The sequence below is a fragment of the Rana temporaria genome, chromosome 4 (genome assembly GCF_905171775.1).
Source record: "Rana temporaria chromosome 4, aRanTem1.1, whole genome shotgun sequence".
Lineage (NCBI taxonomy): Eukaryota > Metazoa > Chordata > Amphibia > Anura > Ranidae > Rana > Rana temporaria.
Window position 1 is genome coordinate 214,104,531 of NC_053492.1, and position 72,089 is coordinate 214,176,619.

At 45.1% G+C, this 72,089-nt stretch overlaps 1 protein-coding gene across 1 annotated transcript; it reads left to right on the plus strand.

Annotated features, from left to right (window-relative positions):
* The first annotated feature begins 28,750 nt into the window (after nt 1-28,750).
* On the plus strand, nt 28,751-57,793 carry TMEM14A (transmembrane protein 14A). The gene is made up of 5 exons (XM_040349818.1): nt 28,751-28,858; nt 35,633-35,712; nt 39,830-39,931; nt 52,869-52,956; nt 57,425-57,793. The coding sequence occupies exons 2-5, from the start codon at nt 35,637-35,639 to the stop codon at nt 57,462-57,464; spliced, it is 306 nt and encodes a 101-aa protein (XP_040205752.1). The 5' UTR covers nt 28,751-28,858; nt 35,633-35,636; the 3' UTR covers nt 57,465-57,793.
* Nucleotides 57,794-72,089: the final 14,296 nt, after the last annotated feature.

Here is a 72,089-nt window from a genome sequence, read left to right on the forward strand (position 1 = left end):
AGAAATAATTTATTAATTAAGTGTGTATCCATTTATATATTCTACATTAGATGGGAAAAATCGAGAAAATAAGACAACACTTATTTTTAGATGCGAAACAGATTTTTTAAAAGCCAGAATTATTTAGCAATTTAAAAAAGCAATATTGGCAAAAGTATAGTGTATCACAAAGCATTTAGCCATAAGAAGTTCCAAGCTATTGCTGAGGGGATGTGGTGTTTTCTTGTGTAGCCAGGTGCTTGGGTACAAGAATATGGAGAACAAGCCAACTGCTTTCACTTTCACTTTGACTGCAATGCTGAATGTTGTGTTACACAATGTTGTGTTCCCTCCAGTTAGCAGGGGGAGAGCTGTAGCCAGAAAAGCCTATAGACTTCTATGCAGAACACGGGGGATCATGGGACATGAAGTTCATAAAGTAAGCCAGATTGTGGAACTCATGGACCCTTTGCATAATAATAACCAAGAGACATTGAGGCAAGGAGGAGCAGTGGAGATGCTTGTCTCAGACTGTTCAGCTAGGCTCTCTTTTTTTTTTTTTTGCAGCACAGGAGCCAAGGTGTGTACATCAGTCCTGGTGCACACAGGCCATCTAATGTACAGGGTGAGTCACCAGAGCCAGAGTGGTGTTTTGTACCATTCTGTCGGCCAGCCCAACCTGCTAGCACCACTACTGAGATAATACCACTATTGCCACAAGGAGAACATGAGTCATTTGGCACAGATTCAAGGGACCATTGTACATCAGTTGATCACAGCTGTATCACTTGGACTGGTGAGATTGCATTGTTGCTCTTGCTGCTATCCAGGGACTGGTCACTTGATGAGCAGCATCTGATACTGCATGCGGATTCATTTGTACTGTGCACTAATTTGAGTCTGGGTCCCAATGCTAGCCGACTTAAGAGTAAGGAAAGGGACTGTTTTTTTTTTTTAAGTTGTTCCACAAGGCCCCTATTCACTGCCTAGATACTGTGGAGGGTACCCCACTTACAGACAGGTCTGGTCACAGCATTCAAAGAGTGCATTCTAGCAGTATAACACCCTGATTACAGGAAGCTCATTGCAATACTGACTATTGGTATATCATTGCTAATGTTTATGCCAATCCTATTGCATAATACTTTTATCAAATTGCTACTGTTTAGTGATTATGCTCTCTGGTGAGTTGCATTACTCTACTACAAATCTACTCTCTTATGCATTTACTGCTATTTACTTTAATATGTGACAATTAGGGATGAGCTTTGTGTTCGAGTCAAACCCATGTTCGACTCGAACATCGTATGTTCGATCGTTCGTCGAAATACGAACGTTATGGGCCGTTCACACCAAATTCGAGAGGTGCGTCACGGCCCATAATTCACTGCGACATTGCTGGGTGATGATTGGCCAAACATGCACTATGACCTGCATGCTTGGCCAATCACAGCACGCAAAAAACTGAGAGCCATAATTGGCCAAAGCCAAGGTGGCTTTGGCCAATTATGGCTCAGGGGGTTTAGTACACGCCCCACACTATAAAAGGCCACCTGCAGGGCGGCCTTGTGTAGTGTGTTGCGGCGGTGGTTGGAGATCTGTCAGAGAGAGAGAGGGAGAGAGTGTCTTTTTTTCTAGGTATATAGAGCATGCAGGCTAGTCAGTTAAAGTTACAGTGTGTAGAGGATATATATACATCCCAGGTGTTGTACATACAGTATATTTATACACTGTATAGTTTAGCTAGATCAGTTCTTCCTAATTTACTGTCAGGCAGTTGATGTGCTTGCTGCAGTATTCTCACATGGTTTATTGCCCGTGTGCTCTGTAGTTTGCACCTAAAGCTACTTGGTGTGTACTGCACTTGTGCTCTGTAGTTTGCACATAAAGCTACTTGGTGTGTACTGCACGTGTGCTCTGTAGTTTGCACCTAAACCTACTTGGTTAATACTGCAAGTGTGCTCTTTAGTTTGCACCTAAAGCTACTTGGTGTGTACTGCACTTGTGCTCTGTAGTTTGCACCTAAAGCTAATTGGTGTGTACTGCACTTGTGCTCTGTAGTTTGCACCTAAAGCTAATTGGTGTGTACTGCACTTGTGCTCTGTAGTTTGCACCTAAACCTACTTGGTGCGTACTGCACTTGTGCTCTGTAGTTTGCACCTAAAGCTACTTGGTGTGTACTGCACTTGTGCGCTGTAGTTTGCACCTAAACCTACTTGGTGTGTACTGCACTTGTGCTCTGTAGTTTGCACCTAAACCTACTTGGTGTGTACTGCACACGTGCTCTGTAGTTTGCACATAAAGCTACTTGGTGTGTACTGCACTTGTGCTCTGTAGTTTGCACATAAAGCTACTTTGTGTGTGCTCTGTAGTTTGCACCTAAACCTACTTAGTGTATACTGCAAGTGTGCTCTGTAGTTTGCACCTAAACCTACTTGGTGTATACTGCACTTGTGCTCTGTAGTTTGCACATAAAGCTACTTGGAGTTTACTGCACGTGTTCTCTGTAGTTTGCACATAAAGCTACTTGGTGTGTACTGCACTTGTGCTCTGTAGTTTGCACATAAAGCTACTTGGTGTGTACTGCACGTGTGCTCTGTAGTTTGCACCTAAACCTACTTAGTGTAGATTGCAAGTGTGCTCTGTAGTTTGCACCTAAAGCTACTTGGTGTGTACTGCACTTGTGCTCTGTAGTTTGCACATAAAGCTACTTGGTATTTACTGCACGTGTGCTCTGTAGTTTGCACATAAAGCTACTTGGTGTGTACTGCACTTGTGCTCTGTAGTTTGCACATAAAGCTACTTGGTGTGTACTGCACTTGTGCTCTGTAGTTTGCACCTAAAGCTACGAGGTGTGTGTACTGCCTTTGTCCTCTGCAGGCCATTAATATGTCTGGAAGGACAACAAGGAGAGGCAGAGAGTCACGAGGGAAAGCAGGCTCTGCGTCTAGAGGCAACAGTGCTGGTCGTTGACACGGTGCATCCTCATCAGCACATGGCCGTTGAACACGCTCGTCCTTGTTTTCGGCAGCTGGCCGTGTTGAGCCGCAACATGCTGAAGACTTGGTAGAGTGGATGACCAAGCCGTCCTCATTCTCCTCATCCTCTCTTACCCAGGCTCAGGGTACTTTGTCTGGCAAAGTAGCTGCCAAGGCGTCCTCTTCCCTCTGCTCAATAGCATCCCTCACTCCTTCCCTAGCCCCACCATGTCCTCCTGAGGAGTCCCCAGAACTGTTTGACCACAGTGTTGGGTACATGCTGCATGAGGATGCGCAGTGTTTTGAAGGCTCCGATGATGGTACACAGATAGAAGAAGCTAGTAACGTGAGCCCAGAGAGAGGGGGTGCCCAAGAAGGACAGCAATCTGGCAGTCATGTTCCCCCAGCTGCAGCATACTGCCAGGTTTTCGACAGTGATGAGGAGGGAGGGGATGATGAGGTCACTGACTCTACGTGGGTGCCTGATAGAAGAGAGGAGGAGGAGGCACAGGCACATCTCCAATGAGGCAGGATGCCCTCCAGGGGCCATCTTAAGGGCAGCACACTGACTGCATCACAACGCAGAGCTACGCATGTGCAGGGCGCTGCTGTGTCTCAGCGTTATTCCAAAAGTTATTTGGTGTGTGCCTTTTTTGAGACGAGTGCATCAGATCGCACTGCTGCTATTTGCAACATATGTCTCAAGCATATCTCGCGTGGCCAAAACATCACCCGCTTGGGCACCACATGCTTGACCAGACATATGTCGACCTGCCATGCAGTTCGTTGGCAAGCGTACCTCAAAGACCCACACCAAAGAACAAAGCGGACCTCCCCTTGCCCCTCATCATCTGGGATCTCCAACCCCACTATAACCTCAGTCCTCTCTGAAGCCTACACTGATAGGACTGAAGGTGAAGAGTTAGGTGTGTCACAGCCTAGTACATGCGGGCAATCTACTATCGGTAAACCGATGGCAGATTGTATCAGACAAATTTCCCTGCCCCAGCTTCTGCAGCGCCGGAAGAAGTTCTCTCCCAGCCATCCATATGCCCAGCGGTTGAATGCTAGCTTAGCTAAATTTCTAGCACTTCAACTGCTGCCTTTTCAGTTGGTAGATTCTGCCCCCTTCCATGAGTTTGTGGAATGTGCGGTACCTCAGTGGCAAGTTCCCAAACGCCACTTTTTCTCACGGAAGGCGATCCCGGCTCTCTACCGCCATGTGGAAGGCAATGTCCATGCCTCGCTGGACAGGGTGGTCAGTGGTAAGGTGCATATTACAGCTGACTCATGCTCCAGCAGGCATGGACAGGGACGTTGCCTATCTTTCACGGTGCATTGGGTGACTCTGCTGGCAGCTGGGAAGGACGCAGGACAAGGTACAGTAGTGTTGGAGGTTGTTCTGCCACCACGCCTCCAAAATGCTACTACTGGTTGTGATACACCTCTCTCCTCCACCCCCTCCTCTTCTTCTTCCTCTGTGGCCTCTTCCTGCGCTGATGTGTCCTCGGAACCAGCAGTGCTCCGTAGGCGTTCAAGGGGCTACGCAGGTACGCAGGCAAAGAGATGCCATGCGGTGCTTGAGCTGGTGTGCTTGGGGGACAGGAGCCACACTGAGGCAGAGGTTCTGTCATCTCTGCAGGGGCAGGCTCAGAGGTGGTTGACGCCATGCCAGCTTAAGCCAGGAATGGTGGTTTGCGACAATGGCACCAACCTTCTCTCCGCCCTGCGACAGGGATAACTGACCCATGTGCCCTGTTTTGCTAATGTCTTTAATTTGGTGGTGCAGCGGTTCTTGGGCAGGTACCCGGGCTTACAGGATGTCCTGAAGCAGGCCAGGAAAGTCTGTGTGCATTTCTGAAGGTCATATAATGCCAGTGCTCGGCTGGCAGACCTCCAAAGGGAATACATCCTGCCCAAGAACCGCCTAATCTGTGACATGCCCACCAGGTGGAACTCTACGTTGGCCATACTGCAGCGGCTGCACACGCAGCAGAGGGCCATCAAAGAGTATCTGTGCCAATATGGCAGCAGAACTGGGTCAGGGGGGGTTTGTTTTTTTTCCCCACGCCAGTGGGCCTTGATCAGGGATGCATGCACTGTCCTGTCACCATTTGAGGAGGCCGCGAGGATGGTGAGCAGTGACAGTGCATGCATCAGTGAGACTGTCCCTCTTATTCACATGTTGGAGCACACGCTGCGTGGAATAATGGACAGGGCCCTTGAGGCAGAACAGAGGGAGGAAGAGGAGGACTTCCTTACCTCTCAAGGCCCCCTTTATCCAGACAGTGGTCCTGCTTGCCCACCTAACACAGAGGAAGAGGACAAGGAGGAGGAGGATTGTGTCAGCATGGAGGTGGAGCCTAGCACTCAACATCAGCAGCAGTCTTCAAGGGATCAATTATAGTCCCAAGGAACCCATGGACTTGTACGTGGCTGGGATGAGGTGGCTGCTGATCCTGTCGTCCTCAGTGACCCAGAGGACTCTGCACGAATGCCTCAGCAAACCTACGCTGCATTGCCTCCCTGATCCTGCAGAGCCTGAGTAAGGATCCTCGTATTCGTGCTATCAAGGAGAGGGATCATTACTGGCTGGCAACTCTCCTTAATCCACGTTACAAGAATAAGGTTGCGGACCTTATCTTGCTGGCGCAGAGGGAGCAGAAGATGAAACATCTTCGGGAGGCCTTGCAGAAAGGTCTGTGCAACGCGTTCCCAGAGACTGGGGGGTTACCAAATCCTGGTCCTGGACAACGTGTTGTTGAGGCTTCGGTGAGTCACAGAAGGAGCGGTGGAGAAGGTGGCCGTCTGACCGATGCGTTCAGACAATTTTTTAGCCTGCAGCCCCAAGGTATGACCGGTTCCAGCAACCATCGCCAGCGTCTGTTTTACATGGTGCGGGAATACCTAGGGGCAAGATCAGACTTGGACACCTTTCCCACCGAAAATCCTCTGGCTTACTGGGTCTTGAGGATGGATCACTGGCCAGAGCTTGCACAGTACGCAATTGAGCTACTGGCTTGTCCTGCATCCAGCGTTCTTTCAGAACGCACATTCAGTGCTGCTGGAGGCTTTGTGACCGATCACAGGGTGCGCCTCTCCACCGACTCGATCGACTGACCCTCATAAAAATGAATCAGGCTTGAATCACCACCAGCTACCAAGCACCTGATGCTGATGTAACTGAATAATTTTTTTTGAAATGTCAGATCCCTTGGAGACTACCTATGCTGATGCTGAGTGACTATCCTGTTATGCTGACTGAATATCCTTTTCCTCCTCAATGATCTTGCTGATAGCTTGTAAAAACATTGTTGGTTCTGGGCACCGCCACCAGTGGCTAAGGCCCAATTTTTCTGCATCTGTTCAGCAGGGGCATGTAATTAAAATTTTTGATGCAATACTTTGCAGCGAGCTCATTGCTACGCTCCAACTAGAGTATCTGTGAGGGATTGCAGTGTTGTGGCACCAGCACCAGTGCCTAAGGCCCAATTTTTCTGCACCTGTTTAACAGGGGCGTGTAATTACAATTATTGATGCAATACTTTGCAGCGGGCTCATTGCTGCGCTCCAACTAGAGTACCTGTGAGGGGTTGCAGTGTTGTGGCACCAGCACCAGTGCCTAAGGCCCAATTTTTCTGCCGATGTTCAACAGGGGCATGTAATTATAATTCTTGATCTAATATTTCACAGCAGGGTGTTCCAGCGCCCACTAAGACTAACTGTGAGGGCTTACAGTGTTGTGGCAACACCAACACCTAGGTCCCAAATTTCTGCAGAGTATATACGGCAGGCCCCTACTTTCAAACATCCAAATTACAAACGACTCCTACTTGCAAACGGAAGGAGACAACAGGAAGTGAGAGGAAATCTACCCCTAGGAAGGGAAATTTTCTTCTGTAAGAGGTGTCTCCTATCCACTGATGCTTTATCACAATCACAAATAAATAAAAATTCAAAAAATCATTTGTCATTGGGACAGAAAGTGAGGTGCAATCTTCTGAACAGATGCACACAGACAGCAAAACAAATGTTACAGCGGTGATAACCCTTCTCTATGTTTTCAGAAAAGCTTAAAAAAAGATTTTATGGCTGAAGCTACACTTTAAAGAAGTACCATTTAAAAGACCCGGGTCCCCAAACCGTTTTTCCGGCAATAACTTGCATATTAGGCTTTAAAATGAGCACTTTTGAATTTGAATGTTCGAGTCCCATTGACGTCAATGGGGTTCTAAATGTTCGCCCGAACGTTCGGTCCGTTCGAAGGTTCTGGTGCGAACCGAACGGGGGGTGTTCGGCTCATCCCTAGTGACAATATACTAAGTCCTGTTTTCACTAGTAGTTAGTCTGGTGTCTGTTTCCTGATACAGTATCCATATTGTGTGCAAAGTATTATTCTTTGTGCTTTCCGTGGCACTGCAAGCTCTGTTTGCTTAACCTGGTGTGTCATAGGGGCTGAAGTTGTTCATAGCATTGAGGCAAAGAACAGAGATCCCATTCTATTCAGCAGCTCCTACTTTGGGTCCCCTCCCTCAGAGCATGCCGGAGACCCGGAGAAGATCATAGAGAAGGTGGGTGGACCGTGAAGAGCCCTAGGCACAGAGGAGGAAGAAGTTAAATCCTGCTTCCCTTTGAATGTTGGGGCAGCCTCAACCTCTCTCTGCATTAGGGCAGGGAGTCAGGGACGCAACGTCACTGGTTGCGAGACGCCAGGCGGCCCTAGCAACCAGTGGCCAGTAGAGCCTCAGTTAGCAGTGGAGGTGGAGCTAGTGCTACAGGTTCTTAAACTAAAACGGCACTATCTCAGTATAGTCTATCTGCGCCTCTGCGGTGCACTATTTTCAAGGCATGAGATTGGCGGCCCAGTCTGCCCCTGTTCCCTGCATTCCTCACCGAGCGGACTGCTCACTAGTGTCCCTTCTGCTTGGGGGGGTGGCGCCACCCCCCCCTGTAAAATGCTGCCCAAAGCAAACGCCTTGTTTGCCTTCCGGCAGATATGCCCCTGTTTATGGGTTTATAAGATTAGATTTGTAAATCATTTCAGTTTGTTTTTATGTAGAATTTACACAATGTCCAGCATGGTAGATAGTGAATCAATTCCATTTGCCTAACGCTTCCTAGCACTTTTTGGTCCACAGATACAAACCCATACCTTCATGGGTATGCGCACAGGGTGTGCCTGATGTGCCTGGGCACACCCTAATCACCCCATTCACATTAGCATTATTGTGCATTTATTTTCTGAAAGCTTTTCTTTCAAACTCCAATCTGCAGGCAGGGAGATCATGTGCTGGTGGGGTAAGGAAAGAGTGCTGCAAGGAAGACTGTATGTACAGTATACATACATACATACACACACACATGCATGTGTGTTTGAGCTTTTTCTACCTGAGGAAGGGGCTTGACCCCGAAACATGTAGTCTCTCTGCAGGCTGAGTTATCTCCCTGGTTTCCCAGGCATCAGCGCCTTTGTACTGGTTCCAGCTCTCGGGGTTGCCCATAGCCTGCGGATCGCTCTGCACTACTTCCACCAGGCCTTGACGTCATTTCAGCACGACAGGCATGGCTCGAACGGCCGCTGGGCCCTTGTGGTCTGGGCTACCACTTCAGCTCCATTCATCCTGTGTTTCCAGCACACTGGCCTCCGGATCCTTGCATCCTGTACCCCTGGTTGGGATCCTCTGTTAGTGGCTTTCTCGTGACATCTTGCCCTGTAGACTAGTCTTGTTCCATCAGAGTCTCCTTCTCATTCATGCGGCCCCAGCCTCCAGGTATTCATAGTTCTGGTCCATCATGATTTCTGCATGGTTACCAGGCTGCTGTATACCTTGGTACCCCGTACCCCATTACCTATGGAATAAAAAAAAACTTTATTTTTACTCATCAGAGGCCCATTTTCACCTTATTGCTGTGGTCCAGCGCTTTCTTCCCATGTTGGTTTGTTTTGTCTACTGAATGACCAGCCTCAGGTTTATAGATACCCTACATTTTGTCATTTGCTCAGTCCTGGGGCCACCTGACCAGAACCTATAACATTATGATCTAAGACAGGTAGCGGAAGGCCTGCTTGCCTTAGGGGAATGGAGGCTGCTAAAGGCAGAATAAACAGCCAACTATAGTTCCTTGCCTAGGCTTTGGGTTGTGCATTACAGTAACTAAAGGCAATTGTTTTATATTTTTGTGTAGAGTGAAGAGGGATTAGAACACGTCAGGTTTTAATTTCTGTCCATGTCCCTGTAAGGTAGATTCAACTATTTATTGACTTGTCACCAATGCAGGGGAAATCTTCCTATGGGGACACTGGCTCTGGTGATCCTAGGGACAACCAGGGATTCCCTAGCTTTGGAGGCAGATACTCTCACTTACTGGCTTGGCTGTGTGTCCCCAATTGGACACAGATGCCGAAAATTAGGGGTTTATAATCCGCTTTTACACCATCAAAAGGTGAAAAAAAAATGTTGCCTTTAGTTCTACTTTATTTTTTTTATTTTTTTCATGAATATATAATTAAATATTAATGTTTTCTTTGTATCTGCCTAGTGTCAAGCATTACTTGCACATACACTTAATGCAAATTTGCCACATAGGAGATGAAACTATTTCTAAAGTCACTTATACATGTTAAATGTATAGGGAAGTGTTCTTTTGTACACTGTCTGTGAGGTTGTTCACATTCATGCCTGGTACATACCATAGAGTTCTTGTTACAAACAGATTTTTCCTGTTAAGAGGTTGTTTCCTGTCAGGAAATCCCTCAAGGCTATACATGTGGATGTCTTACAGCAGGGGTGTCCAAACTTTTTTCAAAGAGGGCCAGATTTGATTAAGTGAACATGCGTGAGGGCCGACTATTTTGCCTGACATTCTTTGAACCATTAAAATTCTGCCTAAGTGTGTTCGTCTGAGCACTAATACATGGCCCAACATGAATTCTCTTGCCTTTGTGGCTGTGTGTGGTGAAGAGATGAGCTTGGGCGTGTTATTTGGATATACCATATTTATCAGCATATAACACGCACAGGCTTACAATTGCCATGAATGCAGCCTCACCATTGCCATGAATGCAGCCTTACCATTGCAACCAATGTAGCCTTACCATTGCAACCAATGCAACCTTACCATTGCAACCTCACCATTGCAACCAATGCAGCCTCACATGTGCCATAAATGCAGCCTCACATGTGCCATAAATGCAGCCTTACCATTGCCATCAGTGCAGCCTGAACGATGCCCATCTGCAGCCTCGGAGGGCAGAGGGAGGGGGCGGGACGAGTGCCGACAGATTACAAACAGGAGAATGTCTTGTTTACCCTGTGGCCTCTTCAATACAAAGTCCTGCCTCCTATGATAGACAGAACAGTCGTTCAATGGCATCCAAGGAGACGGGACTTCCAATAGAGATGCTGCTGAGTAAACAGGAGATTCTCTTCATGTAATCTGACGTCGCTCGTCCTGTCCCCTCCCTGTCCCCTCCAAGGCAGCGCCGATAAATACGGTGTATATCTTTTGTGGCCACAAACAATATATATATATCCAAATCCCCAGTGGGGCCATATTAAATCAACAGGGGGGCCGCATTTGGCCCCCGGGCCTGACTTTGGACATGCCTGTCTTACAGGAAGTGAGATAGAGAGTGACCAGCCACATACTGACTGTGCTAACCAGAGGTGCTGCAGGCTGATTTTGTGCTGTATCCATCCATCCTTCCAGGCTAAAAAGGGGCAATAGGCAAGTATTATTATAATGTGTAGCTCACTTTGTTATATTACTGTCAGTAGGGATGAGCCGAACACCCGACCCCCCCCCCCCCCGTTCGGTTCGAACCAGAACCTTCGAACACCCCGAACATTCGCGCAAACATTTAGAACCCCATTGAAGTCAATGGGACTCAAACGTTCAAATTCAAAAGTGATAATTTTAAAGCCTAATATGCAAGTTATTGTCCGAAAACGGGTTTGAGAACCCGGGACTTGCCTCAGGGAACATGTATCAATGGAAAAAAAAGATTTAAAAACAGTCGTTTTTTCTGGAGCAGTGATTTTAATGATGCTTAAAGTGAAAAAAAAAAATAAAAATTCCTTTAAATATCGTACCTGCTGGGTGTCTATAGTATGCCTGTGAGGTGGCTCGTGTTTAGAACTGTCCCTGCACAAAATTACATTACTATAAGAAAAAAGTAATTTAAAACTGCGCTTGTGGCTTTAATGTAATGTCTGGTCCCTGCAATATGGATGAAAATCATTGAGAAAAATAGCAGTACACACCAAGTAGCTTTAGGTGCAAACTACAGAGCACACGGGCAGTACACACCAAGTAGCTTTAGGTGCAAACTACAAAGGACACGTGCAGTACACACCAAGTAGCTTTAGGTGCAAACTACAGAGCACACGGGCAGTACACACCAAGTAGCTTTAGGTGCAAACTACAGAGCACACGTGCAATACACCCCAAGTAGCTTTAGGTGCAAACAACAGAGCACACGAGCAGTACACACCAAGTAGCTTTAGGTGCAAACTACAAAGGACACGTGCAGTACACACCAAGTAGCTGTATTTGCAAACTACAGAGCACACGGGCAGTACACACCAAGTAGCTTTAGGTGCAAACTACAGAGCACACACCAAGTAGCTTTAGGTGCAAACTACAGAGCACACGGGCAGTACACACCAAGTAGCTTTAGGTGCAAACAACAGAGCACACGTGCAGTACACACCAAGTAGCTTTAGGTGCAATCTACAAAGGACACATGCAGTACACACCAAGTAGCTTTAGGTGCAAACTACAGAGCACACGGCCAGTACACACCAAGTAGCTTTAGGTGCAAACTACAGAGGACACAGGCAATACACCACGTGAGAATACTACAGCTAGCACAATCAACTGCCTGCCAGTAAATTAGGAAGAACTGATCTAGCTAAACTATACAGTGTATAAATATATGTACAACACCTGGGATGTATATATATCCTCTACACACTGTAACTTTAACTGACTAGCCTGCCTGCTCTATCTACCTAGAAAAAAAGACACTCTCTCTCTCTCTCTCTCTCTCTCTTAGACAGATCTCTAACCACCGCCGCAACACACTACACAAGGCCGACATGCAGGCGGCCTTTTATAGTGTGGGGCGTGTACTAAACCCCCTGAGCCATAATTGGCCAAAGCACACGTGCAGTACACACCAAGTAGCTTTAGGTGCAAACTACAGAGCACACGGGCAGTACACACCAAGTAGCTTTAGGTGCAAACTACAAAGGACACGTGCAGTACACACCAAGTAGCTTTAGGTGCAAACTACAGAGCACACGGGCAGTACACACCAAGTAGCTTTAGGTGCAAACTACAGAGCACACGTGCAATACACCCCAAGTAGCTTTAGGTGCAAACAACAGAGCACACGAGCAGTACACACCAAGTAGCTTTAGGTGCAAACTACAAAGGACACGTGCAGTACACACCAAGTAGCTGTATTTGCAAACTACAGAGCACACGGGCAGTACACACCAAGTAGCTTTAGGTGCAAACTACAGAGCACACACCAAGTAGCTTTAGGTGCAAACTACAGAGCACACGGGCAGTACACACCAAGTAGCTTTAGGTGCAAACAACAGAGCACACGTGCAGTACACACCAAGTAGCTTTAGGTGCAATCTACAAAGGACACATGCAGTACACACCAAGTAGCTTTAGGTGCAAACTACAGAGCACACGGCCAGTACACACCAAGTAGCTTTAGGTGCAAACTACAGAGGACACAGGCAATACACCACGTGAGAATACTACAGCTAGCACAATCAACTGCCTGCCAGTAAATTAGGAAGAACTGATCTAGCTAAACTATACAGTGTATAAATATATGTACAACACCTGGGATGTATATATATCCTCTACACACTGTAACTTTAACTGACTAGCCTGCCTGCTCTATCTACCTAGAAAAAAAGACACTCTCTCTCTCTCTCTCTCTCTTAGACAGATCTCTAACCACCGCCGCAACACACTACACAAGGCCGACATGCAGGCGGCCTTTTATAGTGTGGGTCGTGTACTAAACCCCCTGAGCCATAATTAGCCAAAGCCACCTTGGCTTTGGCCAATTATGGCTCTCCGTTTTTTGCAAACTGTGAACTGTGCACTGTGACCTGCATGCTTGGCCAATCATCAGCCAGCAATGCCGCAGTGAATTATGGGCCGTGACACGCCACTCGAATTTGGCACGAACTGCCCGTAACGTTCGAATTTCGACGAACGATCGAACATACGATGTTTGAGTCGAACATGGGTTCGACTCGAACACGAAAGCTTATCTCTAACTGTCAGGCTTGTGTGAGCACTCCTGTATGGGAATCAGAGATAGCTGTAAGAGGCGTCTCTGATTCACTGAAACATTCGCTGAATCATACTGCAATATACTTAGGCTATTCTCAAGTGTATGAGAGCAAAGCTCATTTGATTATAACCTATCAAGTGACTGGTTTGTGTTGAAGTGTATATCTGTCACTTTATTATTTAAAGCAACAGTGTCCCTTTTTGGTCTGGGTGTACAGCTATTATTATTTAAGGCAACAGTGTCCCTTTTTGATCTGTGTGTACAGATTTTATAACAGTGTAAATTTGCTGTCCCCTTTAGCTATTTTCCCTCTCCAGTGTCATGTGACCCATTAAATATGTAAAGAGCTCTCGCGCCTCCTTTACTGCCTGACCCAGCCGTAGCACTATTAAACTACAAACCCCAACTTCTGACCCTTCACCAATTTAGACTACTACTGTTTGTTACAACAGCGGCTAAACAAAATGCGAAAGCATGGAAAACTATCTCCCTTTGTATACAAAAAGTCAAACAAAGGGTGGCACAAGCTAGACAAAATCCCCAAATTTGAATCTGTATGGAAACCATGGATAGATCATTATCTTCCACTAGGTACAAATTAATTATTGATATAAACATATATGATAAATACTGCAATTCTTTTGTTCCACGATTTCTACTATACCACATGGTATTACTCTCTGGAAGTCCCCCCCCCCTTTTCTATGACTACCCCTTCCCTTTCCCTCTCCCTACATTATTTATAGCATAAATCGGGGTAGAAAACATATTTAATTTCTCCGGATACGCCAAGCCACATAGCCAGACCTTGGCCCTGATTGTAGTCTGTTATCCTCCATTACTCTATAATACCTTAAAATATTACTCTATCATTACCCCCTCCTCCTTTTTAACATTTAGCATTTATACTTCTACCTGATTATTGATCCTATATATGTAATTTATTTTTTACTCTGTGTATTTTATATTATCTTATTTTTAATGTAAATATTCTATTTTGACACATTATTTGTTATACAATCTATTATTATAGGACATGATTTATGGTATATATAACTAACCTTTATTTACACAAGAAGCTTTCTTGTATACTTTGATTTTATGTTTTGAAACTTGTTCTTACAATACTGATTTATTGTAATTTATTGTTATTTGTAAACAAAATAAAAATTATTTAAAGAGACATCTATGCTGGGTGTATTAATACTCCTGCTGTCAGTTATTTTGGGTGAGTTACTAGTTATTGTCCTAGAAAGGGATCATCTTTACATATGCTGGAGCCCTGCTCTAGACGGAAGCACTGCCAATTATATATTCATAGTCCACTCTTCCTTTTGGGAAGGCTCTGGCTAATTTGGTTACCTGCAGGTTAGCTTCATAGCCTCTGTGGAGAGGGCAACTTCATATGACCCCCCTCCCATAACAGGGCTACAAACGTATACTCATATTATTATTATTATTGGGAAGAGGTTTCTTTTATTATGTCACTTTTTCCTAAATGTTGGTTCACTTTTTTAGTTATGGACATTCTCTTTACAGCATTATTTGACCAAAAATTGCATCAATGTGTACTTTAATTTTAATATTATTTATTATTATTATACAGGATTTATATAGCGCCAACAGTTTGCGCAGCGCTTTACATCAGGGAAGACAGTACAGTCACAATACAATTCAATACAGGAGGGATCAGAGGGCCCTGCTCGTTAGAGCTTACAATATAGAAGGGAGGGTCAAGTGGAACAAAGGGTAGTAGCTGTGGGGGATGATCAGATGGACTCAAATGCAAATACAGTTGTTAGGTGTGGGTAGGATAGGCTTCTCTGAAGAGGAAGGTTTTCAGGGATCCTCTAAGGCCCCATACACACGATAGAATCCATCCGCTGAAAAATCCCAGCGAATGGGTTTCAGCGGATAGATCCTATGGTGTGTACACTCCAGCGGATCTGTTTCTGCGGATATTTATCCCCTGGGATGGATTCCAGAAGATCAAATATTCGCTGACATGCTAAACAAATCTATCTGCTGGAATCCATCCCAACGGATGGATCCGCTGGTCTGTATAGACTCACCGGATCCATCCATCCGAAGGGATCCCCCGCATGCGTCGTAATGATTCGACGCATGCGTGGAATTCCTTATATGACAGCGTCGTGCACGTCGCCGCGTCATAATCGCGGCGACGGCGCGACATGTCATCGCCAGAGGATTTCGGGGCGGATTTCAATGCGATGGTGAGTACAGTCCATCGCAGAGAAATCCGCTGAAATCCTCGAGAGGATTTATCCGCGGAAACGGTCCGCTGGACCGTATTCGCGGATAAATCCTCTCGTGTGTATGGGGCCTAAAAGCTAATAGAGAAGGAGATAGGCGGATAGATTGGGGTAAGGAGTTCCATAGGCTTGGAGAGGCTCTGGAGAAGTCCTGGAGACGAGCATGGGAGCAGGTGATGAGAGAGCTGGAGAGTAGGAGGTCTTGAGAAGAGTGAAGAGAACGATTAGGTTGGTATTTAGAGACTAGGTCAGTAATGAAGCTAGGGGCAGAGTTGAGGATGGCTTTGTAGGTAGTAGTTAGTAGTTTGAATTTAATTCTTTGGGTGAGTGGAAGCCAATGGAGGGATTGACAGAGAGGGGAAGCAGAGACAGAGCGGTTTGTAAGGTGGATCAGTCTGGCAGCAGCATTCATGATGGACTGAAGGGGGGATAGAGTATGCAGAGGTAAGCCAATGAGGAGGGAGTTGCAGTAATCGAGGCGAGAGATGACCAGGGAGTGAATTATGAGCTTTGTGGTGTCATTGGTTAGAAAGGGGTGTATTTTGGAGATGTTGCGAAGGTTGAGGCGGCAAGATTTGGACAGTGATTGAACGTGAGGTTTAAAGGAGAGTTCAGAGTCCAGGACTACTCCTAGGACCTTGACATGTGGGGATGGGCTGATAGTTGTGCCATCAATTTTGACAGAGAGATCAGGGGAAGAGGCACGTGGGGGAGGGAAAATGATAAGTTCCGTTTTAGATAGATTGAGTTTGAGGAAGTGGTGCGACATCCAAAGTGATATATCTGATAGTAAATTAGTGATACGTGAGGAAAATAAAGGAGTGAGTTGAGGGGTAGAGAAATAAATTTGAGTGTCGTCAGCGTAGAGGTGGTATTGGAAGCCGTGGGAGGCTATCAGCTGACCCAGGGAGGCGGTGTAGATTGAGAATAGGAGAGGTCCAAGAACAGAGCCTTGGGGGACATCAACAGAGAAAGGAAGAGGAGAGGAGGAAGTAGAATTGTAAGTAACGCTAAAGGTACGGTTGGATAAGTAATAAGAGAACCAGCGAAGAGTACAGTCACGGAGGCCAAAGGTGCAAAGTTTTTTGAGGAGGAGGGGGTGGTCAACCGTATCGAAGGCGGCAGAGAGGTCCAGGAGTAGGAGCACAGAATAGTGTCCCTTAGTTTTGGCCGTTAGTATATCGTTTGTAAGTTTTAGGAGAGCAGTTTCTGTGGAATGTTGAGGACGAAATCCAGACTGAAAGGGATCAAGAAGGTTATTATCAGCAAGGTGGACGCTCAGTCCGTTGTAGACTAGACGTTCAAGGAGTTTGGATAAAAAGGGGAGCAAGGAGATGGGACGTAGGTTGTCAAGATTGGATGGGTCCAGTGAGGGCTTTTTAAGTATGGGGCTGACTAGTGCATGTTTCAAAGAGTTAGGGAAGATGCCAGAAGAGAGGGAGAGATTGAAGATGTGGGTTAGAGAGTGTAGAATAGAGTCAGAGGGTGAACGTAGCATTTGCGAGGGAACAGGGTCCAGAGCGCAGGTGGTAAGATGGACGTTGGCAAGTAATTTAGCGACCTCGTCTATAGTGGTGGGGTTGAAAGAGGGAAGTAAAGATTGTACCTGTGGGCATGAGGTGGGAAGTATGTTGCTTTATTTGTGGATAATGCACATACTGTAAATCCCCAATTCAAACAGTACGTCACCCCCGAGTTTATACATCGTTCATGTATACTACACAATAGTTTCACATTCTCTTTCATCTGTGTCTGCTTGTGCCATACAATGCTTGAGTTCTGCATTTGCCTTGCTCTGACACCATTTATTGCATGGATACTTAGAAAAACACAATAGGCCCCAAGGTCTGAGCTACATAGGTGACGTAATCTTTCCAGTTAAAAGCTTTGCCTGTATGTGGGTAGCGGGAACAGGTACCATGGTTATGATAATTACAAATATAAATATAGGTATTATCACTTACATGCAACCATGCAGGATGGAAATATTAAATCTGAGTTCCTGTGATCAAATATTGTTTCCAAAGTGCAAGTAACAGACCTTCACTGATAACTGAAGACATCAAAAGTAATTTGTATAGTAATGTCATTTGTTTATGAGGTCCACTACGTAGATATAATAAGCTAACCAATGCAATACAAGCATGTACTGGTTGTGTAACATAGTAAATATCCTGTTTGAACTGGAAATGATATTCTCATTTCTTAATGTTAAAGCAGAGCTTCTCTTAAAGCGGTAGTAAACCGTGGAAAAAAACAACAAGACAATAGCATAATGTGTTAGTATGCATTGCATACTAGCACATTATGAAATACTTACCTTAGAACGAAGCCCTGCATTGGCAGCTGGTCACCACTGATGGAGCTGATGTTCCCTCTGCATTTCTTATGGGATCGCTGGCTCTGGTGCTGTGAGTGGCCGGAGTCACGATGACGTCACTCCCACACCCATTCCGGCAAGTTCAGGCAGGGTACGCCAACCTGCAGAGCGCATACACCGCTGACATCAGCAGCTGAATGCAGGTCAATATCTCCTAAACTGTGCAGATTTAAGAAATATAATTTTTTACCTACAGGTAAGCCTTATTATAGGCTTTCCTGTAGGTAAAAATCACCAAGCAGGGTATACAACCGCTTTAAAAGAAAACGTTCTTCTCATCCTCCTCTTCCCGTCCTGTACCACTTGTGGAAGTTTATAGCTTTTTTTCAGGGAGCAGAAAGATGCTTTTTCTGAAAGATACTCGCTCCCTTTTCCCATATTCTCGCCCATTTGAGAATTGCAGAAATTAACCCCTCAGCGCCCCAAGCCCACAACCCCCTGGGAACGCATCTCACGCATGTGCAGTGGGTAACAGGCTGTGAAGCAGCACAAAGTATTTGTAGCTGCTGACTTTTAATTTAAGTAAAAGTTCCTCTTTATTAACACTGTTTTTTAATGGCTCTCCACAGAACACTTAGACCTCTGTAAGCAAATGCATTCTAAGTCTAGGCTATATCAGGAGGTCTGTATAGGTAGGCACTAATGTAATGCCTACATAAGTAAAAAGCTGTCAGTAGAAATCATGGGGCCTGTACAGCCTACATGACAGTGCCACCAGTGAGACATGAGAATGTAGGTGGGGTGCAAGATGTGCAGTGGCAGTAACTCAGACAGGCAGGTGCCATAGAAAACCTGTACTGAAGTAATGCAAGGACAGTTCACAACATGTAGGAACACCTGCCCAACCGGGTACACTCACATGCTCTACACAGATGTAGAGATGACAGATATCAGGTTTACAGAGTCTGTTATGAAAGCAGAATGGTTAAGAAAAGTTAGAAGATGTCCAAGGAGTTGCAACTCTATGCTTTCCCTCCTTGTCAGGAACCTTTCCCTACCACTAGTACTGTTCCTAACAGGCAAGATACCTGTCCCTACTCTAACTTGCAAAAAACGTACCAAGTCTGGAAGCCAGGGCCTTACATAGGCTCTTGCTGACCAGATGGCTGCCAGAGTCACATGGGGTAGCAGCACCCAATTAGGTGCTTCCCCAGCAACCCAGGAAACCATAGGGGAACTGTGTCTCTCTTGACTTCCTCCCCAGCTGTGGTGCCACTGCAGAGAAGTTCCACCTGCAGTGGAGAAAGTAGACTGCACCTGCCTAAAAGTGCTTCTTCAGCATTCAGGAGAATAAATACAGGGCTTCCTTTGATTGGCCACCAAGGTGGAAAGGCGACCAGATGACATCATAATTTCCACCTCAAGATGATCAAGGGGATGAAACAGCTGTGCCTGCTGTGCCCAGGGTGCCAGATACCAAGCGAATTGGTCAAAGCCTGGATCCTGTGTGGTCGTAGCGGCGAACCCCTCATCCAGCTTGCATCCAACCACCAGGGACCACAATACTACGATATGGACCTGAATTGAGGTCTTTGCGCATTGCAGCTGTGGACATCCCGGAAGGCTGGAGTGGGCCTGAAGTCATCCCAGATAGGCAGAATAGAGTCTGAGCCTGGTGACTCCCCTGTAAAGAAAAGGGACATCGGAGGAGAGGAGTCTGCTATGGCTTGCAGACTGACATTTTTAGCCCAAAACATTCCCAATTTTCCCGGGACAAAATCAAAATCCCGGGAGAATAATCGGCACAAGCTTAATTCTGGACGAGGGTCCTAAATTCGGGATTGTCCCGGGAAAATCGGGACTGTTGGCAACTATGGAAGTGGGTCCTGAGACCCGATTGGTCTGGAGTCCTAAGACTCCCAGGTAAATTAGGTCTCAGGACCCGCTTTCTGATTGGCCAGGAGGAGAAGCAGGCAGACATTAGCAAATATTAATTTGCTAATGTTACACAACTGGGTGGACTCATACTTGCATACTGTGTCCCAGAAGGTTTACCCCCTTCATGACCAAGCCATTTTTTGCAATATGGCACTGTGTTATTTTAACTGACAATTGCTTCAGCTACAATTTATGTACTTTTTCTCCCACAAATAGAGCTTTCTTTTGGTGGTATTTGATCATCTTTGCAGTTTTTATTTTTCCAGCTATAAACAAAAAAAGGCTGACAATTTTGTAAAAAATAAATTGATTGCAAAGGTCTTTAATCATGGTTAGTATGGCTTCCTGCCTCAAAATATATGTCTGTTAATTTAAAGAAGTGCACCGCAGTGTAAAGCCCTGTACACACGATCGGATATCTGATGGAATCTAATCCGATGTATTTTTTCGTCGGATATCCGATGAAGCTGACTTTCATACAGAAAGTCTTGCCTACACACCATCAGTCAAAAATTTGATCGTGTCGTAAAACACTACGACGTGCTGAGAAAAATGAAGTTCAATGCTTCTGAGCATGCGTCGATGGATTTCCACACAGACGATCGTTTTTTTTCCATTGTTTTTTTATCCATAAGAAAAATTTAAAACAGATTCTATTTTTTTTCACCGATGGATAAAAAAACGATGGGGCCCACACACGATCGGTTCGTCCAATGAAAACGGTACATTGGTCCGTTTTCATCAGACAAACCGATCGCGTGAACAGGACTTCAGAGTCTGTTTTCACTCTCATTTAAGAGAGGTTCACTCCTGAAGTTCCAGCTGGAAGTCCAAGAACATTTGGAAAGTCAGCACATCCTCATCTAAGAATTCAGCAAAAATCTTTGTTCAGGAAGCAGGGATGCTACCCGCTATTTTGGGGTTGGTATCACCCACATAATTATGTCCTATGTGTAGCGCTAGCCCCCAAGGAGCCGCTTGATGTATGTTTGGTTCTGTACTCTGCCTCTCGACCCCAAGAACGGTCTCAACCCCTCTAGCACACCTGTTTGATAATATTAGTGTGGGACCCAGCAACAGAGAGAAAACACAATAATGATAAACCATGAAGTATATTTACGGAGGCCCTGGGTTCTGTCACTTCGTCAGCTCTGGTAGTAAATAGAGACTCACACGCAATATCAATGAACCACTTCTAAATATTTACTTTGTTAAAGAATAACATAATAACAGAAAATGGTATGAGTAACAGATGAATAAACACAGGTTATGATTGGCAGATGGTATTTGTTCAATGCAATAATATCATACACTTGTACCCAGTAACCACCTAATGGGGGTATATGTGAACAGGTGCACAGGGGGATAAATCCTCAATACTTTTAACACATATATTGAATACCTTCCCACTGAGGCCTCAGCACACAGACCAATGCACACAGAAATTGCACAAACAGTGAATACAGTAATTCAATACAAGTCCTAACGATATTACACTAAATGGCTCCCCCCAGGTGGCAGTACAGAGCAATTCTACAATTCCAGTTTGTCTTCGGCTAGCTTATTTTATACTGTAGTTTTAAGTTGTGTACTTATATGTAATTCACAAGAACAGAGAAAAACAATAACTGTGGAATAGGATGCTGTGCATTCCTTAGCTGAAGAGCTATTCCCACTTGTAATTCCTTCTATGTGTGAGTAATACAGTACTGACCTTACAGCATGGGGGAAAGGAAAGCAAGGCGCCAAAGTCTGGTTGTAAGATGCTCAGGTGCAACAGATCCACAGCCGTGGAAATACAGGTCTCAGCGGCAGTCTGTATGGAAGAAAACTCACTTAGCAATACTACAGTCACTACTTGGATAGACAGGTGCCTTCTCATCACTATGGATCGCAGCTGGTTGCAGACTCCATCCGGAACCTCCTACAGGTGTCTCCATCATTGTAGATGGCACAGCCACACTGTGCCGCTCCTCCCGGTGTACTGAAAGGCAGATTGCTTCAAATGCTCTGAAGCGCAGGTCGATCCTCCTGCTCAATTAGCAGGACTGTTGACAAGGATCCCTCTGGGGCAGGCGATCTGCTCTCTGCTGTAGGCCGCAGGCTCTCAGCCCTGGTCACACACACAGACCTCCTGCTGGCTTGTTGAATGGCGTACGGAGAGTCTCAAAGCAGGCCACGTCTGTCCTTTTATCTGTTTACCCAGCAGGCTGTTCTGTGACTTGGCATTTTGGGTCTGTGACTTGGCATTGTGGGGCCAGTAGTTCCCAGACTGATTTAACAACATGAGTCACTTCCTCCAAAAAAAAACTATATATCCCACAATGCATAACTGTCTGCTTTTCAATGAAGAAAAGATCCTGATAGAGTTTTAGCGGTCACTAGAGGGAGCCAAACCCTTACTTAACCACTTCCATACCAAGCACTTACGCACCTTCCCGCCCAAGCCAATTTTCAGCTTTCAGCACTGTCGCACTTTGAATTGCAATTGCGCGGTCATGCTACACTTTACCCAAACAAAATTGGCGTCCTTTTCCCCCCACAAATAGAGCTTTCTTTTGGTGGTATTTGATCACCTCTGCAATTTTTTTTTGCGCAACAACTAAAAAAAGACTGACAATTTTGAAAAAAAATACGTTTTTATTTTTTTCTGTTAATTTTTTTGTAAATAAGTTTTTCTCTTTCAATTACGGGGCACTGATATGGCGGCACTGATGGGCACCGATGAGATGGCACTGATGGACATCGATGAGGTAGTACTGACGGGCACAGATAAGGTGGCACTGATTGGCGGCGCTGGTATGCGGCACTGATGGGCACTCATAGGCGGCACTGATGGGCACACATAAGCGGCACTGATGGGCACACATAGGCGGCACTGATGGGCACACATAGGCGGCACTGATGGGCACTCATGGACAGCACTGGGCACTCATAGGCGGCACAGATGGGCACTCATGAGCGGCACTTATGGGTGGCACTGATGGATACTTATGGGTGGCACAGATGGGCACTGATCGGTGGGCACTGGGCATGGATGGGCACTGTGGGGTGGCACTGATGGACACTGTGGGGTGGCACTGATGGACACTGGGGTGGCACTGATGGACACTGTGGGGCAACACTGATTTTCCCAGGTTGCCAGTCAGTGCCCATTTGTGGGCACTGATTGGCATCTTTTTTTTCTTTTTTTTTTTGAAAAACGCAGTGACGTACAACACTTACGACGAGCCGAGAAAAATTAAGTTTAATAGCAAGTGAGGCTCTTCTGCTTGATTCCGAGCATGCATGGAATTTTGTGCCTTTGGAATTGTGTACACACGCTAGGAATTTCCGACAAGTTTTGTTGTCGGAAAATTTGAGAACCAGCTTTAAAATTGTTGTTGTCGGAAATTCCGACAGCAAATGTCCGACGGAGACTACACACGGTCGGAAATTGGGACAAAAAGCTCCCATCGAACATTTTGTTGTCAGAAATTCTGACCATGTGTATGTGGCATTAGTGTGCATGGACACATAAGTTTAGGAGCAGTGGGGTGCATGAGGCCTAAAGATTTGCTTGGGAGGAATGGAGCAGGTATATTGAAAGCATAATCTATAATCATCTATATAAATAGATGGAATAAATTATAAACAAGCACGCAACCAAAATTTCGTAAAACGTGTCATTATAGAAATCCCTATGTGAAATAGTCAAATCAGTAATGATTGTGCATATAAAAATACACAAAAAAACTGTGAATAACAACAAGAGGCAAATATATTCAAAGTGAATTATGTGCTAAGTGTTCATTGTGTGAAAAAAGAACAAAGTCCCAAATCATAAAAATAGGACTCTAGGATTTAATCCAATAGCTACTGCAATATTCAATGGAGTATCTGGAAGGAGCCTTGGTCTTATTTTCAGCCAAAAGAGTGTAATATTACTGCCGCTTACCGGACTGAGAGAATCTCAGATATAGAGATCTCTAGAGCGTGTGCATCAGCCTGCCAGCCACGATAAATGAACCACCTCGATCAAGGAAGGATGCTTCCGTCTTGTTGGATGAGGATATCACCTTCAGCTGTTCATCAGACCGGATCACACCACACAGGAAGGATCACACAGGAAGGAAAAAAAAGCGTGGTCTGGTGCACGACAGATACTGGGGGCTGGCCCATGGTTGAGTCTGAGCCATCTGGAAGGGTGCTTCTGGTGAGGATGGGTGGCTGCACTTCATCAAGGTCTTTTTGCCGAGTTCTAGTCCGGCCTTCTGGCTGGCTGGTGTAAGTGCTATCTCTGTCTATCTCTGTCAGCGATCCGGTAGGAGGAGCAGAATGTAATGCAGAATGTGTGGATCTCAAGAGTACGTAACACACAGAGCGCAGGGGCCAGGAGTAATCAGTGCACAGGGGCCAAAACTGAGTATAGATCTAGCCAAACTTAGTTATCAGATGCAGCAACATGATTCCCAGACTTCAGAAGCAACAGTAGCGTAGAGTAATGCCGCATACACACGGTCGTTTTTGGGATGAAAAAAAACAACGTTTTTCATCATGAAAAAAAACGAAGTTTTTCTAATTTCATCATAAAAAATGCATCGTTTTCTGAAAATGCTCTAGCAAAGCGCGGTTACGTACAACACGTACGACGGCACTCTGTTCCATTCAAGCTCCCGTCTCATAACTTGCTTCTGAGCATTCGCGGCTTTAAAACGTCGTTTTAGCCCACACACGATCATTTTTTATGACACAAAAAACGTCATTTTGAAAAATGACATAAAAAATTTAAGCATGTTCGAAATTTTTTGGGTCGTTTTTTAGAAGACAAAAAACGATGTGAACCCCACACACGATCATTTTAAATGACGTTTTTAAAAACGTTGTTTTATTTCAGCACAAAAAACGACCGTGTGTACGCGGCATAAGAAAAAGCCATACCCACTTTTAGGTGGAACTCAGCTTTAAGTACGCCACTGCTGCTGCTACTGTAGTATCAAGAATTTTTCCTGACAAGATTTAAACTTACAAGATTTACCCAGCTATTGTCATATAATAAATAAGATGAATCTTACCAGAAATTGCTGGGTAAATCTCATCAAATTTTGCTTGGGCAAAATTACTTTTATTTTCACTGGACAAATGTAATCAGCGAGTTATTGATAAATACACCCCTATTTAATTAAAAAAAACTAACAAGAATAAAAAAAAAAGATCTGAAATAAAGTTAAGAACGGTGTTTGTCATAAAAAGTGCAAATGATGATGGCAAGCACTGTTCTTAACCTTATATCTGATTCATTCCTTTTTGGTGTTTTGGCTGTGCCCTGCTATTACAAACACTGCAGCAACCCAGATTCATCTATTCACTTTTAATATTAATATCTTATATGCTGAGCGCCACACAATAAGGGGAAATTATCAATACTCGATCAGCCAGAATATAGAACAGATGTGCATGCCAACCAATCTGCTTCTATCTTTGATTTTCAAGCTTAACCCTTTCACGCCGAGCGAACACCAAAATATGCGTCCTCGGCTTTCGGGGGTTATACCGGGATAATGCCTGCAGCTGCAGGCATCATCCCGGTACCATTGTTTAGAGCCGGCAATCGGCTTTTCAGACATAACAACCGATGCGGCTAAAAGCCGCTTGGTTGTTATGCCGGAGGAGCGGGAGGGGACACCCCCCCCCTCCCGCCGCCTCTCGCCACTCTGACCGGCCCTAACGTCCCACTGGGAGACCCGATCATCCATCCGCTACCTTCTGTGTCCAGGCGGAGACTGACACTAAGCCGTAAACGGCTTTGATTCAGTCTCCGCATTGAAAACACGGAAGCAACGTCATGACGTCACTTCCGGGTTTCTCGGCTGCCGATGGCCAGGGCCGATCCTAGGCAGGGTGCGCGGGGTGCCCCGCACCCAGGCGCTGCAGAGGTGGGGGCGCCAAAGCTCTAAAGTGCTCACCTCCCTCCTCCCTGTCAGTGTCCAGAGGCGGAGCGCATGTAGCGGGTGCTGCGGTTCCCCATCTCGCTTGCTTTCTCTGCTGGCAACTGACAAGAGCGCTTACCTCCCGCTGTCCCCAGAATCTGGGTAGGGTACCGCAGCGGAGCCTAGTACCGAAACACGTTCCAGTACTAGGCTCCACTAATTAATTCTGTCCGGTGCGCATGGAGCATTCTCCTGTCTGCCCCGCCCCCTCCACGTGTCGGCTCTTTTCCCATAGGCGGTGTGATGAGGGGCTTCTGGGTTGGCCGGAGCTGCTGCCAATAATCCCGTGCACTCCCAGAAATGCTCTCCGAGTGCCACCCTCCTAGTAACTAAAGATGCCACGTATGCCCCGCCCCCTGTAATGTGCTTCTGCTCCCAGCTACAGGGATCTATTGGACAGGTACTGATCTATGAGGACACCTGATGTGGGGGGCTCTGATGGGGGACACCTGCTGTGGGGGGGCTCTGATGGTGGACACCTGCTGTGGGGGGCTATGATGGGGGACAACTGCTGGGGGGGACTCTGATGGGGGACACCTCCTGGGGGGGACTCTGATGGGGGACACCTGCTTTGGGGGGGCTCTGATGGGGGACACCTGCTGTGGGGGGCTCTGATGGGGGACACCTGCTGTGGGGGACTCTGATGGGGGACACTAATGAAGACTTCTTAGGGGAGCATCTCTGTGTTTGAGTCGTAGCCATAGAAAAATTTGTAAAGGGGAGGAGTTAGTAAAATGACCATGCCCATGTGGGGCGCCAGCAATATTTCTGCACCCAGGCGCCTGTGACCCTAGGATCGGCCCTGCCGATGGCGCCGGATTTAAAAAAGTACACAGTATTCAGAATCGCCATTTTCGGCGATCTGAATACTTTGAAGTGCAAAGGAGGGATAGGGGGTCTTTTAGACCCCCGATCCCTCCATAAAGAGTACCTGTCACCACCTATTACTGTCACAAGGGATGTTTACATTAATTGTGACAGCAATAAAAGTGATCAAAACATTAAAAAAAAAAAATTTAATATTATAAAAAACTAAAAAAAATAGGAAAAAATAAAAAAAAATTTAAAGCGCCCTCCTCCCGCGAGCTTGCGCAACAAAGAAAACGCATACGGAAGTCGCGCCTACATATGAAAACGGTGTTCAAATCACACATGTGAGGTATCGCCGCGATCGTCAGAGCGAGAGCAATAATTCTAGCACTAGACCTCCTCTGTAACTCTAACCTGGTAACCGTAAAAAAAGTTTAAAGCATCGCCTATGGAGATTTTTAGGTACCGTAGTTTGTCGCCATTCCACGAGTGCGTGCAATTATAAAGCGTGACATGCTTGGTATCTATTTACTCTGCGTAACATCATCTTTCACATTATGCAAAAAAATTGGGCTAACTTTACTTTTTAATTTTTTTTAAATTCATGAAAGTACATTTTTCCCAAAATGTTGCATTTAAAACGCCGCCGCACAAATACTGTGTGACATAAAATATTGCAACAATCGCCATTTTATTCTCTAGATTCTCTGCTAAAAAAATATATATAATGTTTGGTGGTTCTGGCATAGGCGTGCGCACAGGGTGTGCCCAGGCACACCCAAATCACCCTGTGTAGAACAGATTCCCCCTACTGACCTGGCTCCCCCTCCTTCCCCCCAGAGGACTGCCTGCTTCCCCCTCTCCCACCAGTTGTTGCTGTGGATGTTTTAGAATGAGTGGGGGAAGGGGCCAGTAAATATGTCATTTACCGACCCCTTCCCTTTCTGAATAAACATTGTGAGTGATCAGTATAGTGTGTTTGAGCTTTGGGGTGCACACCCTAATGCCAAAGGCTGCGCACACCTATGATTGCTGGGCTTTCTTTTGTCTGGAGGTAGGGTTTCAATTACAGTAAAATAACATATGAGGTTATTCAGTTATATAGTTATTGAAAAATAAGTAGAACATTTTATTTACAACTATAAAGATTAGACCAAAATGAGGGACAAATGAGGAGGACCGAGGGACAGTCCCTCGAAATCAGGGACAGTTGGGAACTACGTGAACACATTATTTTTTTTAATACCAGCTAAAACCACTAGATGGCAGTAAGAGGCAGGATTTGAAAATACTTAAAGCGGATGTGCCATGGGAACAAAATATTAAAAGTCAGCAGCTACAAATACTGCAGCTGCTGACTTTTAATATTAGGACACTTACCTGTCCTGGAGTCCAGCGCCGATCGCAGCAGAGCACGAGCGATCGCTTGTCACTCTGCTGCTCCCCCCGCCATCCACGCTGAGGGAACCAGGAAGTGAAGCACTGCGGCTTCACTGCCCGGTTCCCTACGGCGCATGCGCGAGTCGCGCTGCGCCCGCCGATTGGCTCACACGCTGTGTGCTGGGAGCCGAGTGTTCCCAGCACACAACGGGCGACAGACGGGATGTGACGGAATGCCCGTCTTTCGCCCGTATCGTGTGGCCGGAAGTGGGTGCAAATACCTGTCTTTAGACAGGTGTCTGCACCCCCCTCCCCCCTGAAAGGTGTCAAATGTGACACCGGAGGGGGGGAGGGTTCCGATCAGCGGACTCCACTTTAGGGTGGAGGACCGCTTTAATAGAAAACTAAAGTAGAACGTAATGAACGTAATTTCTTGCAATACCGGACATAGTCACTAGATGGCAGCGGCAGGTAGGGCGTGAAATGACCGAATAGAAAACTAAAGTAGAACGTAATGAACGTAATTTCTTGCAATACCAGACATAGTCACTAGATGGCAGCGGCAGGTAGGGCGTGAAATAACCGAATAGAAAACTAAAGTAGAACGTAATGAACGTAATTTCTTGCAATACCAGACGTAGTCACTAGATGGCAGCGGCAGGTAGGGCGTGAAATGTCGAATAGAAAACTAAAGTAGAACGTGATGAACGTAATTTCTTGCAATACCAGACATAGTCACTAGATGGCAGCGGCAGGTAGGGCGTGAAATGACCGAATAGAAAAGTAAAGTAGAACGTGATGAACAGCAAAGAGGAAGTGAAAAACTTTTCTGACTAATGCCATAGTTGAAAGGTTGGAAGCTGGAGGCGGAGACCCAAGAGGTAGGCATGATCCGTGAATGCAGCTTTTAATTAGTAAATAGGGTCGATTAACGAGCTCCGATTATTAATAGGAAGGAGGCAGCTTGGGTTACAGCAGTGCTTTGTCTAGCTGCCTTAGTTTTACGTTTGCTTGGTGTTTACTGTTTATGATTTCTGTATAACTAGCTTCCCCTAAAGTGTTAGCTGCCTGTCACTTGGAGACATGATCACAGGAGGACTTAGACCAGATCTGGTGCACAATCTGTACAGGAGACTCATAGATTCATCTGATTGTCCTATTCCAGCTCTGATAACTGTTATTCTAGTAAAAGGAAAACAATAGCAAAAGGGAAGTATGAAAACAGAGCTCATACAGAGTAGAATGTGCCCATCTGATGAATAGAGCAGTTCTGCTTGGCCCCCTAGAGCCCATAGGTTGGGGGTGGTGGCATTGGCAACCTTTGTGCCCCTTGCAGTTCCACCCCACCCCACGTAAGGGCGTGCAGCGTGTTGTAGTTCTGGCTAAAAGTAACTGAAATGATGTGCAAAGTTCAAGGAATGTTCAACCTGTGGCCCTCAGAGCCCTCTGATGTGGCCCTCAACCTCAAACCAGGGAAGTGCATTTCTAATATATCCTACGGGTTTGGTGCGCTTTCTGAAAGTGTACCGCGCCTGCAAGATATATTAGAGGTCTATTGCAAAGCGCAGCTGACCCACAGGAAAGGATATGTAAAGGTTTGTTTAACCACTTGCCGACGGCCGTACGACTTTGTACAGCCGCAGGGTGGCTCTACTTCTCTGAGTGGCCGTCTTTATACGGCCTCCGCTCCTCCTGGCCACTGGGGGGCGCGCGCGCCTACCGCATCACTGAGATGCCGATGTGCGTGCCTGGCGGCCACGATGTCTGCTAGTCACCCGTGATCGGCGGTTACAGAGACAAGGACATGGATCTGTGTGTAAACACACAGATCCATGTCCTATCAGGGAGAGAGGAGACCGATCTGTGTCCCTTGTACATAGGGACACAGATCGGTCACATCCCCCAGTCAGTCCCCCTCCACACACAGTTAGAACACTATGCAGGGTACACATTTAACCCCTCCCTCACCCCCTAGTGTTAACCCCTTCAATGCCAGTCACATTTATACAGTAATTAGTGCATATTTATAGCACTGATCGCAGTACAAATGGGAATGGCGCCAAAAATGTGTCAAAAGTGTCCGATGTGTCCGCCATAATGTCGCAGTCCCAATAAAAATCGCAGATCGCCGCCATTACTAGTAAAAAAAAAAATCTGTCCCTTATTTTGTAGGCACTATAACTTTTGCGCAAACCAGTCGCTTATTGCGATTTTTTTTTTTTTATTTTTTTTTTTTACCAAACATATGTAGAATACATATCGGCCTAGACTGAGAACATTTTTAAAAATTGGGCTATTTATTATAGCAACAAGTAAAAAAATATTTTTTTTTTTTTCAAAATTATCGCTCTTTTTTTGTTTATAGTGCAAAAAATAAAAACCGCAGAGGTGATCAAATACCACCAAAGGAAAGCTCTATTTGTGGGGAAAAAAGGACGGCAATTTTGTTTTGGAGCCACGTCGCACGACCGCGCAATTGTCAGTTAAAGCGACGCAGTGCCGGAAGCTGAAATTTCACCTGGGCAGGAAGGGGGTATATGTGCCCAGTAAGCAAGTGGTTAAAAACAAACAAACTTGTCATACTTACCTCCTTTGTGCAGTTGGTTTTGCACAGAGTGGCCCCGATCCTCCTCTTCTGGGGTCTGTAAGCGGCTCTCCTGGTTCCTCCTCTTCTCGAGTGCCCAATTGGAGAGCCGCTCCCCCTGGGGGGAACTCGTTCGGGCGTGCTGCTGCGTCTGGTGACACAGACAGCAGGCCTCAGCCCTGCCCCCAGCTCCCGCATCATTGCATTTGATTGACAGCAGCGGGAGCCAATGGCTGCTATCTAACTATCGAATCAGGATTCAAGACACCGCCTGGAGCTGGTGTGCTTGTCTCCGTCGCTGGAAAGACCGGGTTCAGGTAAGTAAAAGGGGGGCTCTGGGAGGCAGCGCCGTCTAGGAGAAATTTACCTTGTAGTACGCCAAAGATGTCATTGCTGCATGCGCTGTGAAGAAATGACCCTCGGTGCCGTTTCTTCACTAGCAAGTGCCGTGACCGATGGTTTTCCACTCACATGCCCGGGAGTGACGTCACGCGACTCCCAGGCATGTCAGAGCCGAAGTCTGCGGCCCCGGTAAGAGGAAGGACGAAGATGGATGCAGCCACCAGTGGGGAAAGCGCAGGCTTCGTTTGCAGGTAAGTACAACATAATGGGCTAGTATGCATACTAGCCCATTGTGCTTTTACTTTGCAGGGGCAAAAGAGAAAGTAAAACCCATCAGGGTTTACTTCCTCTTTAATGCATTAAGGTGAAAAACCTCAAGGGTTTACAACCCCTTTAAGCTGCAGCGAATCTGTGTTAAAGAAGCCTTGGCTTAGGACAGTCAGGGCTTATTTCCATTTTCGGTTTGGGGGTGGTAAAACCCCATAGTTGAGACATGCTTTACCACCCCAACCACTGGTGTAGAGTTAGGACCCTTTCACACTTTCACAGTGCATTTAAAGTTTTTGTAAAGTATCTTTTTTTTTCTCTAAAAATAACAAACATGTTATACATACAGACTCAGCCCAGATCCTCCTCTTTCCATGTTCCTCTTTGGCTCTCCTGGCCCCTCCCTTCTGTCAAATGCCCCCACAGCAAGCAGCTCGCTATGGGGGCACCCCAGCTGAGTCACAACTGCCTGTGTCTATTCAGACACAGAGCCCCAGTCTGGCCCCACCCCCTCCATCTCCTGATTGGCTAACTGACTTTGATTGCCACTGGCTCCCGCTGCTGTGTCTCAGCCAAACAGGAGGAGAGTCCTGGAAGGCCAAGGAACTCATGGACATCGCTGGAGAGAAATGCAGCACAGGAAAGTATTAGCAGGGCCAGATTAAGAACATCATGGGCCTGGTGCTGAGGATTTTGGTGGGGCCTTTTAGGCTGCATTCACACCTCCGCGACAAGTAACGCCGCGTACGCGGCGTATTTTGCCGCGAATAGTGTAACTTTTTTTTTACAAATCCTTCCTATTGCTTTGTATGGCCGAACGCCAATGCCGCCTGAAAAAAAGGGTCCGGGACTTTTTTTCATGCCGCAGGTGTACGGCGTCTATGAGATGTGAACCATCTCATAGACAGCAATGGGAATTCTCCCCTCCAGCGGCACGAGCGGCCGGCGTCGGGCGTTTTGTCGCGGAGGTGTGAATGGGGTGTAATAAATAATAAATAAATGCGTGGGAATGACATGAACGCAGCCCAGCCAAGGCAAGTGACCAAAGGCACAGAACCCAGAAGGAAGACCGGGTGAAGATGGAAGTGCCCGGGCCCCGCCTGATTCATCGCAGCACTGGAGGGCTCAGTCTGAAAATTGAAGTGTACACTAATGTGCTAATATGCTGTGCATACTTGTACGTTGTGGCATAACCTACCCCAGGGCCTCTAAAAAGTAGTAATGTCAGGAAAGTTTACTACCGCTTTATTATCACAGGATCCCAGGAGCCTCTCATGGGGCTCCCTACTGACCCAGTGGTCCTTGGGCAGTGCCTAAGTGCACAGTTGCCAACATTTAAAAAATATTTTCAGGGCCACTTTTTTATATAAGTGCTATATTTAGAGTAGCTGAGATCCCCAATGTTCCTCTATACATCATAGTAGTAATCACAAAATTAAATGAGTACTAATAATGGGGCAGAACAAATATGAGAACTGAGATTTCCTTTAGTTGAACTAACAAAAGTGTGTCCATTCTAGAGCTGGTAACATTGAGGATATTCAGTATAATTTTAAAGAACTGTTTTTGTGGGTAAGCGACAAAGGGGAGGAGTATGGACGGTATATAAGTGGGAAGTATGTGCAGGTGAGGGAGAGGAATGTGGAGGGTCTAACAGTGGGCACTATGTACAGGAGAGGAGTACAAAGGGTACGGAAAAAAGCACTATGTACAGGAGAGGAGTGTGAAGGGTATGACAATGGGCAGTATGTACAGGAAGAGTGAGGGGGTATGACAGAGGGTAGTACGTACCAGAGAGAAGTGTGGAGGGTATGATGGGGCAGTATGTACAGGAGAGGAGTGTGGAGGGTATGACAGTGGGCAGTATGTACAGGAGAGGAATGTAGACGGTATGATAGTGGGCTCTATGTATAGGAGAGGAGTGTGGAGGGTATGACAGTAAACACTATGTATAGGAGAGGAGTGTGGAGGGTATGACAGTGGGCACTATGTATAGGAGAGGAGTGTGGAGGGTATGACAGTGAGCAGTATGTACAGGAGAGGAGTGTGGAGGGTGCGACAGTGGGCACTAAGTACAGGAGAGAAGTGTATGACAGCAGGCACTATGTATAGAAGAGGAGTGTGGAGGGTATGACAGTGGGCACTATGTACAGGAGAGGAGTGTGTAGGGTATGACAGTGGGTACTATGTATAGGAGAGAAGTGTGGAGAGTATGACAGTGGGCACTATGTACAGGAGAGGAGTGTGGAGAGTATGACAGTGAGCACTATGTACAGGAGTGGAAGGATATTTAGGGACTGAGTAGTGGTTAAGCGGGTCATACATGGATTGAAATGACGCCAATTATGCAGAGACCAGCCATAGTCAATCTATGTATGGGCTAGCTGGTTTTACACAAGTCAATCCATTAATCAACTTGAGTACAACCAGCCTGTTTTTTTTTCTTAAAACAATCAGTGCTGCCAGCTAAAGTTAGCAACACTGATCATTGTACGCACTGGCAGAACACAATAACACTGCAGGAGTGATTCCCCCATCCACAGGTCAGCAGGTGAGAGGGTGTGTGGGGACAGGCTGGGGAGAGATACTAGTCAGTGGCTGGGTAGGCACTGGTAGTATCAGAGCCAGATACACACAGGTTACATACGCCACGATCGTTAGAGCGAGAACAATAATTCTAGTACTAGACCTCCTCTGTAACTCTAAACATGTAACCTAAAAAAATGTAAAGCATCGCTTAGGATACCAAAAAAAATTGTGCTAACTAACTGTTTTTTTAATGAATGAAACATTTTTTTCCAAAAAAACATGTTTGAAAAATTGCTGCGCAAATACCGTGCTAGAGCTGCACAATTAATCGTTAAAAAAATCGTGATGTCGATTCAACCCCCCTGATGATCTTCAATGCAGAGTTTGCTGATTCTTTCATTTAACAAGTGGAGAGACTTTCAGCTGTCAAAAGAAAATATCTGGGCAGTCTGCCAAGTTTTTAACAGGAAACATTGTAACTGACACTTCCTTCTTAGATCAAAGGGATACACTTCTGTGTGTAAAGAACAAATCTGGGCAGTCTGCGAAGTTTGTAAACAAAATGAAACATTGTAACTAACTAACATTGTAACTAAATTTAACCACTTAAAGTCCAACACTTGTTTCTTAAAGGAGTTCTCTAAGCTAAAACTTTTAACCCCCGCTGTGCCCGGGCTGTAAAACTATACAAAATAAACTTTCACTTACCTGCCTACGATCCCCCGTTGTTCCAATATCGCCGTCCCGTTCTCCGGTCCCGGTCTCTTCCACTTCCTGCGGGTCGGTGACTCACAGTGCGCTCAGCCTATCAGCGGCCGCGACGGGACATTGCTGCGGCCACTGATAGGCTGAGCGCACTGTGAGTCACCGACCCGCAGGAAGTGGAACAGACCGGGACCGGAGAACGGGACGGCGATATCGGAACAACGGGGGATCGTAGGCAGGTAAGTGAAAGTTTATTTTGTATAGTTTTACAGCCCGGGCACAGCGGGGGTTAAAAGTTTTAGCTTAGAGAACTCCTTTAAGTTAGAAAGCAATATTATTTGCTAGAAAATTACTTGGAACCGCCAAACATTATATATATTTTGGCAGAGACTCTTGGGAATACAATGGCAATTGCTGCAATATGTTATGTCACACTGCATTTTCCCACTTCAATGAATAATAAAAACCATAAAAACAAAACAGTGAAGTTAGCCCATTTTTTTTTTGTTTGTTTTTTTGTTTTAATGTGAAAGATGATGTTACGCCGCAACAATCGTGAGAGAATCGTGATCTCTCTTCTAAGCAAAAAAATTGCAATTCTCATTTTAGCCAGAATCGTACAGCTCTATGCCGTGCAACATAAAAAGTGCAAAGACCACCATAGAGTAATTTTCTACAATTTTTACATGTAGTAGAGAAGTGTCAGAATTGGCCTGGGTGTTAAGGGGTTAATTACCATGAGTAATATACAAATAATTATTATAAGCCCTGTGATCCTATCAGTCTTCTGTAGTGTGTCAACTTGTATTTATATTGGCCGCTCTGAATGTAGCTTCTGACAGGCTGTGCAAGCAGGCCCGTATCTCCGGAACCATAAATGATAGCTGTCCCATATTTTGACCAGTTGTGGGGTAGCTCTTCCCATGCCTACCCCCAAATGTGGGGTTTCTGTGACCTCTGGTCATCGAGCTACAACCCCCCAAATTCGATCTTAGAAAAAAAAAATTCTTAAAAAAAAAAAAAAAAATTTTTTTTTTTTTTTTTTTTTTTGGGCAATTGGGCCTATCTTGAGAAAGGGGCCTGGAGCTGCAGCTCCATCAGCCCCATTGTTAATCCGGCCCTGAGTATTAGGGCGGCTGCTAAACACTTTTTTTTATCTTAATGCATATTGGGATATGTCAGTGTTTTAATAATCAATAGTTATAGCTATGTCTGTGAATATTTTCAGAATCATGGATATTGACTGGATTGGGTTTGGATATGCTGTACTCTTGGCCTTTGGTGGCTTTTTGGGGTTTTCTCAGAAAGGTAAGTGTTAAAAAAAGAATGTAATCTTGATTGTCATCCATTTTGTTGTCCTAATCTTTAAGTTAGGTACGCAAAGGTAATTTACCAATTATTTTAAACACTATCATTTAATATTAAAATGTAACATCCTGTACTTTTATAGTAGTATTTTGTTAGATTGTGATAGGTTGAAATACATTTTGGCATGTCCGGGATGTGTGAGTACAAGACCCCATTCACACCTCAGCGTTTTGTAGCTTCAAGCTCGAAGCCCCAAAAAGTTGGAGGAGAAACAAATCAAATCTTCTCTATGGAGACAGTTCACATCTCCACTACTAGTCACCTGAAGCTGAAAAACATTCTGGGGTTTATCTTGTAGCTCGAATCAGGCAGATTTGTGTGTTTTTTAAGTGTTTTTTGTTCCATAGAAATGCATGGAAACGCTTGATTTTGAGTGTTTTATCGCAATTTGTCACAGGTTTATAATAATAAATAAAATATATAAATAAATATTAATCATAAATGAATAAAGAATAACATTACCCTAACCCCAACTCTTATCCCTAATATTAACCCCTAACTCCTAACCCTAATATTAAATAATAATCCCTAATAATAACCCCTAACCCCATACCTAACAAAAAAGTAATAATAATTAAAATAATAAGTTAATAAATACATATGCAAACCCTTAACCATAATCTAACCCAGGGCTAGACAAATCCCGGTCGCCAGGTCGCCATGGCGACTAGAAATAGTGTCCTGGCGACTTGGCTTGGAAGGTGGGCTGGCGCCATCTGGTGGTGAGCCGTTGGTATTACAAGTTATTACCACCAGATGTGAGCTGGCGCCATCTGGTGGTGGCCGTTGGTATTACAAGTTAAGCATTACAAGTTAAACAGCAATTCTAATGTAATTTTTCACTATTTTTCATTGCCATCTTCTTCCCTCTAATTAGAACCCCCAAACATTATATATATATATATATTTTTATCCTAACACCCTAGAGAATAAAATGGCGATCGTTGCAATACTTTCTGTCACGCCGTATTTGCGCAGCGGTCTTACAAGCGCACTTTTTTGTGAAAAAATTACACTTTTTTTTTTAATAAAAAAATAAAACAACAGTAAAGTTATCCCCATTTTTTTTAATATTATAAAAGATAATGTTACGCCGAGTAAATTCATACCCAACATGTCACGCTTCAAAATTGCGTCCGCTCGTGGAAGGCCGACAAACTTTAACCCTTTAAAATCTTCATAGGCAACGTTTAAAAAAATCTACAGGTTGCATGTTTTGAGTTACAGAGGAGGTCTAGTGCTAGAATTATTGCTCTCGCTCTACCAATCGCGGCAATACCTCACATGTGTGGTTTGAACACCGTTTACATATGCGGCACTGCTCACGTATGTGTTCGCTTCTGCGCGCAAGCTTGTCGGGACGGGGTGCGTTTTCTGGCTCCTAACTTTTTTAGCTGGCTCCTAGTTTCCAAGCAAATTTGTCAAACCCTGATCTAACCCCTTACAAAATAAAGTTCAAAAATAATAAATAAAAGTGGATGAAACGCTGAAAAACATAGCTACAAATGATGTAATAGATTATATTTTTCTCTATTGGCTAATAAAAAATGCCAAAGCCCAAAAACGCTTTAAAAACTGTACAAAAACACAAAAAATGCCTACAAAACACCAACAAAAATAAAAAAACATGACGCAGCCTAATGCCGCGTACACACGATGGGAATTTCTGACAAGAAATGTTCAATGTGAGCTTTTGGTCGGAAATTCCGACCGTGTGTAGGCCCCATCAGACATTTTCGACAGCAAAAATTCCAATCGTCTGTATGCAATTCCGACGCATAGAAATCCTATGCATGCTCGGAATCATTGAACTTAATTTTTCTCGGCTTGTCGTAGTGTTGTACGTGACCGCGTTCTTGACGTCCGTAATTTCCGACAACTTTTGTGTGACCGTGTGTATGCAACACAAGTTTGAGCCAAAATTCCATCGGAAAAAATCCATGGTTTTGTTGTCGGAATTTCCCATCGTGTGTTCGCGGCATTAGGGGACACGTGACTGGTTTCTCTGCATAGATATTGACATATAAAGCTGTTTTAATTTATCACCGCTCTAGAACAGTGTTTCTCAACTCCAGCCCTCAAGGCGCCCACAACAAGACATATTTTCAGGCTGTCTATTATTTTGCACGGGTGATTTGATCAGTTTGACTGCCTTAGTAATTACCACAGCCGTTTCATCTGAGGGAAATCCTGAACAAAATGACCTGTTGGGGCGCATTGAGGACTGGAGTTGAGAAACACTGTTCTAGAGAGAATAACTACATTTCTAGTCTGCCCCGCTTAGATTGCATTTATTAGACGACCTTAAATGTGATGGCCAACTTGGTTGACCGGTAACAGGGTTTGAGACTAATGCCCTGTACACGCGATCGGTTCGTCTGATGAAAATGGACCGATGGACCGTTTACATCGGACAAACCGATTGTGTGTGGGCCCCATCGTTTTTTTTCCATCGGTGAAAAAAATAGAACCTGTTTTAAATTGTTCTTATGGTTAAAAAACCTATAGAAAAAAACAATCGTCTGTGGGGAAATCCATTGGTCAAAAATCCACGCATGCTCAGAATCAAGTCGACGCATGCTCGGAAGCATTGAACTTAATTTTTCTCAGCACTTCGTTGTGTTTTACGTCACCGCATTGGACACGATCGGATTTTTAACCGATGGTGTGTAGGCAAGACTGATGAAAGTCGGCTTCATCGGATATCTGATGAAAAAATACATCGGTCCGTTTTCATGAGATATCCGATCGTGTGTACAGGGCATAAGGCCTAGTACACATGAGCCGAACGTCGGGGACAAATAAAAGTCGGCCGACATTGGGCCTGTGTTCATGGCAGCGGGTCCAACGTAAGCCGGCCATTTGGCTGACTTCTGTTGGAAGAGCCAGCTGGAAAACTGGCGGTCGACCGGCTCCTGATCAGTGCTCTCAGCCAATGGCAGGGAGCGCTGACTGGTGTGTTCTGCCTTGCTGGGTTCAAAAAATTCTATCCATTAAGGTGAACAAACATCCGACTATACCACAACCCCAGGCCCCCCGTTATACTTACCTGACCCCTCGAAAGTCCCGCGCTCGGCCCTGACATCCTCTTCGCCGCTCAGCCTGGCCTAGAACGGTTGCATTGAAAGCAGCGCAGCAATTGGCTGGCACTGCTGTCAATCACATCCAATGATGGGGCGCGCCGAGGGGCGGGGCCGAGTGATACAGTGAGCGGCTATGGCCGCTCGATGTATCACAGGAGCACGCCCGCAAGGACTCCACACAATGCTAGGGAGCTCGCATGACTGTGTGGAGTTCTTGCGGGGAGGACCAGAGACAGCCGCCGAGGGACCCCAGAAGAAGTGGATCGGGGCCACTCTGTGCAAAACGAGCTGCACAGTGGAGGTAAGTATAACATGTTTGTTATTTTAAAAAAAAATGTTTTTGTTTACAACCCCTTTAAGCTAACTATTCACACAGGTGTTAAGGCAGCCCATTAATTCTGAATGGGCTGCCAACACACAAGAACAGCTAGAAAACATACATGCAGCATTTTTTCTGATGTAGTGCACCACAGTGCAGACATTTGTTGAGGGGCCATTTAAATGGTATTGTAACATGACACACATAAGCATAAACGTCTGCTTTGGCCCTTAAAAGGAAAAAGTATATTTGCATAAAATCAGCTGCTTATATCTCTGGACCTATAGGTTGTTTAGAAATGCAGTTTTCACTAAAGCTAACATCTGCTTATGAAGTTATTTTCATTATATTGTCAGCTGGAATTGCCCAGGTTGGCTGTTTTTACTTTAATGGGCACCTGTGTCATGGGCAGACATAGAATACCAACATCTACAACCTTTACAACCTATAGCGTTCAAAATCTTTCTTTTTTGTATGTGTGCACCCAACCTGTGTACACCTTTGTTACTTCCTTTGGATCTCTGGTCCATCCTTTGAGTAATAAGTTCTCTCTCTTTAGGCCACTGAATCTTAAAGTATATGCAGTAATTGCATGTTTATAGGTTACATAGGATCACTATAGATTCGGTTTCATAGATCTCTCTTTCCATTCCAGGTAGTATTGTGTCCTTGGCAGCTGGTCTCACTTTTGGTTTGCTTGCTGCTTATGGGGCATTCCGTGTTTCATACGATCCAAGGGATATCAAGATATCATTGAGTAAGTGAAATAAGATGTGTTTAAGTGGAATATATGTAGAGAGACCTGTGGTTTGTACTGTGCTATTGGACCTTGTGATTTATATGTAAGAATATACAGTATAAAAAAAACTGATTCAGTTATTGTTCTATGTGACTTGAAGTTTGTTCGTCGACATTGATTTTAGTGCTGCTGTTATTAGTATGCTAGATAATGCGTTAAGCAAACAAAACCCACAGACCTCATAAATATAGCTTATTGTAATTAGTATAACTAAGGGTTGTACCCAGGACTCTAAGGCCCCTTTCACATTGGGCGGTGGAGCCGCGGTGACGGTATAGCCACGCTATTTGTAGCGCCGCTATACCGTCGTATTTACCGCGATATTCGGGCGCTAGCGGTGAGGTTTTAACCCCCGCTAGCGTCCGAAAAAGGGTTAATATCGCGGTTTCCCATTGATTTCAATGGGAAGGCGCGGTATAGGAGCGGTAAACACACCACTCCTATACCGCTCCAAAGATGTGGCTAGCAGGACTTTTGGAGCGTTCCTGCTACCGCACCGCTTCAGTGTGAAAGCCTTCGGGCTTTCACATTGAAGCCTGCAGGGCATGATTTTTTCATGCGGTATAGCAGTGCTATTTTTAGCGCTGTACCGCATGAAAAACATCTCAATGTGAAAGGGGCATAAGGGCTCCACCACACAAGGTACATTGACCTGCATTGATCAGCATTTGGCAAACACAGACTAAGACCCCATTCACACCTGAGCGTTTTGTAGCTTGAAGCGTGACGCTACAGGGGAAATGGAGGGGAAAAAATCAATTATTCTCTATGGAGATGGTTCACATCTCCACTACAAAACGCCGGAAGCCAGAAGTTCAAAAACGCCTGAAGCTCAAACAAGTTCTGGGACTTTTTTTTAGGCAGATTTGGGCGTTTTTCTGCTTTTTACATTGGTGACCCTAGACCTGTCCAAAATCGTGGTAAAAAACGTCGCAAAAATCGTGGCAAAATCGCGGCAAAATGCTGCGCTCAGGTGTGAATGCAGCCTTAAAGTGATACTAAACACACACTTTTTCATTTACATTATCCCTTCTCTTTATGTATATGGATAATGATACTGTAATTATTTTAATAAAAAAAAACTCAGAGGGCCAGATTCTTGTAGAATCTGCGGCGGCGTAGCGTAAGCCATTTACACTATGCCGCCGCAACTTACTAGAGCAAGTGCCGTATTCTCCAAGCACTTGCTCCGTAATTTGCGTCCGCGTAGTGTAATTGGGCCGGCGTAAGGCCGCGTAATTCAAAGGGGGCGGCTTGTATTTAAATTAAGCGCGCCCCCGCGCCGATCGAACTGCGCTTAAAATAGCCCAGTGCGCATGCTCCAGTTCTCGACGGAAAACGTCAATGACGCCGACGTGGGCGTCATTGACGTGAAGTCGTATTCGCGGACGACTTAGGAAAACGACGTAACCGACGGAACAAGCCGACGCTGACCCAACGCCATACTTAACATGGCATACGACGGACCTACGTAAACTTGCCCCTCATATTAGCAGGGGCAAGTTTACGCTTATGTAAACGTCGTAAATTATCTGCGTCGTTCGCGAGTACGTTCGGGAATCGGCGTAAATTGCTAATTTACATAAGGGGAAAACAATGTCGGCGACACCTAGCGGCGGGAAAAAAAATGCATTTAAGATCTGACAGCGTAAGAGCCTTACACTTGTCAGATCTAAGGGATATCTATGCGTAACTGATTCTAAGAATCAGTCGCATAGATAGGCCGGGCCAGATTAGGACTTACGACGGCGCAAATGGCTTTGCGCCGTCGTAACGCCTTTGAGAATCTGGCCCTAAGTAAATAGCATATACCGAGGGCAGTACACTCGTGTATAGTCGGGCAGGCTCGGCTCCTCTTGCGCTTACGTCCTGGACATACAGGACGTGAGCGTGAGAGTAGCCGAGCCTGCCCAACTATACACGAGTGTACTGCGCTCGGTATATGCCGGCGCAGTATTCAAACTTGGCGCGGGGATCGAGCGGGGAGGACGCCGCAGAAGGATGCCGGACCCGACGAAGAGGACACCCGAAGCCGCAGACGGACGCCGGACCCGACGAGGCCGCCGATGGACGCCGTGCAAGACACCAAAACTGTAAGTACAAAAATCTTTTTTCCACAGGAATGCGGGTCCACTTTAGGGGTGCGCGCTATACGCCGGAGCGCGCAATTCCCCCGATAAATATGGTAATACAACATGTATTTATGTTTTTAATGATGTGGGTTTAATGACACTAGGGCTCATAGGAAACAATTGTTTTATATGTGCCCTGTTCCCCTGTTCACACCATACATGTGCAGTGTGTAAAAATCCAGAAGGTATTTGAATAAAAATACATTTTGTGACATTTCAATAAACGCAAAAAAAATTAAGAAAAAAGGTAAACCGTGCAATGCGTAACTCATCACAGCACAGCATACTCAACACACTCCGTCATACTGGTGTGAAGGAGCCCTGAGACTTTACCTCATTGATGTAATCCTATATTTACAATGTCTTGTATTTTTTGTCTCCAAATAAACCAAATTGTACAGTTATAACATAAAATATGTGAGTACCAATAAAAGTGCCAGTATAATAAACATCCTCACATTTTATTAGAGGCAACTACCTAAAGATGGTATCCTGCTTTAAAGTACAGTGAAACCTCGGATTGCGAGTAATGCGGTTAACGAGCATTTCGCAATACGAGCACTGTATTTTTAAAAATCCTAATGCGGTTTGTGAGTGTTGTCTCACAAAACGAGCAGGATTCAACCACAGCGGTGTGCAGTACCGCGTTTGGCCTGATGTGGGGGGGGGGCGCGGAAATGTTAGGAAAGACTAGGAGGTCAGCCGAGCTGTCCTCTGGCCTTTTTCGTGTGTTCCCGAGGCTCTCCAGCGCCCCCCCACTTCTGGCCGCATGCGGTATTACATGCCATTGAAGTCAATGCGGAACAAATTATTTTGTTTCCATTGACTTCAATGGGGAAACTCGCTTTGATATGCGAGTACTTTGGATTACGAGTACTCTCCTGGAACGGATTATGCTCATAATTCAATGTTCCACTGTATATACAAGTGCTGATAAATATTGAGCCTTACCCAGAAGAAAATTGAGCTAGGAAGTAAACGCAACACATTTATTTTACAAAACCCCCCAGGAAGTCAATGCACTTGTGAAACCTGTCCTGCAGCTTAAGTCTCTGCAAATAAAATTCTTCCGACTGCCGTGTAACCAATCATTTGTAGCATTAGTTGCCTCCGGAACACTCCTAAATCGTTGTCCCATTAGGTGTTTTTTGAGATTGGGGAGCAGATGATAGTCATAATGAGCCAGGTTGGGCGAATAGGGTATATGGGACATCACTTGAAAGCTTAAGGAGTTCAGTTTTGTCATTGTTACACCTGCAGTGTGTGACGAAACGTTGTCATGCAACAGGATGACACCTTTGGAGAGCTTTCTCACCTCGTCTTTCAGGACAGCACCTGGAGAGAGCGCAGCTCCACCCACTTCCCAGGAAACACTGCAGTCAATGCTATAAATTCCGCCCCCTTCCACCATGGCCTCAGTTGTAGTGTTTCCTCCGGCCATGGTGGAAGCGCTGCAGGGAACCAGGGGTGTGCTGTTCTCTCCCCAGGCGGGGAAGGTGGATTGTTTTTGAGCATACCGGTGTTTTAGGTTAGGATTCAACAAACAATAGTCACTGCCCCTACCTATGAATGGTATAATAAGGAGCGCTGGAATGGGCGTATAAACATACAGAAACATAGAATATCCAGGCTCAAACTTACCGACCAATCAGCAACCAACCAAATTCCCCTGTCTAACTGGTGCGTTAAAAACAGAGGCTTAGTTGCACACATCTGCAAATGCATGTGTAAGCTGCAGGCCCCGTCAAGGCGCTCTGTGTAAACTGCAGTCCTAACTGCAACATTGCATTTTATGTCTCCTCAGTGGGAGCACATGACTGCTGATGGATAGATAAGGGGCAGGTGACTGGAGGAGCCCAGCCCTCAATAAAGGGGCAGGAACACACTGCACACTAAGCACATGGAAGCAAAGGTGCTAGTGCGTTGCCTGACCACAATGACAAAAATTCAACAAACAATAGTCACTGCCCCTACCTATGAATGGTATAATAAGGAGCGCTGGAATGGGCGTATAAACATACAGAAACATAGAATATCCAGGCTCAAACTTACCGACCAATCAGCAACCAACCAAATTCCCCTGTCTAACTGGTGCGTTAAAAACAGAGGCTTAGTTGCACACATCTGCAAATGCATGTGTAAGCTGCAGGCCCCGTCAAGGCGCTCTGTGTAAACTGCAGTCCTAACTGCAACATTGCATTTTATGTCTCCTCAGTGGGAGCACATGACTGCTGATGGATAGATAAGGGGCAGGTGACTGGAGGAGCCCAGCCCTCAATAAAGGGGCAGGAACACACTGCACACTAAGCACATGGAAGCAAAGGTGCTAGTGCGTTGCCTGACCACAATGACAAAAATTCAACAAACAATAGTCACTGCCCCTACCTATGAATGGTATAATAAGGAGCGCTGGAATGGGCGTATAAACATACAGAAACATAGAATATCCAGGCTCAAACTTACCGACCAATCAGCAACCAACCAAATTCCCCTGTCTAACTGGTGCGTTAAAAACAGAGGCTTAGTTGCACACATCTGCAAATGCATGTGTAAGCTGCAGGCCCCGTCAAGGCGCTCTGTGTAAACTGCAGTCCTAACTGCAACATTGCATTTTATGTCTCCTCAGTGGGAGCACATGACTGCTGATGGATAGATAAGGGGCAGGTGACTGGAGGAGCCCAGCCCTCAATAAAGGGGCAGGAACACACTGCACACTAAGCACATGGAAGCAAAGGTGCTAGTGCGTTGCCTGACCACAATGACAAAAATTCAACAAACAATAGTCACTGCCCCTACCTATGAATGGTATAATAAGGAGCGCTGGAATGGGCGTATAAACATACAGAAACATAGAATATCCAGGCTCAAACTTACCGACCAATCAGCAACCAACCAAATTCCCCTGTCTAACTGGTGCGTTAAAAACAGAGGCTTAGTTGCCTTTGTTTTAGGTTAGGAGGTGATCCTCCAGAGGCGGACCCGACTTCTCCCCTGACGCGCGGGTGAAGGTCGGGTGCTTCTCCTCTTCGTTCCGGCGAGGACAGAGGCTGCTGGAGGTCCCGCTCCCTTAGTCCGGGCATCGTTGCTTGCGGGGGGACGGTCAGGTGCCGTCCTTCCGGCATACGAGGCTCCGGAGCGGAGGGCGCAGTGACGTCCTTTCCGGGTGGAGGCGGGACTTCCGGCGGCGCGTGGCGGCTTCCGGTTCCGGCCGCCTGGAACGCAAGAGGGGGAGTGAGCTTCGGCGGTGCTATTTCCGGGTCTCGCAGCGGCGAGAGGAACCCGGGAGATTTAAAACAGCTGTCGCACGCCCGCAGCGTTCTGGGACCATGGAGCCAGAAGACGCAGCGGAGGTGGCGGGAGCAGGAGCCACAAGCACCAGCCCGGCCCAGGTAGGAGACCCAGCGAGGGTCAATGTACCAGGGTGTTGTTATGTCCCTCTTTTCTGCCCCTTCGGGGGAGGGGAGCCTGCCTCACTCACCCTAGTCACTTCTGTGGGTGCGTGTAGTTTTCTGGTACAGCGGTGATGGGTGCTGGTTTTTATTTGTTCACTAGCTGTGTGCACTTGTGTGTTTTGTTGGCTGGCGTACAAAGGTTAAACATAGCGTTGTTGTCCTTTGTGTCGTTTCAGAAAGTTAAAGAAAAACTTAAAGTGGTAGAACCTCCTCCTTCCAAGAAGCGGTGTGCTACTTGTAAAGCTTCCCTTAAAGGGAACTGGACCAAACCTTTATGCAAAACTTGTATTGCGGAGATTGTCAGGGGGGAAGCCTCTACTAGTTCGGCCTCTGAGCAGACCACCGTCAAGGGAACGGGGGAGTTGCTCTCTTCATTTAGGGAGGAGTTGCACCAGACTTTCCAGTCTTTTCGCTCCTTCCTGGACAAGGGTCCGACTAAAGGATCTAAGGCCAGGGCCAGTACCCCCTCCACATCTAGAAGGTTAGACAGTGAGTCCGAGGAGGAGGAACCTGAAAATGCTATTTCAGGATCAGAGGCGGAGGATGAAGAAGAAAAGGATACTTCTTCCTCACGCTATAAACTGTCCTTAGAGGAGGTTGATGACCTATTAAGGACAATTCATTCTACCCTAAACATTAAAGAAGATGCGACTCAGCTGTCATTGCATGACAGGATGTACCAGGGTTTGGATGAGGTAAAACATCGCACCTTCCCGGTACATAAAGTATTGTCTGAGACAATTAAAAGAGAATGGAAGGACCCAGAGAAGGCACCCTTCTTTTCTAAATCTCTGAAAAGGAGATTTCCTTTCGATGAAGATCCAACGCAGGCCTGGAATAAAAGGCCTAAACTGGATGCAGCATTCTCAAAAGTTTCCCGCAATACGGACCTAGCTTTTGAGGATACAGGTGCCCTTAAGGATCCCCTGGATAAAAGAGCAGATAGCCTGCTCAAAAAAGCCTGGGATACCTCCTTGATTAATCTTAAACCAGCTATGGCATCCACTGTGGTGGCCAGAAACCTTGAGCATTGGCTGGATCAGCTCAAAGGTCACATTGAGGCCGGTACCTCTCGTAGAGAGCTTTTGGAGTCCTTTCCAGTCCTTATGAAAGCGGTAGGCTATATAGCGGATGCTTCGGCTGAATCCGTGAAGCTCTCCGCCAGATCCTCGGCGTTGATAAATTCAACCAGAAGGGCCTTATGGGTTAAGACCTGGCAGGGGGACACAGCCTCTAAGCTGAAACTGTGTGGGTTACCTTTTGAAGGAGACTTGGTTTTTGGCACAGGACTAGACACCGTCCTAGATAGGACGGCGGATAGAAAGAAGGCTCTTCCTTTAAAAAAGGTAGATTCGGGGCCCAAGAAAAATTTTCGTCCTTTTTTCCAAGCCAAGGGTCCTAAGGAGGCACAAAGAGGTCAGGGTGGTAGACCCTGGCGGTCCCAGAGGGGCCGCGGGAAGCCTGGGGTGTTGTTTCGCTCCCCCAGCCAACCTGCTAAGCCCCAGTGACGGTCTCCCAGCTGTGGGTGGTCGGCTCCAAGCCTTCCTTCCACAGTGGGCAGAGGCGACGTCCAGTCCGTATGTGCTCAAACTGATTGCAGAGGGATACGCACTGGAGTTTTCGGGAAAACCACCGTCGCGGTTTTATGTGACCCAATTGCCCAGGGAGCAAGAGAAGTCTCAGGCTATGCTGACATTAGTGGAGGATTTTCTCCAACAGAGGGTGATTACGCCAGTTCCCCAGAGAGAACAGGGGGAGGGCTGTTATTCCCATATATTCCTTGTAAAGAAGCCGTCGGGCAAATTCAGGTTAATTTTAAACCTGAAGGTCCTGAATCTAGCTATCCGGTACAAGAGATTCCGCATGGACTCTATATACTCGGTGAGAAAGCTTCTTCCCCTGGGGTGCTTTCTAGCTTCAATAGATTTAAGGGATGCTTATTTGCACGTCCCGATCAGGACTTCCTCCCAGCGCCATCTGCGTCTAGCCATCAGAACAGAGAGCGGGGTGAGACATTTTCAATTCAGAGCCCTCCCATTCGGCCTTTCCTCCTCTCCCAGAGTCTTTTCAAAAGTGGTGGCAGAGGCCTTGGCACCCCTGAGGCTCAGGGGGATTTCTATAATTCCATACTTGGACGACCTCCTGCTGTTCGCCAAGTCGGAGGAGCAGCTTCTCCTGGACCTGAGGAGGACCCAGGCTCATTTGGAAGGGCTCGGTTGGATCCTGAACAAAGAAAAGTCAAGTCTAGTGCCCTCCCAGAGGATAGTCTTTCTAGGATACGTTATAGACTCTGTTCAAGGGAAAATCTTTCTACCAGAAGAAAAGATAGAGAAAGTTCAGGCTGCGGTGAAGACAATTCAGACGAATGTGCCGATTTCTGTGCGCTCAGCCATGTCCACAATGGGCTTACTCACGGCCGCCATTCCGGCGGTGCAGTGGGCTCGTCTTCATTCAAGGGACCTACAACAGGTGATCCTTCAGAATTGGACCCATGGGGAATCCCTAGAGAAGAGATTCAGAGTTCCGTCTTCAGTGAAGAGGAAACTTTGGTGGTGGAGAGGCCAGGCAGATCTGCGCCTAGGTCTGTCTTGGTCCTTCCCCACTACAAGGGTCCTAACTACGGACGCGAGTTCGTGGGGATGGGGTGCTCACCTGGACGGGCAGATGGCACAGGGATCCTGGACGAGGGAAGAGTCCAGAAGGTCCTCCAATTGGAGGGAACTCAGGGCCATTTGGTTAGGGCTAAGGGCCTTTCAGGAGCTGATTCTGGACCAACATGTCCAGATTCTGTCAGACAACGCCACAGCAGTGGCGTATGTTTCCAGACAGGGGGGCACGAGAAGCAGAGTACTCCTCAGTCTGGCCTTACAGACTCTGTCCTGGGCAGAGGTGAACTTGGCTTCCCTATCGGCAGTACACCTAAAAGGCAGCCTAAACATGCTGGCAGACTTTTTAAGTCGGACAAGGGTTCTGGAATCGGAGTGGTGTTTATGCCCGGAGGTCTTCCAAGAGCTAGTAAACAAGTGGGGAACTCCTCAGATAGACCTGTTCGCGGCCCAGTCCAATGCCAAGGTTCCAGTTTATTTCTCTCTAAACAGAATGGATCAGGCAGAGGGTCTAGATGCGTTAGTTCAACGCTGGCCCTTCCGCCTGTGCTATGCCTTCCCCCCGGTTCAGATCATTCCCTTAGTGTTACGGAAGCTTCAGGAGGAGAAGACTACTCTGATCCTGATAGCCCCGTACTGGCCCAAGAGGCCTTGGTTTTCGAGTCTGTTGGAACTGGCGGTAGAAGACCCCTGGGTTCTACCAGTCAGAAGAGATCTACTTTTTCAGGGCCCTCTACTGCATCCAGACGTGAGTCGGTTAAGGCTCACGGCCTGGTTACTGAAGAGCTAATTCTTAGCAGGAAGGGTCTATCCAAACGTTTGGTAGATACGCTACTTAGTAGTAGGAAAGAGGTCACGAGGGCCATCTATTTCAAGACTTGGAAGGTTTTCAATTCTTGGTGTGAAGTTAAAAATTATTCTGCTTTAAATACTTGTTCCGTCTTGGAGTTTTTACAAGACGGTATGGATAAGGGTCTGGCAGCCAGCACCTTAAAAGCGCAGGTGGCGGCTTTGTCAGTGTTTCTAGAGAGACGTTTATCTCTAGAGCCCTATGTCATCAGATTTTTTAAGGCCTTAGCCAGGGCTAGGCCTTCCCCGTTTAAATTTTTCCCCAAGTGGGATTTATCAGTGGTTCTGGGGGGTTTGACTCAAAAACCCTTCGAACCACTGGTAGACGCCTCTGTAAAGTTTCTAACTTTAAAATTGGTGCTTTTGGTGGCGGTCACCTCAGCAAGGAGGATTAGCGAGCTTCAGGCGCTTTCCGTTTTGGAGCCTTTTTTGTCAATCTTCCCTGATAGGGTAGTATTAAGGACTGATCCGAGTTTTCTTCCGAAGGTAGTGTCAGTATTTCATAGGACGCAGGAAATAGTGTTACCTACCTTTTGTCCAACTCCTTCTTGTCCGAAGGAGAGGGAATTCCATTCCTTAGATGTCAGGAGATGCATTAGACGCTATCTAGAGGTCTCTAGCGAGTTCAGAAGGGCGAATTCGCTTTTCGTTCTGTTTTCAGGATCCCGCAAGGGGCATGGGGCTTCCAAAAGTACGCTGGCTAGATGGTTGCGCATGGCTATCCATGAGGCATACAAAGCTAAAGGTTTGGATCCCCCTCCGGGAGTAATGGCCCATTCTACTAGGGCGGTGGCAACTTCCTGGGCAGAACGGGCTGGAGCTTCACCAGAGCACATCTGTAAAGCGGCAACGTGGACGAGCTTTTCCACCTTCGCTCGTCATTATAGGATGGATTTGCTCTCTGTGTCAGAGCAGTCTTTTGGCAGGAAGGTCCTGCAAGCGGTGGTCCCACCCTAGAGTAAGTACTCGGTTATCATCTCCAGGTGCTGTCCTGAAAGACGAGGTGAGAAAACCTTAGTTAGACTTACCGGTAATGGTATTTCTATGAGTCTTTCAGGACAGCACCGATAACCCGCCCTTTTATTATTAAAGATAATATATATATATGCTAATGTGTGTAGTTTCTATGTTCTGCTTATCTAATTTCAGCGTGGCCGGAGGTACTCGTGAACAACTGAGGCCATGGTGGAAGGGGGCGGAATTTATAGCATTGACTGCAGTGTTTCCTGGGAAGTGGGTGGAGCTGCGCTCTCTCCAGGTGCTGTCCTGAAAGACTCATAGAAATACCGTTACCGGTAAGTCTAACTAAGGTTTTCCTCAACGTTTTTACTTGATATTTTGCCTCAACTTCATCAATAAAGCACAGCAATATGTTGCATTGATGGTTGAACCCTTTTGGAGGTAGTCCACCAGCAGAACTCTCTTCTTATCCCAAAAAACTGTTGCCATTTGCTTCTGCACTGACCTTTGCACATGGAACTTCTTTGGCCTGGGGGAACAACTGTGCCTCCATTCATTGTCTCAGGATCATAACAGTAGATCCATGTCTCATCACCAGTTACCAGTTTGTCCAGGAAATCTAACGAATTTCTTCCAAAATGTTCCAAAACAGCCACCGATGTCTCTACACATTTCCTCTTTTTTTCAGGTGGCAAAAGTTTTTGGGATCCACTTTGCTGCAAGCTTTCTCATTTCTAAGGCCGCGTACACACGATCGGTAAGAATGGTCTGATGGACCGTTTTCATCAGTCCAAACCGATCGTGTGTGGGCGCCATAGGTTAGTTAACCTTCGGTCAAAAAAATAGCAACTTGCTTTAAAATTTAACCGATGGACGCCTAACCGATAAGTCAAAACCGATCGCTAGTACGCACGAGCATTGGTTAGAAATCCATGCATTCTCAGAATCAAGTCGACACATGCTTGGAAGCATTGAACTTCATTTTTTTCAGCACGTCGTTGTGTTTTATGTCACCGCGTTTTGATACGATAGGTTTTTTAACTGATGGTGTGTAGGCACATCAGACCATCAGTCAGCTTCATCGGTTAACCGATGAGAACGGTCCTTCGGACCGTTCGCATCGGATGGACTGATCGTGTGTACGAGGCCTATGTCGTTGTGGATAATAGCACCAACTCTCTCACGTGATATTCCCAGATATGTAGCAATACATTTGGCTGATATTCGACAGTCTTCCATGATCATGTCATGGATGGCATTCACATTTGCAGGCACAGAGACAGAAACAGGCCTTCCACTGGGTTTCTCACTTTCAACACCGAAATGACCAGTTTTAAAATTGACAACCCAACGTTTAACTGTTGCATATGAAGGGCCACTGTGACATTTCGCACCATTCCCTTGGAGAAAAAGGGACAGGAATATGGTCCTATGCTCTTCCACAATTTTTCTGGAGGTGCTGCCATGTTCACTTTTGACCTGAAAAAGAAATATAAGATAAAATCACAAGTATGCTGATTTTTGCACCATTGAATATAGACAAATTGGCCAGTATACCCTGCAAATTACAGCTTCCTAGCTCAATTTTCTGGGTAAGGCTCAATATTTATTAGCACCCCCTCGTAAAAACCCTTTGCCTGGTTTTGACTGCAGTGGGGAAGAGTTCACAATATGCAGTTCCTGTGTGATTCACATGCAGTTCTGTGCAGTGCGATTTCAGCCCTATTCATTTTGAATGGACTGAAATCACAGTGCACTGCACCAAAAGTAGTGCATGCACTATTTTTTTTTAATGCACGTATTTGAAACCTGTTTTTGGGGTGCTGTTAATTTTGGACTGCTCCCCCCTCCCCCCACAGATCGCAAGGGCAATGCGATTGGAATGCAGTGCGGGCAGTCCCACAAGAATGCGGCTTTCCGACACAGCATTCTAGTGTGAACAGGCTTTTTAAATCCATGTCTGGTTTTATTGCTGGACCCTTGCCCTTTATTTGTTCTGAGAACAACTGTTCAAGGAACAGAAAGTAATCACAATTCCAAAAAATTTGAGCAGTCACAGGAATAACAGGTGAAGAGATTCTCTGATAGGGACAACTGTTCAGGTGTCAACTGTCTAATATAATTTTGAAAATGGAAATTAATCACCTTGAATAGACCCAGACAGCAAAAATGAAACACTGGGGGTGCTTTTTAAACTTCACTATTTTTATCCAAAACAAAATAAAAAAGTTCAGGATTTGTATACACTATAAAGGAACTTGTTAGATAGAAATATGGGAGCTGCCAATATGCTATTAAAGTTGCATGTTCCCCATCCATCATTATATTGTGAGCCACTGAGCTAGAACAAGCTTTAAGACACTCGATATTGCCCTTTAAAAGGAAATATGTGCAGAGATAAATAGAAGGGTTTCCATTGCCAGTCAACAGGACAATGGGGGTTATTTACTAAAACCGAAGAGTGTAACATCTGATGCAGCTCTGCATAGCAACCAATCAGCTTCCAAGTTTTTTTGTCAAAGCTCAGTTGAATAACCTGAAGTTTGAAGCCAATTGGCTACCATGCTTAGTGGCACCAGATTCTGAGTGCTCCAGTTTTAGTAAATCTACCCCATCATCTTGTGAGGAAGGTCATCGACCTTGTGAGCTATACCACAGGAGGACATGGAGCTTACACAGAGATTAGATTCAGGACTCAGACAGGTGATCGGGCTGCCATTTGATTATTAGGTATATGTGATTGAGAGATTGGACTATCAAAAAAAAAAACTGGCAAGGTTTTCTTAATGGGAAAAGTGACAGATTTACTTTAAGTTCCAGGTTAGTTTAAGTTAGTTGATGATGTGTATTGCATGGTCTAATTACTCATTCTATATATTGTATTTTATTTCCATAGTTGCTGCAGTTTCTCTAAGTGTAATAATGGGTCTGAGGTACAATCGATCAAAGAAAGTCATGCCTGCAGGAATTGTAGCTGGCATTAGGTATGTTTTACAGCTATGAATTTAATCTGACATAGATTTATCTGCTTCCTTGGATTTTATTAAAAAAAAAAAAAAAAGTCTTATTCTTGGGCAATTTACATCTGCCTTCACGCATTTGAGGACCCAATGTTTTGCATTAAGGCAGCTGAGTTGTGCATGTGGTTATAATTGCAGGGGTATGTTAATGCAGAACCTAGGTACACTGTGTGTGTCAGAATGCCAAAACAAGGCGAAAATTTGCCTTGTGCAATGTGCATCGAAACAATAAAACTGCTGGGACCCAGGAGAAAGAGACAAAAAACTCAAATTCCTATCAGCTTTTTTTTTTTATTGTAGGGCTTTAGTTCTACCTCTAGGCTTCATGTACACTTTTTTTGCTAAAGCTCCTAAACTCAACTGCATAAAAGCCTGTATATCCATGTACACATAGGCTTTTATGATCAAACACAAGGCCCGCGGGTCGAATCCAGGCCATTTTATGTGGCCCTCAGCCCTCCTCTGGTCCTCCTCCAGACCCCTACTTTCTGCTTTCAAGCAATGCATCCAGCTTCTTCCCAGCAGCATAAGAAAAGCTCTGCACTGTGATGAAAGGGAGAGTGGGGGACTCAACTTCTGATGATGGGGTGACTCTTGACATCTAATGTAAGGGGAGGGGATGCGCTGGACATCTAATCTTACAGATACAACCGGCCCATTTGAGGACAATCATAATGCTGATGCGGCCCACAATGAAATTGAGTTTGATACACCTGCTTTAGGAGCTTCTGCGGTTAGGGGAGGTTGAACCTCCCTCTCCTGAACGCAGAAGAATTCAGGATAGGAACGTTTTGACCACTGGCCGCAAAATCGCTATAAAATCACAGCAAGATTTTGCTGTGTTTTCCAGCGGCCATAATAGGCTATGAACATGAACCTTAAAAGTCTTCAGCATTGCTTCACAAGTTCATTTGAAGGTCACTAACTACTAACTATTATCTATAGCACAGCCTGATAATTGAAAAACATTCAAAGATATGTTATCAATCGGTGTTGAAGTTAAAGCTTGTTTCTTTGTATAGCCTCCTATATTTGTACATGGGGGACCCTATATTGACTCACTGAAACAATGCATATTGCAGTATTTGTTCAGGTGGAGGCAGATTGATTATAAACTGAGTGTTTGGCCACTCTAGTGGATAATCTCCAAATTGTTCTATTTCATTCATACAATAGAAGTAATATAAAAATGTCACATCAAAAATTATTTTTAAATTGGTTCAAAATTTAAAACGTCTTTTTACCTTAATGCATTTCCCACATTAGGGTAAAAAACATTTTACCCTAATGCAGTAAATGTATTAGGCCTCATGTCCAGGGACGTTTTTACAGCCACTTTTCTAAACGTTTTTTGCAGCTTAAAAATGGCTCTCCATGTTAGCCTATGGCCTCATGTTTTTGAGCTGTAAATGGCTGAGCCGTTTTTAAGCTGCAAAAAAAAACCCAGGACCAGTGCGTTCTGAAGCTCCAGCGTTAGAGCTGTAAAGACATCAGATGCTGGAAAACGTGAGGGGGTTGCCATGTTGATGGGGACAAGGGCCTCTTCCCGAAAACCCTGGCCGTTGGTTGTCGGGGTCTGCGGGTTTATCGGAATCTGAGAGCCCCCTTTAATAAGGGGGCCCCCCACCCTATGTGAATGAGTATGGGGTACATCGTACCCCTACCCATTCACCTGGTGGTAGAAAAATGTCAAACAAAAAAACACTACACAGGAGACGACACCACCAGGAGCATGCTGGGACTGTGACGTCATAAGAGGCCTATATAAATCATCATGCACTGCACACCTGGCATTACATCCGCAGGGAGCGTCGTGGCAACATCGAAGAGGAGAAGAAGGCGACGCAGAAGACCGGGCCCCCGCTGGTAAAAGAGCTGAAAGAAGACATTGGTGGTGCCCGGCAGAAGAGAAGAAAAAGAGAGCGGAGAAGTCGGAAGACCCCCCGAGGAAGGGAGAAGACCGGGCTGCCACTGGTAAAAGAGCTGAAAGAAGACAGCGGTGGTGCCCGGCAGAAGACCCCCTGCCCCAAAGCACCAACCCCCCCCCCATGTTGAGGGCATGTGTCCTGGTATGATGTAGGAGGGGGGGCGCTCGCCCGCCCCCCTTCCTGACCTGCCGGGCTGCGTGCTAGGATAAGGGTCTGGTATGGATACTGGGGGAACCCCTACGCCGTTTTTTTTTCGGTGTGGGGAATTCCCCTTAAGATCCATACCAGACCGAAGGGCTTGGTATCATCCTGGAGGGAACCTCACGCAAAATATTTTTTCATTTTCACGGGGGTTTCCCTTCAAGATTCTCCGCACATGAGTCACCCCGCAAGTCGGATCATCTTGATCCGACTTCTGGTGCGACCTCTATTCAAATCAATGGGCTCTCATAGGGAACCATTGATTTTGAATAGAGAGAGAAAAACGCGGCTGAAAACTAGCGTGGAAAAACGTGCATTGAATTCAATGCAAAACGCGGAACAAATCGCGTTTAAAAAGCCGCTTTTTTCCTGGCGTCTGTACTAGCTTTACAGCCCATTTTTCAAAACGTCCATGGACTTGAAGCCTTAAAGTAAAAGACGTTTTAAATTTGGAACCAATTTAAAAATAATTTTTTACATTTTTTAAATTGCACCTCCTCCTTCTGTAAACACTTACCTGAGCAATGTTGACAGTCCAAGAGCAGGATGGGATGTGTGAAAGTTGTGATGCTGTCCTGACCAGATTGCAAAACCATGTTGTCCTGACCAGGTTATGAAACCCTGTTGTTGGTGTCAGGTAGTCTGGTGTTAGGTCCTAGTTCCTCAATTTACATGGCTGAAGGTGTAAGTCAAATCGCTGGGTTAGAGATGTTAAAATGGAATTAGGTGTGGAAGAAAGATGACAATGAAGGCTCCCACCCCTGTTCAGGGATGGTTGTTTAATTTGGATGTAGATGGAATTTTTACTTTTATTTCTATTTACAAACTATTTTTATTGGTGCCTCCATTGTAACTGTGGGCACCCAGTCGTCATACCGTGTTTCCCCGAAAATAAGCCCGGGTCTTATAAGAATTTGGACAACAAAAGACACAGTAGGGCTTATTTTCGGGGTAGGTCTTATGATGCCATGTGCTGTGTCTCTCCCTACCTGTCTGTCACGAATCCCCTGTGTAAAAGTTCTTGCAGAATTGGGTATCACACAATGCAAAACTGCTGCATGCTGAGATGTAGTGCCACATACCTTCTTATATTGCCTGTGACACGCCGGAGGTCTACAGAGGAAGGGGGGTCCGAGATCCCCCGCTGACATCTTGGAGAGGGAGAAATTAGCTGAGTGCAGCTCCTCACTTGCTTTGCCTGCCAGAGCTCTGCACAGGGAGGGGGGCCGAAATCCCTCGTTGACATCTCGGAAAGGGGGAGACCAGCTGAGTGCAGTTTGTCACTTCCTTAGCCTGCCGAAACTCTCCTCCCTGCTCTGAGCACTGTGGGGGGAAGAGAGAGGAGGAAACAAGCAGGAGATCAGCTGATCGTAGAGCGCCTGTATTCTGAAGGTACTTGGCACAATTGACACACACGGTCTACACTATACACTACTGCAACGGAGTAGTGTATACACTATACACACAAGCACTCCAAACTAGGGCTTATTTTTGGGGTAGGGCTTATATTGCAGCCCTTCCCGAAAATGGGGGTAGGTCTTATTTTCGGGGTAGGTCTTACTTTAGAGGAAACACGGTAGCTTGCGGCTTTAAGGTGAGGCACGCATAAAGCATGCGCTGCACTCTCCCAGTGGACAGGCAATCTTCTGGGACCTGTCGCGTGTCCCTGAAGATTGCGGAGAGGGAGGGGCCGCCAAGGGGGAGAGGAGGGGTAGCCTAGGCGGCCTGTAGATGGAAGGAGGAAGTGGGGCATGAAGTCCCTCTCTAAAGTAGTCACCCACTCCCTCTTCCCCCAAAAAACCTTACATGCCAAATGTGGCATGTAAGAAGGGAGGAGTGCTTAAAGCGAAAGTTCCACTTTTGGGTGGAACTCCGCTTTAACATCAACATCTGCAATTCATAATGCTACAGTAATGGATTTGTGTTATCTTCACATGCACACAGATTTTCTATGTGTAAACATTCTAAACAGCCCCCTAATGGGTCCCTTTGCCCTCTGGGGTCCATAGTAGCTGCATGGGCTGATACGGCAATTGTCATAACACTGCTATGGAAGCATGCACTGATTTTATGCCTAGGTCCACATTTGTTGCAGATGTAATGGAGATTGACCTGATATTTTTATTTACATTCACTAAGGCAGGTTAAGATCCTATATGCACCCTGTATTTGTAATTATGAATACATGCCACAGTGGATTAGGTTACCTTCTGTCATTCAAGGTGCTGTATCTATTGTCACAGAGCAGTACTATATTCTACTTCTGTACTGCAAAGCTTTAACAGACTTTTCTATCTCTACAGCATTTTCATGGTGTTGAGGCTGTTGTTGAATCTGACTTAAGAGATGTGCACCTGCTGGAAAAGGATACCGACATCCAGCCCTTTGCGATGTACAGACCAGAAGCCTTCTACTTTATACTGTAACTTGACCTATGCACTGACTTTTTAATCATTCCATAACTTGCATTGCACTCATTTTTACATCTCTATGTTTGGCTTTTATACTGTTTTATGTTTCAACATTAATATTTCTGAACGACGCAAGTGCTATACAGTAGCAAAAACCTGTATTCAATTTCTGTAACAACAAAACGTTGTTTCTGTTAAATGACTAGAAATGGCCAGCTTCATGTTTTTCACATTCCGCAAATAAAAGTGCCTGGTTTCTTATTTTAGGTGCTTTATTCATCTGTTATACCAACTGACTAGAGTATTTGGTTCATGCATGACTATGTTTGGTTATGGTGGTAGAAGGCCAGTTTGCATATTTAAAGTCCTGGGAGTTGAGGAAGCCTACCACGAGAAGAGCACTGCCATTGCTGACCTCCTTCTGTAAAATGAAGGATGGCTGTTATGTTGACCCAATAGCATCAACGCTTTCTGAGTCTCAGACCTAGAACAATTACACAGATCAGAAAAGTCGGAGGAATAGCAGAACCCTTTATCCGCATGTTTACTCTAGGTCAGGGATATGCAATTAGCGGACCTCCAGATGTTGCAAAACTACAAATCCCATCATGCCTCTGCCTCTGGGTGTCATGCTCGTGGCTGTCAGAGCCTTGCTATGCCTCATGGGATTTGTAGTTCTGCAACAGCTAGATGGCCGCTAATTGCATATCCCCGCTCTAGGTCATTGACTTAAAATATTTAAAGTAAGAGGGTCAGCATGAGTGCTGTACAACTAGCATTTTCAGGAGGAGAGGTCAGTAATGTCATCCTTCATCATCCTCTGATAATAGCTTTCTTTTAAGATGGTGTATGGCATAGCTTGTTTATCCACTAAAATGTTGGTTGGGATACGGTATGTGTGGCGAGAAGTTTGTTGAACTAATGAAAGTCAGGTATGTATGCTCCTTGTTTTGGAATATAGTTCTTTGTGGAGGACTAGCTTTTATCAGTCTGAACTGCTTAAAGCGGATGTGCCACTAAAAAAATATATTAAAAGCCAGCAGCTACAAATACTGCAGCTGCTGACTTTTAATATAAGGACACTTACCTGTCCTGGAGTCCAGCGCCGATCGCAGCAGATGACGAGCGATCGCTCGTCACCCTGCTGCTCCCCCCTCCATCCACGGTGAGGGAACCAGGAAGTGAAGCGCTCCGGCTTCACTGCCCGGTTCCCTACGGCGCATGCGCGAGTCGCGCTGCGCCCGCCGATTGGCTCCCGCTGTGTGCTGGGAGCCGAGTGTTCCCAGCATACAATGGGGGACGGACGGGAAGCAAGGGAAAAACCCGTCTTTTGCCCGTATCGTAGGGCCGGAAGTGGGTGCAGATACCTGTCTGTAGACAGGTATCTGCACCCCCCTCCCCCCTGAAAGGTGTCAAATGTGACACCGGAGGGGGGGAGGGTGCCGATCAGCGGGACTCCACTTTAGAGTGGAGATCCGCTTTAAAGATATGTGGCATAATACAGGGGTTGGTTTACTATAACTGGAGAATGCAAAATCTGGCGCAGCTCTGCATAGAAACATCAACTTCCAGTTTTTTGCCAAAGCTAAAGCCCCATACACACTATGGCCCGGATTCACAAAGCTCTTACGCCGACGTATCTCGAGATACGCCGCGTAGGTGTAAATATGCGCCGTCGTATCTGTGCGCCGTGCCCACAGAACTAAATACGCCTGAAAATAAGCTTCATCCGACCGACGTAACTTTCCTACGTCGGCGTATCGTGGGCGCATATTTATGCTGGCCGTCAGTGGCGCTCCCATTGATTTCCTATTCACATATGCAAATGAGGGAGATACGCCGATTCACGAACGTACTTGCGCCCGGCGCATAATATACGCGGTTTGCGTAAGTCGTACGTCCGGTGTAAAGTTATGCCCCATAAAGCAAGTGTAAGTCAGCAGCATCCATGCAAATGGCTGCACCAGGGAACACAGCTGTCATATTTTACGTCGTTTAAGTAGTACGGGAATAGGGCTAGGCGTAGGTTACGTTCACGTCGTAGGCAGTGATCCGTCTTATCTTAGGGAGTAGTTCCGACGTGATTCTGAGCATGCACACTGGAATTCGTCCACGGGACGGCGCATGCGCCGTTCATTTTAAGTACTTGTCTGGCACTCGGCCCATCATTAGCATGGGGTCACGCCTCATTAGCATGTCTCACGCCCACTTCCACCTACGACGGCTTTTGGGAGGAGAGTGCTTTGTGAATACTGTGCTTGCCTCTCTGCGCTGGTTCGGCGTAGCGTAAAAAAGATACGCTACGCCGGCTTAAATATGCGCCAATGTATGTGAATCCGGGCCTATTAGATTTTCTTTAGATTTTTGTCTTCCGATTTACCAAAACCATGAAGGTCAAATCTTAAGAGTTTCAATTTGTATGCAATCAGGCATGCCCTTGCACTACTGTACATGGTTTTGGTAAATCTGAAGACGAAAATCTGCAGAAAACCTAATAGTGTGTATGGGGCCTTAAAGTAGAACTACAGGCGGTCCCCGGGTTACAAACAAGACAGGGTCTGTAGGTTTGTTCTTAAGTTGAAAGTGTTTGTAGGTTGGAACAGGTACAGTTTTTAAGTGTAGCTCCAGCCCAAAAAAATATTTTTAAGCTTTTTTGATAGCATAGGGAAGGGTTATCACCCCTGTAATGTTTGTTTTTCTGTCTGTGCCCCTGTTCAGAAGATTTCACCTCACTTTCTGTCCCAATGACAATTGGATTTTGAAGATTTTGGGTTGTTGTGGAAACAAAGATTGTGATAAAACATCAGTGGAGACACCTTTTTCCCATATCAACTCTTACAGGAGTGAATTTCCCTTCCTAGGGGTATTAAAGGGATTGCCTCATTGGTTCAACAAGGATAGGGTGGGTACCATCATCCTATAGTAATTGAAGAAGGAAGACGGAGATATATCAGGGACTACTCCTAAAAGGGCCCTATTCACCAGTGGTAGTAGGACTGTTGCGGTACCCAGAAACAAACGCTTATTTATAAAAAGATTAACAATTTATTACAAAAAAATATAATTACAAAAGTACAAAACTAGGAAGTCACGAAAGTGACAAGACACACAAAATTAAAAACATTTACAAACTCCACAGATAGGTAGAGGCGAAATAGTGATGTGAATAGTGACGTTTCCTCGACAGGTTTCGTGGCCACTGCCGCTTCTTCAAGAGGCATCTATCTATAACATCTGAGAACATATATAATTTCATGAATACAGTGTCAAAACACCATTATAGCAAAGCTATAGGTAGTTTATTAAGGAGTGACTTTAAATAGCAGGAAGACGTGACTTACCAACGTAGGCCCAAGAGGGCTATATGTGGCAAATTTGAGACATCCCACAGGGTGTTCCCCCCCCAGGGGCGGACACGGGAGGATTTGGACGGTACTAAAAGATGTTAAGTAACAGAAAATGATCTGCAATTAGTGGGTATATAAGTATAGGAAATTGTATTAATAGAAAAGAAAGGGAATGAAAGAAAGGGAAAATTGCTAGCTTTCCTCTCACTTCCTGTTATCTCCCTCCATTTGAAGGTAGGAGTCGTTTGTAAGTCAAATGTTTGTAACTAGGGGACTGCCTGTATATGCAAAATATTTTATTTTTTCATTTTAGAGTAAAGGAGGTTATAAGGTTTATTGCAGAGATTTCCCTTTACTTCCTGTCCGATAGGCAAACAAGTGAGAGGAAATCCCTGTAAATTGAAGGAATCTTTGGGGACTCCCGGGTCACCAGAACTAGTGTCCCTATTGGAATATTTCCCCCCTATTACTTTTCTGGGGACAACCCAAATTTTGAGATTTTCTCTTACTTTAACTTTCAATGATAATGGTAAACAGGACAAATGGAGAGGCTGAATATCCTTAAAGGGGTGGTTCACCCTAAAAACTACTTTTTTTTATTACAATGGCCCCCCACATTACAATACGATTAAGGTTCTTATTATTTTTTTGAAGCTGTACATACCTTTGTACAGAATATTCACCCGTTGCGAGTCCCGCGGGAGTGGGCGTTCCTCACATGTCTGTGATTGACATTTTGAGCAAAAACAAGCTCCCCCCCGTCGCGTAAGCCGCGCAACGGTTGGCGAAAGGAGCCGAACGGCGAGTCGGCGCTATACTGCGCATGCGCAACGCCGTTCGGCTCCTTTCGCCAATCGTGACGCGGCTTACGCGACGGGGGGGAGCTCGTTTTTGCTCAAAATGTCAATCACAGACATGTGAGGAACGCCCAATCCCGCGGGACTCGCAACGGGTGAATATGCTGTACAAAGGTATGTACAGCTTCAAAAAAATAATAAGAACCTTAATCGTATTGTAATGTGGGGGGCCATTGTAATAAAAAAAAGTAGTTTTTAGGGTGAACCACCCCTTTAATGGGGACACAGACAACAATGACAACTGATAAGTGTTCTAATCCCTCTCCACTCCCTCCAAAGCAAAACAAAAAGTTTTGCCTTTAGTTATACTTTGATTTAACAAGGTAAAGTTAGAAGCTGATTGACTGCCATGCACAGATGCACCAGATTTTGCACTCTCCGGTTTTAGTAAATCAACCCCAGTGCTATGAGAATACCAGAGCAGTGTTCTGAGAAGTGCTGGTGTTTTGCTGTTCTTGCATATGTGACATAGGAAAGACACAGCCCAGATTACATAATACCTAATTTATGTAAACTCAGTTTTGCTGACTTACCCTTTCTACAGAACTACTACTCCAGTGACTCATGATTAGAATTCCTCCGTGATATTAGATTTTCTACACATTTTTGTCTTCAGATTTACCAAAACCATATAATATGAGGTCAAACCTTAGGATTTTCAATTTGTATGCAATCAGGCAGGCCCTTGCTCAACATGGTTTTAGTAAATCTGAAGACAAAAATCTGCAGAAAATCTAATAGAGTGTGTGTGGTCTAGAGTGAATCTAAAACTACTGTTCTTTCAGTTGTAAGGGCGCATTCACACCATGTCCAGTAATCTAGATTTTTCAGCCACCAAATAAACGCAGATCACTAGTGGGTTTCTATGTGTCTCATGTACACCGTCCACAATACACATTAACACATATAAATGTAATGCATTGCCAGTCTTTTTCTGTCCTTTTTATTATTATTATTTCTACATCCCTAACCCTAACTCCACTTTACTGGAACAGCCCATTTTTCTTTTTTCATTTGATAGTATGCTGTGTAAATTTTACATTCCTTATATGTAACCACAACCTACCTAACATGTTGGATATCTCATTCATGCCTTAAAGGATAAGTTCACCTTTTTTTTCTTCTAAATCCCAGCTCCCCTATGTACCAACATAGCATGTATGTACTTTTTTTTGTAAAAATTTCAACACTTTCTATTACATATATAGACCACTTACCTTACTGTCCTCATCCATGTTTCCAAACGTATCTATTGCTTCTGCCTTACTTCCTACACAGAGTGTGGGTCATGACACAGGAAGGGGTTGACCAGCTGACCTCATTAGCACGCACCCTGAATCATCTACCCACCCACTCTCAGCTGCACGTTTTTTTAAACGAAATGCAATCAATCAGTGATCACCCTTCTCACTAAATACTCTATCAGATTGCATAGTATATGGCCATCTTTATACAAGGGTTATGGGAGGGAGTGGACAGAAACACTCCGCTGTCAAGCCCTGTTCACAACTCTGCATAGTGAGAACTCGCATTCCCACATGCGTTTTTAAAAAAAAAAGTTAGCGAGGGGGGGGAGGCATTTTGGAGCATTTTCACTCATCACACATAGGGCAGCCTATCCAACTGAATAGGCTGCCCTACATGCAGAAATCGCCCCAAAGAAGCTTCAGAACTTTTTTTTTTTTTAGTGGAGCTTGGTGCGTTTTTTACTGCGATTTTTGGTGCAGCGCATTTCTGAAATGCAAATAAACGCACAGATGTGAATGTAACCTCATTGTGCTTTAACGCACCAATTTCACTTTCAGGCCCCATTCACATCTAGCATAGCGGGAGCGAATGTTTTGTCTCTCGCTTTTCCTGTGACACGCATATGGCAGCCTGTTGATTTCAATGGGATGCGCTAAATGTGGTTAATGGGACATGTTGGCATTTTTGTGGGTTGTGTGTTTTTTGCACAATTTGCCACTTGGTTTTTTTCACATGGCAAAATGTGTGTTTGTTCTGTGTACATTTATAACTTCACTCAATTTAGATTGCTTTAATAGGAATTTCAATCTAAACACAAATTACGTATTAAAAATGTATGCATTGTTTTGGAGTAAATATAATAATATACGTCATGACAACACAGGTAAACACTCTGGGCCAGATCCACATACATTTAGTTCCGCGCAGCGTATCGGAGATACGCTACGCCGCCGTACCTTACTGGCGCATTTTCGAATCCTCAGCGAGTTCGCGTCGTAAGTTAGGGCGGCGTAGTGTATTTCTGGCGGCGGATTTCAAATTGGGCGGGTTGGGGGCGGGTTTCATTTAAATGAAGCGCGTCCCCGCGCCGAATGAAATGCGCATGAAATTTCCCACCGTGCTTTGCGCGAAATGACGTAGCAACGACGTAATTTTTTTAACTTAGGCGTGAGTTACGTCCATCCCTATTCACGGACGACTTACGCAAAAAAAAGAAAAAATTCAAATTTCGACGCGGGAACGACGGCCATACTTAACATGGCAAATCTAACTATACGCCGCAAAACACCAGCTTTAACTATACGCCGGAAATAGCCGACTAGAGACGCCGTAAGAGAATGCGACGGCCGCGCGTACGTTCGTGGATCGTCGGAAATAGCTAATTTGCATACCCGATGCGGAAAACGACGCAAACTCCACCCAGCGGACGCCGAAGTATTGCATCTAAGATCCGAAGGCGTACGAAGCCGTACGCCTGTCGGATCAAACCCAGATGCCGTCGTATCTTGGTTTGAGGATTCAAACTAAAGATACGGCGCGGGTAATTTGAAAGTACGCCGGCGTATCAGTAGATACGCCGGCGTACTCTGTCTGTGGATCTGCCCCTTAGGAAGGAAAGATTTTAGGTATGTGTTGGTTGCCCAAGGAAACTCAGAACAGCAAGAACAGAAAGAAAAAAATAATATATAAGGATTTCATCCAACAGACAGATCAGAATCTGAGACACATTAGGCATGCATTCTGTGCGGTCCTGTTCTCCTTATACTCTCTGAAACATTTTTTTTGAAGAGGTAAGATGGTCAGTATACAGCTGATTTGGACCATGACAGATTTTCATTCGGTGCATCAACAACATGAAATGGAGGTAGTAGTTATCTTTACTTTTGACCCTTTGAGACGAAGCAGCACTGTTTTAGTATTGTCACACAAGGAACCAGTGCTCATAACTCATCACAACCAATCAAACCTTTAATTTTAGCATCTAAATGTTAACGGACTAACAACAATCTAGTGATTGGGTTCTATAGGTTGTTACTTTCTATGTGTTATATGTGTTATGCCGCGTACAGACGGTCGTTTTATGCGATGTAAAAAAACTATGTTTTCTGTGAAGTAAAAAACAACGTTTTTGAAACTTAAATTTTCAAAAACGATGTTGCCTACACACCATCGTTTTTTCACAGTGCTCTAGGAATGCGAGGTTTACGTTCACCACGTTTTTCCATTGAAGCTCGCTTCATAACTAGCTTCTGGGCATGCGCGGGTGTAAAAACGTTGTTTGAAACGTCGTTTTTTGCTACACACGGTCAATTTCTGTGAAGTAAAAAACGACGTTTTGAAAAACGACACATAAAGATTGATGCATGCTTCAATTTTTTTTGGTCGTTTTTCAGAAGACATAAAACGACGTTTTCTCCCACACACGGTCAATTAAAGTGACGTTTTTAAAAACGTTGTTTTTTTACATCGCATTAAACGACCGTCTGTACGCGGCATTACTCTCTATGGCCCCATACACACGATAGAATCCATCCGCTGAAAAATCCCAGCAAGGTTTCAGCGGATAGATCCTATGGTGTGTACACTCCAGCGGATCTGTTTCCGCGGATATTTATCCCCTGGAATGGATTCCAGCAGATAAATATTTGCTGACATGCTAAACAAATCTATCCGCTGGAATCCATCCCAACGGATGGATCCGCTGGTCTGTATAGACTCACCGGATCCATCCGTCCGAAGGGATCCCCCGCATGCGTCGTAATGATTCGACGCATGCGTGGAATTCCTTATATGACAGCGTTGCGCACGTCGCTGCGTCATAATCGCGGCGACGGCGCGACACGTCATCGCCAGAGGATTTCGGCGCGGATTTCGATTCGATGGTGAGTATACTCCATCGCATGGAAATCCGCGCAAATCCTCGAGAGGATTTATCCGCGGATATGGTCCGCTGGACCGTATTCGCGGATAAATCCTCTCGTGTGTATGGGGCCTAAGTGTGGCTAAAGTGCACCGTGAAAAAGTTACATGTAAAATCAATTAAAATGCAAAGTACTGTCACTCAAAATGTACAAAATAAGTACATAAAATTATAAGTCATACTGCAAATGTGACCATTTCTTTTCGGTTCACTTCTTTTTATCTTCAGGTTAATGTGTTAATGTTCTGAGAGCACAATAAAATCACACACTGGCCGGTTAGATAAAAGAATTTGCAGAATGAAGGTCAAAGTACAACTAGAAGAGTTCCATTGATATGTGAGAGCTTTCTCCCTGTGGCCTAAGGCAGGGCTTGTGAAATTTGCTTTGAATCTAGGAGCGAAAAAAGTTAGAAGCCAGTTTTTTAAACTAACAAATCTTATGGGTGGAACATGTAAAATGTTCCCGAAGCTGAACTTCTCCTTTAACCCTTTCGCTGCCAGAGAAATTTTTGTGTTTTTTGCAAACATTAAAAAAATCATTTTGGGCCTCAAGATTACCTAAAACCCCCAAACATTATATATTTTCTGAAAGCAGACACCCTAGAGAATAAAATAGTGGTAGTTCCAAATTTTTACACAATATTAATGCACAGGTATAAGAAGCAAAAAATGTCAGTAAAGAAAAACTAAATTTAAGGAGGCAGGAAAACACAATAAATTATCACATTTTTTGTTAAAATCTAAAAGCCTAGGTTGCCCAACATGTCAAACCTTAAACATGTCAGTACCATATATTTTCCAAAGGGGGCCGTTTAAAAGCCCCCTATAAGTCATCAGTTTAGTGTTACAAAGGAGGTATGATGCTAGAAATATTGCTCTTATTACGGGGTGCGCGGCGATATGCAACGTGTATCACAATTGGCGTTTTCAAGTGTAGGCGCCCTGCTGCGTGCATTTTTTTTGGAGGTAATTTTATGCGCATTGGGTGTAACTATTTTTTACAATATTTTTATTTATTTTTTACACACATAGGGAACAAAAAGTCCCCTATGTGATGATTTTTTTTTTTGGTGACAGGTTCTCTTTAACCACTTAAGGACCGCCTAACGCCGATATACGTCGGCAGAATGGCACGGCTGGGCACAGGCACGTACAGGTATGTTGCCCTTTAAGAGCCCAGCCATGGGCCGTGCGCACGTCGTGACCGCTCCGTGACTGCGCCCGCGGGACCCACAGACCTGTTCGCCGCCGGTGTCCCGCGATCGGTCACAGGAGCTGAAAAACAGGGAGAGGTGAGTGTAAACACACCTTCCCGGTTCTTCTCTGTGGCAGTGTCACTGATCGTCTGTTCTCTGTTATAGAATACGTATCGGCCTAAACTGAGGGAAATTTTTTTTTTTTATATATATATATTTTTGGGGGATATTTATTATAGCCAAAAGTGAAAAATATAGATTTTTTTTCAAAATTGTCGCTCTATTTTTGTTTATAGCGCAAAAAATAAAAACTGCAGAGGTGATCAAATACCACCAAAAGAAAGCTCTATTTGTGGGAAAAAAAGGACGCCAATTTTGTTTGGGAGCCACGACGCGCAATTGTCAGTTAAAGCGACGCAGTGCCGAATCGCAAAAAGGGGCCAGGTCCTTTACCTGCATATTGGTCCGGGTCTTAAGTGGTTAATAAGCATTATTAATAAACATGTCTCCCCTGTGCTCAACCAGATGTAAAGCAATGGAAATCGCACTGCATTACATTCTTTCCCAGCCTTGATGGACAGGGAAACTGTCAACTGGGACCTGGAAATGATGTTGCAGGTCACTTCCGGGTCAACAAGAAGGGGAGGAGAGCGGACGTGTATCCGCTCTCCTCCCTTCCCCTCTACCCAGCGAAGCCCGCTATGCCAGTCCCGGGCCCGTAGATGGGCAAGCAGAGCCTGGGATACATAACGACCGGGGGCACGCACAGAGGGCATTTGGGCGGGAGCCCAGGTGCCAGGTCAAAACTTCTGGTCGCAGTGGCGACCTGGCGCCTGGGGTTTGTCGAGCCCTGACCTAAGTACATAGTTTGATAAACCACTTCAGAGATTTTAACTGAACAATATTTTTGCAACTGTACAAAATTCTGTAAAAAAAAAGACTATTCTTACATTTGTTGTATTGGTCCACAAACCGCTGTGCCCAGTATATTTAAGTTCCCTAGAATTATAAAATTATATTTGTTTAAACAAATGTCTTTATTTTTTATTAACTGAATAAAGTTATCATTGTATCTGAAATTGCTGCTTGACTTTGGAGGGGATCAACAAATATAACCCTCTTTTTTAATTGTTGTAATACATTTTCAAGACTTTTCTGCCACACGAGAGCTGGATTTACATACCCCACGCTTCAAGGATTGTGTCTTTCAGATCTTGGCTGGCACTGATATATTCATCAAGATGCACAGACATCAAAGTAGAAAATGGGACGCATTGCGCACAAAATGCTTGACCATAAAAATAATACACATTTAGCTGTCAGTTGATTAAATATTATATCAAGAAAAAAAAATGGTTGAGTAATCCTCCAATTTCCTTTTAATCAAGCTGCAGCTGTTGCTATCAACAAAGCAGATGTTTGTTCGTGATTAATAGTTGAAAAAATAAAATACAAAAAAAATAAAACAAATTGCTTTAATGTCAATTATTATGTACATATACCCATTCCAAAAATGAACTCCTAAACAAAATAAGAAAGTAATAACAAAACTTTACATTCTACAAAACGCCTTACGGAGACCCCTAGTGGCCAAATTCATCTATTACATGTAATGCATGTAATGCATGTAATGTAATTCATTTAAATTGGCTGCTATACCTGCAGTAAATGTAGGGAAAAAAGTCCCCAACCTTTTTTTTTTTTATGCCTCTTGGAACTGCATGGTGCTGCAGCAACCGGAGATTTAGCCCCCCCCTGTTTCCAGATACCTAGGGACGGCATTAAGAAATAATGGCACATCTGCAAAAAAAGCAGTGCATTTTGCCCGCAAGTCCGGGACATGTCCGATTATGCACATGTGTCCCTGACCCGCACATACATGAACACAGGCTTAAAGCGGAGTTCCACCCAAAAGTGGAACATCCGCTTTAAGCACTCCTCGCCCCCTTACATGCCACATTTGGCAAGTCATTTTTTTTGGGGGGGGGGGATGGGTGCTTAGTTTTGAGTGGGACTTGAGTGGGCACTTTCTTCTTCTGCCTACGGGCCAGCTAGGCGACTCCTCCTCTCATCCCTAGGCAGCCCCTCCCTCTCGAAAATCTTCTGGGACGTGACAGGTCCCAGAAGATTGCCTGTCCACTGGCAGTGCGTGCCCGGCCGTGAAGCCATAAGCTGTCATGACCGAGTGCCCACAGTAGCTATGATGGCGCTGGCGGAGAGGAGGGGGGAAGGAGCGACACTCCGGGCGGTTGCATCACTGGACCGTGGGACAGGTGAGTGTTTATTAACCACTTCCCGACGGCCGTACGACTTTATACGGCCGCCGGATGGCTCTAATTCTCTAACTCGCCGTGTTTTTACGGCCTCCGCTCCTCCTGGCCACTGGGGAGCGCGCCGGCGGCGCGCACGCGTGCCCGCTGCATCACTGAGATGCAGATGCGCATGCCTGGCGGCCGCGATGTCCGCCAGGCTCCCGCGATCGGCGGTTACAGTGACAAGGACGTGGATCCACGTCCTGTCAGGGAGAGAGGAGACCAATCTGTGTCTCTTGTACATAGGGACACAGATCGGTCACCTCCCCCAGTCAGTCCCCTTACCCCACAGTTAGTAACACTAGGCAGGGTACACATTTAACCCCTCCCTCACCCCCTAGTGTTAACCCCTTCAATGCCAGTCACATTTATACAGTAATTAGTGCATATTTATAGCACTGATCGCTGTATAAATGTGAATGGTGCCAAAAATGTGTCAAAAGTGTCCGATGTGTCCGCCATAATGTCGCAGTCCCAATAAAAATTTTATTGCGATTTTTTTTTTTTTTACCAAAAATATGTAGAATACGTATCGGCCTAGACTGAAAAAATATATATTTTTTAATAATTGAGCTATTTATTATAGCAACAAGTAAAAAAAAATATTTATTTTTTCAAAATTGTCGCTCTATTTTTGTTTATAGCGCAAAAAATAAAAACCGCAGAGGTGATCAAATACCACCAAAAGAAAGCTCTATTTGTGGGAAAAAAAAGGACGTCAATTTTGTTTGGGAGCCACGTCGCACGACCGCGCAATTGTCAGTTAAAGCGACGCAGTGCCGAATCGCAAAAAGTCCTGTGGTCAGGAAGGGGGTATATGTGCCCAGTAAGCAAGTGGTTAAAAGTCAGCAGCTAAACTTTTTGTAGCTGCTGAGTTTAAATAAACAAAAAAAACCTTGAACTCCGCTTTAAGCAGTATTAAATCCCAAAACAAAAATATAATCTCTTGCAATTTACCAATTTCTCAATGTGTTGGCTGCATTCATTTTCTTTTGTAGGCGTTTTTCCTTTAGTTTTCACCTGGTGAGCAAGCCAGTATGTCTGTTATTTTTCAGCTCCCTTTAACAGACCAAGTTGTCCAGCAAAAGAGGCAGTTAGAGAATTGAGACAAACTATTTTGCCACTGACAGGGGTGCTTACAATGGTCTGCTTTTAATAATTTGAAACATCCTTTGTAGAGTTTAAGCCTAAAGGGAGTCTGGTTCCGTTCTAAAAATAGAAAAACACCTCTGTTTTAGAGTGTTAGAAAAACATCTCCGCCATGTGAAGGGTGACTCTTTCCATACTTTCTACTGAAACCAAATTATTATCTGTATTAATCTCTTGAGCGCTAAATTGGTGGGTTTATTGACTTAATATTTACTAATTGGCCCTATATGGTTCTACCTATCATTCAGTGTTTTACCAAAATATTGAATTTGACAGACTTTATGAGTAATAATAAAAAAAAAAAATCCTTTTACAACTTATGTATTGTTGTCATTTTTCCCATTTTTGTCCTGAAGAAGTAAAACTGATGCATTTAATTTTCCATTTAATTTAATTAGATTTTTATGTTGATTATTAAGGGGGTATTATAAGCCCTTTTCTAACATCCACATGGGATAATCTCCACTCAGAAATCTACATTTCAAATAGTTTGCCTGCAGCTTCAGACGTTTCAGTATAATATCTCTTGAGACTGGGACATGGACCAACCAGTGGTCCCTTAAAGCGGGGGTTCCGTGGCCAATTGCTTTTTTTGAGCATTCAATGGGGTTTTACAATACAAAGGTATACTCACTTGTTTGGTGTCTGCAATTTTTCTCATGTCCGTTTTCGTGGCAAAGAAGAACTTATAAAATCCGTTACATTCAGTTTCCATTTTGCTTGTGGGCATTGTGAAGCCCACAAGCAATCATTTCCTGGAAGCGGCGAAATTAGAGACGCCCTCATCACGTGACCGGCGTCACGCGTCACTTTGTATGTGAAATCTTTTGAGATTTCGCAGCACGGCGTTCCACATTGTATCTTGGGAAGCACGACACTGTGCTCCCAGAAGACATTGCAGCGAAGTCCCACATTGCATTGCGGCGCCGGGGAAAGGATTAGAAATTCCTACTCCAGCGGGAGGGGAAACCTGGAAGTCGCACTGTGAAAGGCTATACTACGGTATTTATCTCTGAAAAAAAAAATGTGGCTTTTGAGCATGTAGGTAGTGCAATGATTGTGTTAGAATATAGTTGTTATTTTGGGTGAACCTCCGCTTTAATTATATGTGGCATGAAATGACATGCAGAAGGGTGTTCCCTGCAATGCCTTTTCTATAAAATGTTGACTCCACACTCTGGGAAACATTATCTCCAAATAAGAATACATTCAATGTGATGACAAAATTGTTTGTACACCCTGTAAACAAAAAATTCTGACCATCCTTATTTAAATCTAATGCCGCGTACACACGATCATTTTACGGGTTGTAAAAAACGAAGTTTTTCAGGCTCTAGAAAAAACGAAGTTTTTTTCAACCCGATTAGTAAAACGGCCTTGCCTACACACGATGGTGAAAAAATAATGCTCTAGTAAAGCACGGTGACGTACAACACGTATGACGGCACTATAAAGGGGAAGAAAGAAAGTTACCGCTCCAGGTGGATTGTGTTAGGATGATCACTATGGTCTCAGGAGATCAAGGGTG

What these genes read in the sequence shown, in the direction of transcription:
- TMEM14A (XM_040349818.1), top strand. Translation starts at nt 35,637, where the DNA reads ATGGATATTGACTGGATTGGGTTTGGATATGCTGTACTCTTGGCCTTT. An exon ending in TTTGGGGTTTTCTCAGAAAG is followed by an intron (nt 35,713 to 39,829) that starts GTAAGTGTTAAA and finishes TTTCCATTCCAG; the next exon opens with GTAGTATTGTGTCCTTGGCA. An exon ending in GGATATCAAGATATCATTGA is followed by an intron (nt 39,932 to 52,868) that starts GTAAGTGAAATA and finishes TTATTTCCATAG; the next exon opens with TTGCTGCAGTTTCTCTAAGT.